General features: G+C 45.7%; 6 protein-coding genes across 9 annotated transcripts in view; 4 read left to right on the forward strand and 2 right to left on the reverse strand.

The window, feature by feature from the left end:
* ppa1a (inorganic pyrophosphatase 1a) overlaps positions 1-1,209 on the forward strand; it is a 3,223-nt gene extending 2,014 nt beyond the window's left edge. The window contains exons 8-11 of the mRNA XM_060036556.1: positions 18-103; positions 396-465; positions 802-841; positions 1,058-1,209. Of these exons, the coding sequence (XP_059892539.1) occupies positions 18-103; positions 396-465; positions 802-841; positions 1,058-1,086 (225 nt within the window). The 3' untranslated portion in view covers positions 1,087-1,209. The remainder of the gene's footprint in view (positions 1-17; positions 104-395; positions 466-801; positions 842-1,057) is intronic.
* Positions 1,210-1,575: 366 nt separating this feature from the next.
* Positions 1,576-6,743, forward strand: sar1aa (secretion associated, Ras related GTPase 1Aa). Of its 3 annotated transcripts, none has more exons than XR_009522777.1 (8): positions 1,576-1,670; positions 2,496-2,567; positions 2,673-2,792; positions 2,934-2,999; positions 3,347-3,450; positions 3,620-3,751; positions 4,695-6,016; positions 6,065-6,743. XR_009522777.1 is itself a non-coding variant. In XM_060036217.1 (7 exons), exons 2-7 carry the CDS (start codon positions 2,510-2,512, stop codon positions 4,809-4,811), a joined length of 597 nt encoding a protein of 198 aa, XP_059892200.1. In that variant the 5' UTR covers positions 1,576-1,670; positions 2,496-2,509; the 3' UTR covers positions 4,812-6,743. The 3 variants fall into 3 exon arrangements, 1 of the variants encoding a protein (XP_059892200.1); XR_009522778.1 differs by having other exon boundaries at positions 4,695-6,010; positions 6,062-6,743; XM_060036217.1 differs by having other exon boundaries at positions 4,695-6,743.
* Positions 6,744-8,246: 1,503 nt separating this feature from the next.
* LOC132446105 (testican-2-like) lies at positions 8,247-23,435 on the reverse strand. The gene is made up of 9 exons (XM_060036214.1): positions 23,316-23,435; positions 18,159-18,273; positions 16,242-16,350; positions 15,455-15,569; positions 14,306-14,425; positions 13,629-13,847; positions 12,394-12,456; positions 10,681-10,818; positions 8,247-9,412 (listed from the first exon to the last, which is right to left on the reverse strand). The coding sequence occupies exons 2-9, from the start codon at positions 18,188-18,190 to the stop codon at positions 9,267-9,269; spliced, it is 942 nt and encodes a 313-aa protein (XP_059892197.1). The 5' UTR covers positions 18,191-18,273; positions 23,316-23,435; the 3' UTR covers positions 8,247-9,266.
* A 19,402-nt stretch (positions 23,436-42,837) lies between these two features.
* Positions 42,838-54,258, reverse strand: ascc1 (activating signal cointegrator 1 complex subunit 1). 2 transcript variants are annotated; one of them, XR_009522776.1, is made up of 11 exons: positions 53,966-54,258; positions 53,371-53,473; positions 53,185-53,282; positions 52,863-53,041; positions 52,488-52,621; positions 52,244-52,363; positions 51,684-51,808; positions 49,763-49,836; positions 49,161-49,307; positions 47,441-47,504; positions 42,838-43,073 (listed from the first exon to the last, which is right to left on the reverse strand). XR_009522776.1 is itself a non-coding variant. In XM_060036213.1 (10 exons), the coding sequence occupies exons 1-9, from the start codon at positions 54,081-54,083 to the stop codon at positions 49,191-49,193; spliced, it is 1,068 nt and encodes a 355-aa protein (XP_059892196.1). In that variant the 5' UTR covers positions 54,084-54,258; the 3' UTR covers positions 42,838-43,073; positions 49,161-49,190. The 2 variants fall into 2 exon arrangements, 1 of the variants encoding a protein (XP_059892196.1); XM_060036213.1 differs by lacking the exon at positions 47,441-47,504.
* A 42-nt stretch (positions 54,259-54,300) lies between these two features.
* Positions 54,301-57,372, forward strand: anapc16 (anaphase promoting complex subunit 16). The gene is made up of 4 exons (XM_060036218.1): positions 54,301-54,450; positions 54,678-54,827; positions 56,366-56,440; positions 56,548-57,372. The coding sequence occupies exons 2-4, from the start codon at positions 54,686-54,688 to the stop codon at positions 56,655-56,657; spliced, it is 327 nt and encodes a 108-aa protein (XP_059892201.1). The 5' UTR covers positions 54,301-54,450; positions 54,678-54,685; the 3' UTR covers positions 56,658-57,372.
* Positions 57,373-58,817: 1,445 nt separating this feature from the next.
* Positions 58,818-60,741, forward strand: ddit4 (DNA-damage-inducible transcript 4). The gene is made up of 3 exons (XM_060036215.1): positions 58,818-58,970; positions 59,182-59,414; positions 59,541-60,741. Exons 1-3 carry the CDS (start codon positions 58,864-58,866, stop codon positions 60,038-60,040), a joined length of 840 nt encoding a protein of 279 aa, XP_059892198.1. The 5' UTR covers positions 58,818-58,863; the 3' UTR covers positions 60,041-60,741.
* Positions 60,742-60,948: the final 207 nt, after the last annotated feature.

Consider the following 60,948-nt stretch of genomic DNA (forward strand, 5'->3'; position numbering starts at 1 on the left):
GCTGACTTGTTTTCCAGGACTTTGCCATTGAGACCGTGAAAAGTACTCATGAGTTCTGGAAGGCGCTCGTTGGCAAGAAAACTGATGCTGGTGGATTAAATTGGTGAGGAGTTGGTTTGACCTGTACATCTTCTGTCTACCATCACATCTCATAAACTGTACAGAAAAATATTAGCAGTTCAGATAGTGAGTTAAGAATAGTAGAAATACAAAAAAATAAGAAGTATTTTGAAAGTTCAGTTGCTGGCCTTTTGCCTTATACATATAACCTCTTCTGCAATCCTTTTTGGATATAAATGTAATATTTTGTATGCTATTTTTTTGCTAAGAAAGTTCTTCCCTTTCTCGCGCTCCCTCCTATATCTCCCGGGGCCTGGGGGGCCGTGCCAAGGCAGCATGAACACCTGTGTCTTGGACAGTCCCTTCCAGTGCTCCAGCGGCGATGCCAAGGCCACAGTGGACGCAGTGAGCTCCTCTGTCATTGAGTGTCATGTGACTAGACTACCTGTGTTTCCCTGTAACAGTGAGCTGTCAAGAAGAAATAACAGCAGATTTAACTGAAATAACAAAATGGAGACTCATAAATAAAATAGTGGTACATATATACATAAAGTGCCTGAAAAAACTGGTGATTTTGAACGATTTTTATTTTATAACCTTGACATATATATATATTGTTCTTTTTGCAGTAGAAAAATGGAGGAGGAAGTTTTATTTAATTTTTTTATTGCAGTTTTGCTTATTGTTTGTTTACCTTACCTTACCATACCCCAATACATGTTTTTTTTTTTTATCTTACAGGCTGCTGCTTTTGGAGCAGAGGAATGCATTCCAAATGCAGGTGTGTGTGTGTGTGTGTGTGTGTGTGTGTGTGTGTGTGTGTGTGTGTGTGTGTGTGTGTGTGTGTGTGTGTGTGTGTGTGTGTGTGTGTGTGTGTGTGTGTGTGTGTGTGTATCTCTGTGTGTGTGTGTGTGCAGGGGGGGGGGAACTCTTTTTATTTGCTTCCCCCAGCGATGACAAAGGATGTACAATATAAAAATCTTCTCTTCTCTTTCAGTTGACAAGAGCTTTTTCTATGAGAAGTAAAAAAGTCTGGGATGAAGACCTGAAGAATTTGATTGAATCCAATGATACTTGAAGATAACAGTGTGACATTTGATGTATCTCACCATAAAGCTATTAAACATCTTATATCACCATTGTCCAAAATGTTTTGTGTGGCAAATTAAATTTGGTCAATATGTTGCATTCTATATGTTCTAAAACACTATCGACAAGAGTGATATAAATATAAAAACCGCACTAAGACATAACCAACAAACAGGCTATACAAAATAAATATACTTCATCTTTACCATAGGGATGAAACTTAACACTAGATTTTGCATGAAATAGTAATAAGACAAAGGCTCTCCCGAAATCCAACGTAGGAGGGAACAAGATTTGGAGTACAAGTTGACCTGTATTGAAAATGGATTGAATGAACTTATTACATCCATTTACAATACCATTTTACTGTTCACCTCATCGGACACAAGGTGTCGTTGTTGCACCGAGGAATCGCACACACCCCGCAGAAGGGTTAGTGAGGAAACGAGCCGTTCCGGCTGTTTACGAGGAGGAGGAGGTCGCCTCCGTTAGTCTGTCAGCGGGTTTACAGGTGACGTCAGGTGAGTTGCATTCTGACAGCCGATTTACTGTCAGCACACATCGTGACATTTCTGTTCAATACCTCAACAGCGTGTTTGATCCATACTGTTTATTACCTGAATACAATCTTGTTCCAAATAAGGCCAAAGTGTAGAAGCCGTGAGGTGGTTTAACGAGCATGCTAATGCTTATAAACTAGCTTGTCATCCCATGCTAGTGTCTTAACTTTGTGTCCCGAGTACCGCGTCAATCCAACCTTAGCAGCATAGTAATGTTCAGACTCTAATGATCTGATGATTTTATGATACACAACTCCTTTATTTATAACGTCTTCCTTGACTCATTCTATGTCGTGTGCTGTCAAAACATTGAATTCACCGAACATTACGTCTCAATACTAAATAAGGCTTAGAGAGGATACTGAATTTAAGCGTTATCCTGGTCTGCCGCCACTCAATTTCCGGTCCGATGCTTTCTGTGAGCTACGTACGCCAGTCAACATTCCACGGAACGAGAAGAATAAAAAATGACACTATGAACAACAACAAGACAAGGAGAATATATATGGAGTTTGACAAAGCAATATCTGAAAATTGTACACGAAACGGATGTCCCTCTATCAGAAGTCCCGCCCTCTCTCGCTAAACCCTTTCACTCAAGTCCCGCCCTCTCTCGCCAATAACGCTTATCTGGAGCATCCCGTTCCTAGTGTTCGGTCGGGCGATGGGAGATCCAGGATCACTTGCTACTAGATGTTATTCCGGGGTGTTGCGATCACAATGTTATTTCACTCGTAGTAAAAATGATTGTTTTTGTATAGGCACATAACATATTTTCTGTTTCAGGAAAACGCACAAACATGTCTTTCTTGTTTGACTGGATCTACAGAGGGTTTAGTGGTGTTTTACAGTTTCTAGGTAAGCATGGCGGGAAGATAATGGTTTGTCTTGTGTTATTATGAGCGTCACACCTGTTTGCATGAGTCAGTGATGTGTGAATTTTGTGTTTGTGTGTTGTCTCAGGCCTTTACAAAAAGAGTGGTAAGATGGTATTCCTGGGCCTGGACAACGCTGGTAAAACAACACTTCTAAACGTGCTGAAAGATGGTCGACTTGCACAACACGTACCCACGTGGCATCCGAGTAAGGACCTTTATGTAATATATGTTATCCAGACGTAGGATTGTGTGTAGACTCCAATCATGCTGAACGTGGGTATATTTTAATTGCGTAACCTGTTTTCAAACCTAAGAAGCTGCATTGTATATTTCATTCTTTACAAAGCCTCCGAGGAGCTAACCATCGCTGGCATGACATTTACCACGTTTGATTTGGGAGGTCACGAACAAGGTAAGCACTTTGTTTTACAACTCTTTCAGCGTAAAAATATTGCCTTCTAAATATTATTTTCGCCTTGAGGTCCCACCCATCTTGTTGAAATGATAATGGAGGTACAGATGTGTTATTACAACAAATAACCTCACTCATGAAAGAGAGGAACTAGATTACAGTGATGCCAATCTTGCCAAGCTCACATTCAGAAACATATTGGCCCACTAATGGATGATAATACTCCTGTTTTGGTACACAAATAAAAACTGAACTCTGATGTACGATTGGCCCCACTCCCTTTTATTATCTTCCCATCAGATGCCCTATGGCTGGGATTAAGATGTTTAATTTTCTTATGTCCCCAGCCAGAAGACTCTGGAGCAACTACCTGCTGGCGATCAACGCTGTGGTCTTCATAGTGGACTGCGCCGCTCATGACCGGCTTGGGGAATCCAAGATAGAGCTGGACGTAAGCCAATCAGAAACCCGTTCTCTAGTCATCAAACAGAGTGATAGCACTATGATCCGCAGGAGCTACGTTTATCACATCCTACAGCCAACCAAACACAGGGTTCTTCATTACACTAGTACTGTACATAACATTCATGCTTCGTATTGTTCCTTCCCCCCGACCCCAGGCTCTGCTACAGAATGAGAACATCAGCAATGTGCCGTTTCTGGTGCTGGGGAACAAAATCGACCGTCCAGAAGCTATCAGCGAGGGGGCACTCAGGGGAGCGTTTGGGATCGACAACCAGGTCACAGGAAAGGTAAACACATGGACACTGGTGTATACGACGTCTGATTGTAACAGGAGGGTCAAACTGCAGTGTACCTGGCGTTCTACTGTCTTCATCTGCATGAATGTGGACAACAACCTCCTGGAAACATCATTATCATGCAGGCAAAGGCTCCAGGAGTCTGAACTGTGAGCCAGTGGCCGGCAGGCACACGCTATACGTTTTTTGTAGAAGGCCCTCGACTATTTGAAGAGCGTTCGTCCAGCCAGGACAACTTTTTGTGTCCAGCGTTGAGTTGCCTAGCAACCACATGGAGCAATTACACTGTGAAAGATGGACCGACGTCTGGAAATATGCCTGGCATTTAGTTCTAAGGGAAAATATGAGAAGGCCGTTGCTTGACGAGCTCTTTAGCGGATTTAACAGCAGGCGTAGGTGAGCCGGAGTGTTTTCCTCATTACGGCTCCAGATGCAATGTGAGCCATACTCAATTACAATGCATTATTCTTCAGGACTTCAGTTTTAATTGCATAACAGAAGTGGACTGGCTTGTTGAATAAGAGGCAGCTCCACGGCTCAGCCCATCTCAATGTGCCAACTGTATTGTAGGCAGTACGCTGCAGGTATGATGGAAACCTGCAGTCCTAGGCTAGATGTTATTCCTGCCCTTTCCTCGCTCCGTTCTCCGTCCTGTCCTTGAAGACCCAAAAGCCTATACACCTATCTTATAAAAAAATAAATAATAATTGTCCCGTCCTCTCACGTCTGATCAATTTGAAGACGAAAACCCCTTAACATTTTTGACGCGTCAAAAAGAGGCTGCTCAGTTCATCATGAACTCACTTAGCGATTGTTTCACTATTCGCCCCCAAAACTCCCTTCACTCTGGCGGGCTCACCCTTCCATCCAGCGTGGCTCCTCCTCCAGCGTTCACCTCGCCGTATTTCCCCCCCAATCCCGTGTGGGTCTGCAGGGCAGCGTCTCGGCGGAGCAGCTGCACGGCCGGCCGCTGGAGGTGTTCATGTGCAGCGTGCAGGAGAAGCAGGGCTACGGAGAGGGCTTCCGCTGGCTGTCGCAGTACATGGACTGACGGGAGAGGCGGACGGGACGACCTCCACCCCTCCACGCAGCCGTCGGAAGTCGGCCCCATCACGCACTTCAGATGATGCGTTTCATTTCTTTTAGTCTGTTTGAATGTTTTATTATGTATAATTCCGTTATTTTTTCCCGAAAAAAGGTTTCTATGCAAAAGTGGAAATTGGGTTTCGTTATTAACGAAAGTGTGTGCTTTTAACGGGGTATAGGTCTCCAGATGTTTATTTATTTATTTTCTGGCGTCGCTGAAGATGTGTGAGATGGTTTTGCATTACTCCTGGGATGGGTCAGTGGATCTTGCAGTGGCGTACATGAGAAATTATATTTTGAATGAGGGAAGGAACTTATGTTGTGGAAATTTGAAAGTTGTTTAAGAGTTGTTAAAGACCAATAATGGACACAGGAACCAAACACTGGGAATTATAATTGTAAGTCTTGCACATTTCTCCTGACAAACTCACTCAGCAGACTCGCTGCAGGCCACAGTTTTCTATGAGTCATCTTTTTTCTGTAAAGCCTTTATCCAAAGATGTTGTTCAGGATGCAGTCTTCGCTCATGATATTAAGAACTTCACTTTATGACGAGCAAATCAATGGAAATGATGTCCCAGTATACAGAAAACTTTGGCAATAAATCCCACAAATACCATAGGGTCTATGCTATATTCCGAAGACAGAAGCATTTTATGGATATTTTATGGATATTCCGACGGCAAATGCATTTTAGAGATATTTATTCCGTTGTGTGAATACTACCTAATAGACATCAGGCACATTATAGTATCGTTAGGTTAAATTATTAAAATGGCTGCTCTGCCGTGGGTACATTCCAAAGGATGCTAATACCGCAGGCTATTAAAATGTCAGGAAGCAGCAAAGTGGTACAGCAGTCTGTAGAACGCTTGAGACGACCTTGCATATCTCCCCCATCTTGAGCAATTTTTTTCATGGTATGTTTTTTTCGGGGCAGGACAGAAGCAATCTTTACACTTATTTTTATATGTAACACATTAAGTAATTTACAGATTTTTTTAAAAGGTCAACTGCAAACGACTTCGGCCACATCAAATAACTAGCCAACCTTATATGACCATAACATATTGCTTTATCCTCACTTCTGCTCAAACTAGCTACCCCATCATAGCGCCAAGCTTTCGATTAAAAGTCAAATGTGGCTGGTTCTTGAATGTATTTGTAGTTGTTTTTTTTACTTGAAAGTCGGTTTTCTTTGTCAGTTGAAAGCAGTAGCTTCCTCCATATCTACATGTTTTTATAAGTAGATATTTATCAGGGGTTTGGTTTGTTAAGGCAATGTAACGTAATTTACGCTCAGTTTGTGTGAATAATGTGTAGGATGGGTGTGTCTTACTCTTGACACAGCATCCTGAAGTTCTGCATGACGTGTACTTTTTGACTGTCTTCACTAAGATATGAGAGTGCATTTGCAAAAAAGGCTGTGTTGACGACATGCCCATTCTCTTTTGTTGACCTTTTATGTATTTCAACTTCATACTTTGTTTACACTGTTATACCCAGATCACTGATATCTCAAACTAGATTAAACATAAAGGGTACGGAGATATCAGGCTATATACAGTGACATGTTAGCATCAGATGGAACTGGAAGCACTTAGAATATGCTTAGTTTGTTGTGAAAACAGATGGTCTTCCTTAAAATGCGGGTTGGAATATTGGGAATTTTAGCCATGATCTGGAGTGATAGGTACGCATGTAAACAAACTGTGTTGCTTTCATTTAATCAGTGTTCTGCACCAGTCTTGTCCAAACCACTGTAAATAATGTTTAATACGTTTGTACATTCCCGCTGATACAGTCGAGATGGCAAAAGATAAAGTAATATATAATGATAAGAGTAATTTATTAAAAAGGAATGTATTAATGTGAGCAAATAAATATTTTAAGCAAATGTTTTGTCTGGCGGTTTTAACTAATGATGAAAAGATTATGTAGAAGGGGATATATGCAGATCCAATTACTGCCTTCTCAGATACGAAAGGCAAGTCGAATTGCTCAAATCACTTTCCCATTCACACTCACTCACCCATACCAACTCACACAAATATTATCAAAAGACTGCAATCCAAATTGAAGGCCATTCGAATTCTGACAAAAGGGCCTTTAACCCACTCCAGCCAGATTACTTTTTCCCCGACTACGCAATCGGACAACCTGGATCTTAAGAGATTTTCCTCTGTTGTTTTGACTGATCATCACCTCAGCGAAGAGTGGTTGAGCTCGCCACTCCATCCTGCGTCTTCACAACACGGGGCTGAGGGAAGCCAAGTGATGGTTTGAGCCGTTGCATTATTTAGTTCCCATCCCGCTCTGCTCGTCACAGGAACGCCAATGTTGTTTTGCCCCGGCAGCTGCTGCATGCTTTGGGTCTGACAGAATAAATTGAGTGTGAACGACTGCAGGCAGGAGAGCTGCCCTAAGGCACACAGAACGCCAGAGAGAGGAGACAACCGTGACGCGGTTCTGATGAAGGACATCCAGTGCTTTTACATTCTGTGTCACATGTCATTGAAATTATGACATGTACATTTTGACATGATGTTTGGATAAACCTTAATCTTAATAACATTTGTCTCTATTAAAAAGTGTTCAACGGTTTGGGCCCTTACCATTTTAGGGACCCGCCTTTACATTTATGTGTAATTTGCTTTCCTACCATGAGGGGGCAGCTTCGATCCAAAAGAATCAAATCCACTGTAGCAATAATATTAATAATAATATTATGTGTAATAATATCAACTGTGTCCAATAATAGACTCGTGCAGCATTATAATCACTATTTGTACAATGTCATTTTAAAGACAATTCTTACACCAAAGTAGAGCAGTGGAGAGAGTTTGCATAATACCTTGGCCTGACGGGATAGCTGTTGTAACCACTCATAACTTGGACAGGCCAATCAGTGTCAATCAAAACACTCAGTGTGAATTCTCAAGAGGTCATAGTTGCCCAGAAAATATTTGGTGACCTTCATGTTACTTCACAAAGGTCACACATCCATGATGTAACCTTTCATGTAATATGGGCTATTTTATTAAACGTCTATTCTATATGCAGTGAAAAGAATCCTCCAAATTCTGTTAGTGGGCTGCTGATGGTCCACTTCTGATAGAGAGAGGGAGGATACCACTTTGTGTGTGTTTAGAAAGGAGAACGTCTTAAATATCTGCTGTGCCTCAAGGCAACGGTATTGCATTTGAAAGATCAGAAACTGCTTAGTAACTCGGAAGACCAAGATGCTTGAGTGCTTGGGTCTTTCTTTTTTTTCCTTCTCATTCTTGTTTTTCTTGTCAAGACGTGATAGATCAAAAGGTACATGAACGAAACATTGTGTTGGAGGCAAACGTTGGCGTGGGCGTTCAAAGATAGGCAGCATAAAGAACAAGACACACGCTTGGCCCCAGTGCCTTTAATATTAAAGTGCTCAGCCTAGCAGTACATTCTTGTTCACTAACATGCAATACTAAAAACAATGTCTTTCCTATCAATAGCAAGAAGAAAGAAATGGTAGCAATTTTCTTATAGTAAAAGGAAAACAACTGAAGAGTGAAAATTCAAGTAATGAACACAAAAAGCTCAGTCGTAATAGTCAGTAAATAAAACATGGGGTGGCACGTTCTGCTCGAAGAATAAGCGGTGAGGAAGATAGTGATTTGCCGGAGCAATTTGCAACAAAAAGGTACGATTTCAGAAGTAGTCAAAAAACGTATTTCACAGAAAACCAATCTCAGATATTTCCGTCTACCCACGTGGTCGATAAAGCATGTACATTTTGAAGGTAACTGTGTATATTATTGATACATCTTGAACGCTAGTCGGATATAATGCCAGATAAGAGCCGCCTGGGACTAGCCCACCCGAGATCATCGACGCCAAGACTTATTTACAGAAGACGTCATGAAGGAACATAACGTACGCATTGCACTGAAACTTTTAACATGTTCTCAATCTCTAGTCGTTCTAAATGGGGGACAGCGGTGCTCCTTACAGCAATCAAGCACTTATTCACAATGTAAAAACAAAATCTCTATATGCATAGATGACAGGTAGGATCTTTAGATGAATAGTCGATTTTTCTTCTATAGCTACGGTGCAACGATCAAGGGTCCCCCACCCCACCCCCCGCCCTCCCACCCCCTGGGTCTGCGAAAAAACATAAAGATCTGTTGATCATGAAAGGATAATGAAGCAGCACTACACAAGACATAAAAAGAACAGGTCATGTCATCACTGGAGGGGAGGAAGGGGAGGGAGGGGGGGTGCCAAGAGGTCATTATACGTTTCCATGCCTTCCACACGTCTCACTCCAAGACAACCCCCAGAATCCTTTTCATTTCTTTGTGAGGGGAGAGAGATAGAGAGAGCGAGTGAGAGAGAGTGAGAGAGAGTGCGAGAGAGTGTCTGCTATACCATTCTACCAGATGTATCCTCCATCGTCGGCCTCTCCCTCCTCCTCTTCCTCCTCCTCCTCCTCTTCTCCGTTCTCATCCGCTTCTTTCTCCTCCTCGTCCTCCCATCCCACGCCGCTGCCGAAGTCACCGGAGTGTCCCACCACCTCGTCTGTGGGGGGGGGGGATGGGGGAAATGGGGGGAGAGAGGGAGGGAGGGGGGCGACAGAGGGGTCATGAATGCAATCTGATCTGATAATAGTCTCACAGGGCCAGCCTCTCCTTTGGGAAGTCTGAGACACAGTGTTTATTAACTGCTTCAGGAACCGACTATTTGTCAGGAAGATCTTGATTGACATGCAAGCACAACCAATCAGGGATCAGACGCCGGGAACGGTTTAGTGAAACAGACCAGTGGTGAAAGGAGTGATTTTAACAATTGCTCCGCTGTCTACCGACAGAAAAAATGAAAGCCTTAGGGGGCAGGCTGAATAAATCCATGAATGTAAATATGAGAATTTACCGGATTACCCCATGTCGCACCGGAGCTACGTCTGTCACTACGCCTGTCACTCACGCTACAATGCATAGCATCGTGGCGTGAATGTTAATGCTACGTGACAATGCTGACGGCCAATGAGAATCGTGTCGTGGGTTTCTTCCAGACGCTTCACAATATAACTTGCATTTTGGATCAAACATCATAACGAGCCACAAGGTGATGTGGGGCAATTGATCGAAAGAGGCTGAGACTAATGTGATGATTACATTTCTCGTCATTGGGTTCAGTAGATTTCACTGTAACAACACCAAGATGCCCGGGCAAACCGGTTGGGACGGCCTTCCCCTCCGTGGTGCTGTGTGTGCAACAACAAAAGTGCTTGGTCAAGCACTGTGTTTATGAAGAAACATTTCTGGCATTAACTTCCAGAAGATTGGAAGTCACAGGCCTCAACACTACACTACACTGCAATGCACTACAATGCACTCACCTAATTTACACTTCCCTAGCCTACACTGCACTGCACCTCAGTACACGCTACGACACTATACTGCACTACCCTACCCTAAACTGCACTACAATGCACACCATTACCCTACTCTACCTTGCACTGTACTGCCCAGCATTACCCTACTCTACCTTACACGAACACTACGCTATACTAAACTGCATTGCTAAGGAAACAGGGCTCCAGACCTTTCTGTGTGCCATCCCCAGTTTGTTATTAAGAATGAAATGTCTCCGCCGTCGTATATGTTCTCCCCCCTTATACGTTTTACACCTCTCTTTGAAATCAGTGTCTTTTATCGATCGTCCTTTGAACGCCCATATGAAGCTCTCTGATGGGTCTGGGTGTGTGAAGGGGGCTGAATAAATAAACTTCCCTTCTTCCCCCCTGCCCCACTCCCCCAGCATTAAAACTCCCAGGCTCTTCTTACCACAGTCGGGGTTGCCGTGGATGCGAGAGCCCGCCATCTCCCCTCCCTGGGGGTCCACACACCAGCACTCGCCCCGGCCCTGGTCGCACTGCAGCTTCCTGTAGTAGCCGTCCTCGTCACAGCTGGGGATGTACATGCCTGTAGGGGGGAGGCACGTGCACGCAAGCATGTGCGCACACACACACACACACACACACACACACACACACACACACACACACACACACACACACACACACACACACACACACACACACACACACACACACACACACACACACACACACACACACACAGCGTGGAATGCATGTACACACACAGACACACACACATGCAACGTGTTAGGTTTGCACGTACACACACACACCCAAAAACACACACACACACATATCCAAAGTGGTATGCACGTACAAACACACACACACACATACACACAAACAGACAAACACACGCACAGACACAAACAAATACACAAGCGTTAAATATTGATATCCTCAGCCTTTGGTCGGTGCCTCGCTGATGCTGGAGATAAGTGCAGCATAAATGAGTCGGGCAACATCCTTTGTAGTGAGCCTGTGATAAGAGCGTCCGTGCAGGACAAAGGAGTGCGAGCTGCCTTGGAGCAGAACACAACAAAGCTCTTTTGATGTGATCACTGTTGTTGTTAACCTTCAAACATCATCCAACAGGGCTGGTAGGTGTTTAAAGTGGACAGGCGGTTTGTATAGATTTATTCTCATCATTAAACTGTGAGAGTGACATTTTTGAAAATGTGGCCACGATTGCTGCATCACCGTTGGCACAACCCCTCAAGAACATTCTGTCCGGTGTTTTGAAGTTAATAACATTAAACTCACTCCACGTCTCCAGCCACACCACTTAAAACAAAACCCAAGCCAAAACCAAAAGAGTAGTAGATCATAGCTTTCAAAATAGTGTTTCGCCCTGTTACAAAGCAGGAGGTTTATACACAGCGTTCTCGGGGAGCGAGGGAGCCAAACGGTTGCTTTAGCCTAGCGCACTCCCCAAAGCCGCGTCTCCGGACCTAATCCCACAGCGTGATGAGGGGTTAATCCCGGCCCTGAGCGTGTGATCGGTTAATGAGACTCCTTCTTCCTATTCTTACACAAGACCATACAAATACAAGCATGCACGCGCCGCGTAGCTGCAAGCTAGCCGCACTAATCACAGGTTTGAATTAAAACAATATAAAGTGTGGTATGGTAGGCCTTTATTGTGTGGTGGGTTTCTTTTTTGTAGCGTTTCCATGGCAATGTTGAGAAGCTTGCTCATGTGTCAGGTGCATAAGTGCATATTAGCCGGTAAACGATATAAACTGTACTGTTATATATATATAATAGATTTAATATGTAGTCATTTAGCAGACGCCTTCAGCCAAGCACCTTACAGTGGATACAGAGACAGATCATAAAGGAGCAGGTAGGTGGTTGTGTTCAACGTGGTTTGAAACGCATAACCTTTCGAGTGAGACTACAAAGTGGTTGAGGTGTTTGGTATTGTATTGATTCTGCTGTATTTACCTTGATACGACAGGTTCCAGGTGTAAGGTGCTATATTTACCTGCATACTACAGATTTGAGGTGTATATAAGGTGCGGTATTTGCCTGTCTACTACAGATTCGAGGTGTATATAAGGTGCGGTATTTACCTGGATACTACAAATTCCAGATGTATATAAGGTGCTGTATTTACCTGGCTTCTTCTTGGCCACTTCTTGAACCTGGATCTTCTCCAGCTCAGCGAGACAGGGGGGCTCTGGGAACACAGGAACGTTGAACTCGGGTCTCGATCAATGATTCCCATATTAACCGTGTGTTTAAGGAGATCGAGTGCTTCCAGTGAGATGTGACATGTTCAACGGCCCCTGAAAAGGTATTGATCGGCTGCCAGACGATTATTAGACTGAGAGTCTAATAAAATGATCGGTAATGACGGGATGAGACGTTATGTCATTTTAGTATTTTTCAAGATGGCCAGCGTCTCAAACGAGGCGGTTATTGCATCCTACACTTTGAATCTGTGTTTTTTGGAGGAAACAGGAGATGCTGAACGTTACCCTGACGTATTTCGTCTTCTGCCCCTAGGAGTTGTTGGACAGTGTGAGAACGGTCAACACCTTTCAAACATGCTACACAAATTACATCGCATGAACTCACAAACTGAGACACGAGAGAGAGAGAGAGAGAGAGAGAGAGAGAGAGAGAGAGAGAGAGAGAGAGAGAGAGAGAGAGAGAGAGAGAGAGAGAGAGAGAGAGAGAGAGAGAGAGAGAGAGAGAGAAATAAGTGACACTGATGTAATAAATCAGAGAGAGAGAGAGAAAAGTCGTTTTTAAGTATAAATCAAAACAAATCCCTTATGTTTAGTTCTGAAGTATTTATAGCGTGACTTTAAGCCAGGTGGGGAATTATTCCCAGCGCTGAATAATTTACGAATATAGTCAATGTAATCTAGGACAATGTAATGAAGGCCCAAGTTGGTGAAATGTCATGATGGACTAGTGAGGGACAAGAGCAATGGAAGCACTAATTTGTGTCACATTTAAAATACACAATGCAAAACTCGGGAGGACCACTGGTAAATGACTGTCTTCATCGCACATTAATTGTAGGCAAAGTCACCAAATGTTTAGCAAGAAATAGAGATGATGATGAATACAAAGCTAAATTTGAGAGCTCTCTGCTCGGTATTGGAACAGTATGTGATCCAGGGATGACGTCTTCCATTAAATCACTGATATATCGATTGTACTATTTCTACTTACTTATGGATTGAGATTCAAGGAATGAAATGATCATGACATTTAACAATACGTCATCCGCTAATGCCACGTTGCCATTCAATCTCTATTTATAGTCATCTTCCCTTCTTCCTACTCATGTCATCCCATTTTCATCACAGATTGCGGTCGGCCATTTTGTGCACTCACTTTCCCGCCAGAAGCAGAAGCACCATTCGGCCGTGGAGACCTTGCCGTCCTTGAAGCTGTCGCAGGAGTTGAAGAAGGGTCGGATGCACACTTCGTACTTGTCCAGGTTAATGGCGGCCATCTCGCCGTGGTCTAGATAGAGGTCGCCGTTGCTGTCCAACTTGGAGAACATCCAGCCAATGGAGTCCTTGCAGCTGGCCACCAGGCTCTTGTCCAGCGCTGCGTGGGGAGATGGGAGTGGACGATAATTTGTTAAGTGTCCGCTGGTCAGGACCAATAGCGCTTAGCTTGTAAGTAACAGTTAATGCACAAGCGTTAATTCAACCTCTAATTTATTGATGATGTGTGATCATGTTTTCCACGTGTGTGCATGGGTATGTGTGTGTTTGCCTGCGAGTGTTTTTGAGTGTGTGTGTGTGTGTGTGTGTGTGTGTGTGTGTGTGTGTGTGTGTGTGTGTGTGTGTGTGTGTGTGTGTGTGTGTGTGTGGGTGCCTGCCTGAGTGCAGGATCGTGTGTGTGTGTGTGTGTGTGTGTGTGTGTGTGTGTGTGTGTGTGCCTGCCTGAGTGCATGTGTGTGTGTGTGTGTGTGTGTGAGTGTGTGAGAGTGTTTGCCCCACGTATTCGGAGGTGGTGAAGCATAGAGCAGGAACTTTTGGGACCACACGCTGCTAGCTGACCTGAGGCGGTGCCAGTGCCCGGTTTGCCCGAGTTGTTCTGCTTGGCGTTGCCATGGAGAAGCTGGAACCAGTCTCTCAGGCGGTCGCCCAAATCCGCCAAGTCCTGGCCGGTGCACGTCTCTGTTGTGGGAGAAGAGGACAGAAGAGATCCGCAGGGGTTGAACTTCAGGGAGCAGGACTTGGTTTGGGCCATTCTGTACCTTTAATGCCAACTGAGATTCTCAGAGAGATCGCTGTGTATGTTCAAATCACGTCCACAACCATTTTGCTATTTATACATATATATATATATATATATATATATATAAATATTTATTTATATTTCTTACCTTATATTTTCCATTTAGATTTTATATATATTTTATATATTTTTATTGCCGTTTTTGTTTTTCTCTTCTTGTTTATATAATTGTTCCTTATCACTTATAAAGCACCTTGGGATTATGTATTATTATTGTATATTTATTTCCTTTATCTATAATATTATTTCGTTTTTTCATTTACATTCTGTACAGTACAGTAGTTTTCCACACCTACAGTCCCAATGCCTTACGCTGTGCTACAGAACAGCGTTTCCACAATGTCACTTCATCACGGTCATCGGCCTGCTTCATTCCGAAAATAATGATGCCTAAATATGTATTTCATGTTTCCAAATGAGAAACATGAGGCTAGCATTTCATTCCATTGATTATTCCGCATTTTTCACAGGCCCGGGAGCTGCAGACAATCAATGCAGTTTGCCTCCAATGAGAGTATACACTCTAAATAATTAATCAGCACATGATTGAAAGGGCATTTCAGTGACACGGGGGGATATTTAGCTAAGCCCAATCTTTGAAATTGGTGACTATCGATCTAAAAAAGTTCAATATTGCATCCGCTGCATTCGTCGGGGAGGATAATATGGAGTCTCTGTTGTAATCCGAACACTGCGTTCATTTAGGTTAATCTTGCTTTGTCAGCGAGTTTGGTCAAGAGCCATTAAAGTGCCATGTCAGATGACTTTGCCTCGCCATACTTTACTGTAGCAAACTCAAACTCAACATCATAAAAAGGTTGGGACGTTTTGACCGGACGAATGGGGCAACGCAAACGCAGAATTAAATATTCAGAAAGGGGGTAAATGCAAAAACAACAAAGGTTTACCGTGTTTCGTCTCGGTGTTGGTGAACGGCACAGAGGGTGTAGAGCAAGGGCAAAAGCCGGCACACTTGATGCTCAGCTCCTTGCCTGACAGACACGCCTGCTGCTGCAACTTACACTGTCAGGGAGAGAAGGAGGAGAGAGGGAGAGATAAGGAGATGCAGAGAAATACCGGCGAGGGGGGGAATGACGCGCGTAGAAAAGTGGAAAGAGAGGTGGGACGGCGGAGGATGATGACGCTGTGTAGCTAAAACATTTATGGGGGTGACCGCGGAGAGAGAGAGAGGGAGAGAGGGAACAGAGATTGTTCATTCAGATGAGACAGTGCACTTAGTGTGTTAGGGGGGAGAGGGAGGGGTTGTGGCAGTGAGTTGTCATTTTCCTGTGTTGTGAACTCGTTGAAGGTCAAAGTTAAACACAATACATAAATCTAAATATAATGCAAATAATTCAATGTACATTTAAAATAAAACCAGGCAGTGGCCAGACGATGTCTGACGATCTCCGGGGAGTGATTAATCATGTGACTGCACACACCCAGAACCATCGCTCTCTGGAGTGATGAACGATGCTACCTGGCCATGTATAGATATACATATACATATATATATAGATATATATCCAAACTTTTTTTTAAATGACTCCAGCAGTTTACTTCCTTCCTCTGAAGCCTTCTTCGGCCACATGAATAAAGAACTATGTCCGGCAAGAGGAATACGACTACTGGAGGTAGGGAGATAAAACTAACCAGAACCAGAACCAGAACCAGACATGATTACGAGACGTTTACCTCTGAGGCATAGTTGTGTCCGTCCGAGCCACACACGGGAGAGGACGCGGTCACAGGACAGGGCTTGCAGCTGCTGTCCCGGGTCTTCAGTGGCTCCGGCAGCCTGGCTCTTTGGATGTGAAACAGAAAATTACATTTAAAAAACAAATGGCCAATGTCGTAGCATATGTCAGCCATGATCCAACCCGACCTGTGACATCCACTCCAGCTACATTGACTTATTCATTGTGTCCTATAAAGCAAACACAGGTCATGTGATTATATTGCCAACGCAGCATGTAGAACGTGCCTGAATGGAAAGTTGTTCTTCGACTGTATATCTTAAGAACACATTTACACCTTTGATTTATGAGTTCTGTGACTGAAACAACACACAGCACATATCAAAAGTATAAACTCTGTACTGAACCTGAACTTGCTTCAATATCTACACATAACTTTGTGCCAAGGACCTCTTTCCAACTAGACCTCGAAGATTTGACTTTCCTGGATTTGACTAAACTCTGGTTATTTGTCAAAGATATAAAAAGCGATAACTATGTTGTATCGATGTGTTCCAGCAGAGACAACAGAGACTCATTAAAGAAAATTAAATGCACCAACAGCCATTAGGAAAACAGGATGGGAGGGTTCTTGGCATCCTAATGATAAGACACGTAGGGTTTGAGTCACGCTAGAATGCGTACCTGTCATGGAACTGGACCCCTGCTTACTTTGTGACACTGACATGGTGATTAGCGCCGTACAAGCACACAGCACGCCGCGTCTTGCTTCCCTGCTACCTAATGACGCTAGGCCGCTTCAGCGAGGCTGCTTTTGTACTTAGTACCGATTATGGCGTTGCCTAGTTGCTCTCACTATCTCCGAGGTGACTCAATAATTAAAAAGGGTCTTTATTGGAAAAGATAAATGCCACACGCAAATTTAAGAGGTGGTAATGATTCGGCCCGTTAATTATTTTCTGACTGCAAATCAATTTTCTCCCGCCATATCCCCCCCCCTAAAAGCTGAAGTCTATATCACTGCCATGAGAATACTCGGGAATTCTCATTCTAACCATGGCGATGCAAATGGCCAGGAGTCCAACAACACATTGGGGGAAGGCAGTCTTTATTCTTCATCATCTTCTCAAATTGACAAAACAACTTACCAACAAGTACGGCCGACTTGTTCGGACCACGTCTTCTGTCCACCTCCTTGATTAATCAGCGCATCTCTCAGCAGGAGTGTTCTAGCCCAAATAACATCACTCCTGACTCATGGCATTCTCTGGCACCGTTTCCCAGGCTACGATCAATAGATCTCCAGCCGGGCTGCAATGACCTTCTCTTTAATTCGGCTACACTTCAATACTCTACACTCTAACACAGCCTCACTGAGACAGCTATACTCTGATAGAGCTACACTGAGACAGCCACACTCTGGTACAGCCGAGACAGCTACACTCTAATACAGTTCCAATAAGACAGCTGCATTAATGCAACTTTTCCACTACAGAAAAGCCCTGCCTCTCTCGGATCTAATAACAAGGATTGAATATTGGCTATCGGCCTTCCAGTTGGAGGAAATGTTCGAGGGAGGAGGTGGAAGGAAAGGGGCGAAAGGATGGGGGTACTTAGTTGACTACCCAGATTATTTCAGTTTTTAAACATACATATCCTTTTTGGGGCATTCCGCTGCACCCGACCACTGAGCTATGGTGTGTTCGAGATGCATCGTACACCACACGCACAGGTTTCTCTTGTGACGCAATTTCCCGGCTTGTAGCACTTATAGCACTTCTGTCGAAGAAAGCTGGGAGATTTCCCAATTTGCAACTCGTGCGGACGGTGTACGATGCCTCTGGAACACACCACTCGACCGCTCCGTGCACGTTGAGTATGAATGCTCCTTCAGACAGGCGTGTGTGGGCCTCACCTGTTCTCCAACTTCTTCCGGTTGACGCACATGGCCCGCTGGTAGCCCTGGGCCACACACACCTTGTGGCGGCTGCATCGCACCTTCTGACACGGGTCCTTGGTGGTGTCCAGGGCTGCACACACACACACACACGGGGGGGGGGACAAGGAACCACAGCGTTGATACGGTGTCACCACGGGATACGAGTACCCAACACCAGGTTGTGTACAACATAACAACACAACGGTGTGTTGTAGCGCTCTCGTGCTCTTCCTCTCTCTCTCTCTCTCTCTCTCTCTCTCTCTCTCTCTCTCTCTCTCTCTCTCTCTCTCTCTCTCTCTCTCTCTCTCTCTCTCTCTCTCTCTCTCTCTCTCTCTCTCTCTCTCTCTCTCTCTCTCTCTCTATCACACTCTAGATTTGCGAACATACAATATACATACATAGTTACATATAGTTGTGTGTGTGTGTTCAGGACTGTGTGAGTATGGATCTGGGCGTGCGTGTTACGGGAGAGACACAACTTTCACAGTTGTTCTTTAGTGTTTGACGGATCTCGTCTTAGCGACAAGATAAGGACAAAGAGGAAAGAGGTCAGATGTGATCGGAAAGGATCTGTGGTGCCAGGCAGCTAGATTCCCCGTCCGCGTGGCGCCGGACCCGTCTGCAGGCCCAGGGTCCGGGCCGGGTAGAGCCTCTCTGCTGACCCCGGATCGCCCTGATAGAGCTTAACGCGGCGGGGGTCCAGAGTGTGCAGGACTGACTTTCACTGACATCACGGCAGAAAACAAGGAGGCCGACCTGTCATGAGTGAGGCGCCGCCTGGCCAATCGCACGGCAGGGGGTCTCCAGAGGCGGGCTTCTGGTTAATTGCCCCCCACCCCCACGCATGCAGGGTTCGATTCAACATGTCTTTTCTCCCTCCGCTTGTCATGTCGAACTGGACTCTCGCCTTCCTTGATCGCTGCCTTACTTTTTCATCCATCTCTCTTTCTGTGTGTCTGTCCGTTCCATCTGCCTGCTCGTCAGTCCGCTTGTCTGTTTATTCACCCGGCCTGTCAGTCTGTGTGTCTGCCTGCCCTGCCTTCCCGTCTGTCTGGCTGTTCGTCTGTCCTTTCTGCTCACTCTCCTCTTCACTCTCCTGCTATTAATCCTCTCTTCCTTGTAAGTCGAAGGGTGCATTCGACGGTGCTCTCGGTTTTTTCCTGCCCGTGGCGTCTTCAAACATCCTCACGTCCTCCCCTCTCCCACCCGGGCGCCTCCACCACCAGCACCACCACCTCCACAACCTCCACCACCACCACCACCTCCACCACCACCTCCACCACCAGCACCACCTCCACCACCTCCACCACCACCAGCACCACCACCAGCACCACCACCAGCACCACCTCCACCACCACCACCACCACCACCACCTCCACCACCAGCACCACCTCCACCACCACCAGCACCACCTCCACCACCTCCACCACCACCACCACTACCATTACCACCACCACCTCCACCTCCTCCACCACCACCACCACCACCACCACTACCAACAGCGCTGCCCGCTCCATTTACGCTCAGCAGCGGGGGGCCAGTGAGGGGGTGAGTGACAAGCCGCCATCGCCGGGGGAGACGGTTAAGGCCGTGAGACACTGAGTCAGCCTGAAGCAGATGCCGGCCAGAGTCTACCCCTCCTGGCCTCACCGGTGGACAGGCTGGCAGCGGGCCAGGCCTCCCAGTGCGTACGCCCTAGTAGGTGGTGTCCTTAGGCTCCACAGAATGAGGTGTGGGAGGAACGGGTTCGGAGAGAGGAGGACTTCAGAGGCCTTGCAGTGGAAGCGGAGGATGAGAGCAATGTCGAGCATGCGCGAGCGCGTGCTTTGCGTTTAACTTTTGGTTGATTTACATTTGGTTGTACTTAAGCTCGTTTAAAGAATAGATGGTAAGTAAATCGAACCGTATTCTCACAGGGAAAATATTGAAAACCAGGTCTGTATCGTGCTTTCATTCGATTCAAGTCATCCAGGGTCCATATCAAAGCAACATGAGCTTCAAATGGATACCCAGTCCTCCTGCACATACGTTAACCTGTTCAAGGGGAAGGAATTAAGAGTCTGTTTGAGCTGAATGCTATTGAACTTGAAAGAGATCTTGCACAAAACAAGTTTTCTGATGATTCCCATGCTCACTAAGGGTGGATCTGGCCGATATGTACAGGACCAAGTAGCCAGCCATGAGTTCTGGAGACATACAGAACGACCTGTCGTTCCTAGTCCGCAGCAATCCCAGTCCGCAGCAATCGCTCTGAACTGAATTTATGAATTAATTAATGAATTAAAGAATTGGGAACCTGCTGTGTGCTCAGACATATAGGCTCAGTATGACTCCCCAACAAGGCCTTTCTCATCAATCGGAAATATTCAAATCGAATTACTTACTTTTCCGAAATATAAATAATATAAATAATTATATTTAGGCACGGCAAGGGAATATTACTATTTCAATGCTAATATTGGCCTCAGTTTGGTCACAGAACGGTTTCAAAACCACTCATACTGATTTCAAGGCTTTTTGCAGCCTATCTCCGAACCAAAAAACAATGATATACCGTGCAAATTACAGAGAGGCTGGGCCGCATTTCCGGCTAACCCTGAAATAAGAAGCAATCTTTATCCTCCTCATCTTTTATTCCATACTCGTGCTTTTGTGGCGCCGAGCAAACGAGCGCCGCTAGACGCCGAGGTTCCTCCCGCGAAGAGAGGGCTACGCTTCACCTCGGCTGTGCCACACGGCTCCAGCCTAATATAAGTAGCTCTCACGTTCCCATAGAAACCAAGCCCAGAGGGGCCCCGAGCAGCTCTGCGCGGTGATTTCCGAGTCCCCTGTCGCGCTGATGTGTTTATGAACCCTCCGCGGGGTCGGCCCTTTATGTCTGCTTCTCTTCACTGTCGAAAAAACGTAAATAATCAAGAAGTATAGAAACGAAAGCGTGCGTGTATAAAGACACGAGTATTGATTTTTCGGCCCCCATCGGCTCTCTCTCCTCTACTGGTTTCTCCCCCCCTCCCTTCCTTCCCGCCGTTTCATTTCTTTCCAGAACATTCCTGTGTCAGGGTATATGAGTGTCTATGTAGTGGGGGTTTGATTCCTCCTGTAATCAAGTCAACAAGAAACCAAAGTCGGAAAAACAACAACCCAACAGGACGTGACTAGGACGAGCCTACACCCAATTTTCTCTCTGCGATTATCGTGCGGTGATCAAAATCACTTCCAAGAGTGCCTGAGGGGAGAAGGAGGGGTGGTTCTGTTCCCTGTTCTCCGTGTTCAGATCCCAGCTTGGGTGTCTGACGATAAACGGTTGGATACGGTGCGGCACAGAATGGTCGGCCCTTGTCGACCATTTGCTTTGGCACGTGTGGGTCGATGAAACTCTCCACCAGTTGCGAACAAAGATTGGCGAGAGCTGTTTTTATCGCATTGGAAGAAAATTTAAGAAAGTCGACTCTGACAAGCATGATCGTACTGACGGAAAGGGACTGGATATCAAAGTGGGTTTTGTTCAAATTCATGGAGGAAAGAATGAGTCGGTTGACAGCTGCAAGTGCATTTGTTCTTTTGGGTTAGCAGAATCTGCTTTTTTATTTTGCCAAGAAGATCTGGACATACTTATAAGGTAGGTGACTTGGTGAGGTTGCTTGCGCTGGTTATGAAGCAACACAATGGACCAGAAGTATTACAACAAAAGATGAATTAAAACATTAAAATATTTGTTTATACATGAGTATTGCAAGTTTATATTATACCCACATCTACAGTTTGATTACACACTAACTTACATACCTACTCTATGGAATAATTCATGGTACAAGTGATGTAACATGAATCCAAGGATTGAACTGTAATACAAGCAACGCTCGCAGCCGCTACTCAAAGCCTCGTTGGTTATTTTCTGATCCCCTCTTTCGATATGCGAGCGCTAGGCAACTATCGCTAAGGATTTAAATGTATCCGAGCTGAGCCTCGCCACATGTCAAGCCTCCTCTCCCTTGATGAGCCACTGTGATACCCCTCAAAAACACATGCCTTATTAGATTCAGCCCACAGCACACGCACTGTCATCTCCCTCTCTCTCTCTCCTCCCCCCCTCTCTCTCTCTCTCTCTCTCTCTCTCTCTCTCTCTCTCTCTCTCTCCCCCCCACTACCTCCCTCCCTCTCACCCTACTCTTTCTCTCCCCATCCCCCCCCCCCTTTCTCTCTCTCTCTCTCTCTCTCTCTCTCTCTCTCTCTCTCTCTCTCTCTCTCTCTCTCTCTCTCTCTCTCTTTCTCTCTCTCTCTCTCTCTCTCTCTCTCTCTCTCTCTCTCTCTCTCTCTCTCTCTCTCTCTCTCTCTCTCTCTCTCTCTCTGCTGCATCCTCAATGAGCATCGGCCGGTCGGCGCCGACGACGGCCCCGGACACCAGTCCCACCGGGAGTTGAAATGGAGAATTAAATCAATGCTATTCAAATGAACTTTATTTATTTTTTGCCCATTCCTGCGACAAGTGGGCGCGGGGGGGGGGGGGATTCTCACCGTCAACCGCCCCCACCCACCCACCAGCAGATAAACATATTGAAAGTACGGTAGGTACGCCACATGGCCCCGTGGGGTCAATTCCTCCCACGCACCACGTCTCAACAGCAACACGCACTCCCAGCTCCCCCCCCCCCTGGGCCTTCCCTATTTGTCTAGCGTGCACGTGAATGCTAATGCCGTAGCCTCAACCTCAACCTGCTAAGCCTAAAGCCTTCCACAAGGCCCCCACGCCTCTTCGTATCTGCGATGTGTCAGAGAGCTGGTCTATTTGGTTATTTATTTTGGACTAGAAGACCCCCCGCTGAGGTGAAAGGGGTCCTCGTGGAAGCTATGCCCCCCCCCCCTCCGAAGCAACAGAGGCAATTACAGCGGGCTCTACGAGCGGATACGGCCATTAACGGATCTTACTTCGGGCTCAAGCCAGAACCAGTCGCACCACCACCACCACCTCCACCACCACCACCTCCACCACCACCTCCACCACCACCTCCACCACCACCAACACCACCGCCTCTGGCCCACAGCGCAACAGTGTTCTGCTTCACCCTGCTCCCTGTGGGAATCCACCGGTACAACGCTTCAAGACAAACGCAGGCTTGCACTTTCGTTACTTACTTTCGTCTGAGCCAGTGGTCTCGTCCAGGGTTTTGATGTAGTCATCCTACAAAGAGAAAACAATATCGGGGGTCAATGTTTCCGTTATTATTCAAGGTTGAGCTTGGTATCACAACAGACCATGCAGGGGGTGGCAAAACAATAGGCACTGTACCGACATGAGCAGATAAAGTGCATAGTCAAAACGGTGAAATTGAGACTCGTACTAATCCTAATCGAGTTGCTGGCTTTTATATCTTATGTGATAGCATCTCCTAGGAAGTGCTGGTTGCTTTTCATGCAGAACCTTTTCCAACGTTAGTCTGGAAAGACAATCTCCATGTTGGATGTTCAAAGGAAAGTAGCAGGGGCTAAGTGGCTGAGGACCTGAAACATGTTTCACCGCATTGTTGCTGAGGGAATATTTGCTAAATCAAACCATTTTATTTTTAATCATTTCAATCTCGTGTCCCTGGTGAGGCGAGCCAGAATAAAAATAAAAGCATGCATCTGCCCCTTGGTCTCTCTATTCTGACCCATTTGTCTCCGGGTGAGGGGGTTCAGTGACAGAAAAGCTGTTACAACAGCACAAAGACACGCCAGGGACTCTGCACAAGTCAAGTGCTGCCTGGTATGTCGCACAGCTAACATCCGAATGTATTCAGAATAAGGCTTTGTAAGAGCTTTTGAACGTTTCGGCAGCCCAGCTAACAGGATTTGAACGAATTCTGGAGCGTATTCTGAATAACAAGGATAGAGGCCTGTTAACATCTTATTTGGAATTATTCTGTTTGGTTCAGTTTGTATCTTATTTCAATATCTTATTAGGAATTATTCAGTTTTGTTCAGTTTGTATATTATTTCAATATCTTATTAGGAATTATTCAGTTTTGTTCAGTTTGTATCTTAATTCAAAATCTTATTTGGAATTATTCATTTTGGTTCTGATTATTCATGATCGTAGGTGCGTATCAAAGTACAGTCAGAGGTTGTTTTATGAAGATCTATTTAGTAATGAAAAGTACAGAGAGCAGTAGGCCAATTGTTTTGGTCTCAAGCATCTATCTGCACAGGGGAACATTTCTCGGGTGAATACAGATAGTCAACCGTTAACAGAGAAAAAGCAAAAGAACAGAGCAGTCACTCACCTCCACTTCCTGCAGCATTGAAAAGGCACGAGGGAGGGAGAGAGAGAGAAAGAGAGAGAAAAAGATTGTGAAAAACATGGAAAAACATAACACTACAGAACAGGCTCCTTTGTGTTTACATTTGCAGCATGGTTGGGTGGTGGGGTGATGGTGGTGTGTGTATGTGTGTGTTTGTGTGTGGGGGGAGGGGGCAGTAGATCTGGTTTTATTGCACTTCTGGCAGTGCTGAAACGGCGGGCCCTTAACCGCACACTGATTGCAAATACAAGCACTGTTCTCCGCCGCTCTCCGGGGACGGCACAGCAACACAACTCATTCACGGAGGATTACGCGCCACCTCGTTTACCGGTGATCATGGCGCCGGCCCAGGGTCCCTGAACGCCTGCGCTCGCTCCTCGCTTTATGTCCGTTTAACAAGACCCGTGCCAAACCTCTCCCCTTCCTCCTCCCCCTCCTCCTCCTCCCGCTCCCTCTCCTCCTCCACCTACTCCTCCTCCCGCCCCCCTCCTCCTCCCCCTCTTCCTCCTCCTCCCGCTCCCTCTCCTCCTCCTCCTCCTCCTCCTCCCGCTCCCCTTCCTCCTCCTCCTCCCTCCCCCACCGATCGAAGCCCGCTGTTGGATACTCCCTGTGAGATATGGCCGCGGCCTTGACTTAACACGCGTCGCCGGGGGTGCCAGGCCTTTGACGTTGACGGGCAGACGATGTGATTGAGCCTCCCTTAAAGCCGCGCCCCCCCCCCCCCCCCCCCCCTCCCCGCCCATTCCCAGCCTCTTGTCACGTCCACTAAACACGACATTGACATCTCCGGGACAGATGCGCCGTCCGTAAAAATAAAGAAAATACGACCTTGAGCTAACAGGTAGGGAGCCGAGGGCAGTTTTTTCCCGTTGCCCGTTTTGCTAGCTTGGCTTCACTCCAGGAGGTGTTTCTCATCCCCCCCCCCCCCCCTCCGGTGTCCCCGTGCCCTTTATATCATCCAGTCCCCACTCCCCGGTGCTGTGTTTAGGCAGGAGAATTACGAGACCTCGGCGGTTTTATTTCGGTGAATCATGGCCCGTAAATACATGCTCGTGTACAAGACAAAGCGTGTGGCAGCAGCAGCAGGTTAAATATACCGGCCAGGTTAAATACGTACTGTCAGCGCGGGGGACTAAGTAAGGGTATCACGGCTGGAGTAAATATTAACTACAGGCCCGCAGCAGGACGCTGGTTCGAGTCCCCCCCCCCATCATCCCTGAGGGTCCTTCTCTGCAGTAATTGTTGTTGTTTTAGTGATGCATTAAAAGAAAAAGGACACTGGTACGACTGCATCTTCTCAAAGGTGGTATACCCGTATTATTAAACACAGCCTCGGAGTCACCGGGATGTCTTTAATCAGTGCAGCATCGACCTCCACGCCGCTTCTACCTCCACTACGTCCCAACATTCCACTCGCTCACAAATGCAGAAGGAATCAAATGATAATAAAGTGGCCTGGGGGCTAAATAATGTGGAACAGTTATTGCGATGTCATTCTTAAGACTCCATTACCCAGAGGAGATGTGGCTGTGCACGGTGTGCTGTGAAGACAACCCCCCCCCCCCCCCCCCCCCACAACAGTATGGGGCTGGAGTCCTTATCTCCCCCCAACAGTGTGGTGACAGTCAGCAAGGACAGCAGGGAGGGTGGGGAGCCCTTCAACAAGGTTAAAAGCCCCACACACACACACACACACACACACACACACACACACACACACACACACACACACACACACACACACACACACACACACACACACACACACACACACACACACACACACACGCGCGCGCATGCACACATACTGGCACACACAAACAAGGGGACGCACAAACAAACACAGATACACACACACACACGCAGACAAATATGCGTGCATGCACACATACTGGCAAACACAAACACAGGGGACGCACACACACACAGAGTCGTAAACTCTTACGCACGAGCAAAAACACGCACACAAACACACTCCATCAACTAAACATGCACACACTCACACTTGGATGGTCCCACATGGATGCAAGCTGCGAACAACACTCACGCACACACACACACACACACGCACATACAAACACACACACACACACACACACACCACACACACACATAGCTGAGTGTGCACACTCACTCCACCCACACACACAGGACCACAGGGGACAGAGAGAGAGGGAGGCGATAGAGAGATAGAGAGAAACAGAGAGAAAGAGGCAGAGAGAAAGACGTAGAACGATAGAGACACAGACTGAGATAGAAACAGAACGAGAGATGGAGAAAGAGCGAGAGATAGCGATAAACAGAGAGAAAGAGAGAGAGAGAGAGAGAGAGAGAGAGAGACAGAGACAGAGACAGAGACAGAGACAGAGACAGAGAGAAGGACATATTAACAAAAAGGGAGAGAAACATAGCGGGAGGAGGCAGCAGCGAGCGAGGCCAGCTGGGAGGGCATATGATAGGGGAGGAGCGGCTCCCCTGGGCCTTGTGTTCCGTATCATGGACACCACCTCTGCCGGCCGTTTGTCAACAGGGCTGCGGTGCGGCTGCTGTGGAGCAGCGAGGCTAATAGAGCTTGACTACCCAGATGCTGTTACGGGGTCCACGCGGACCGCCAACGGCCTGCCCCCCCCTAGCCCTGACACCGCTTGGCCGCCAGCCAATGTTCAGGCTGACGCCTCTCCGCAGCCCTGGAGCCGGCGGGGAGGTCTGGCGCGGATGTCATGGCCGCGGATGCCTTTTTTTTTAGGCTGGCAGGCTCTGGGCTGTGTAGCGTGGTATGAGGCACACCGCACCGCACACAGAACACATGGAGCACTGCACCACGGCGGTGCACACTAATAGGTTCATTTCTCTATATTTGTTTATTCGTATTGCACTTTGTCAACGTCAATTCAGTTTCAATTTCTTTGGTAATTCAAAAATAAATTCTGTTTCGACTTTCCGATGATAGAAAAATGCTAAAATAATCCATGCCATGGCTTGGATTATTATTATCCATTGCCACGCCGCGAGGCAGTTCATCAAATACACAAAATCGAGACATAACACGTACACCAGCCAATCCAGAGAACAGAACAACAAGAATCTCTAGATAACAAATACCCAGCAATCAAAATGTAAATAGATGCGGGGTAAGACAATTCAGTCTACTCCGAATGTTGTTGTTCTGAGAGGCATTGGAGCATGGCGGACCTGCTGCTTACCAGAGAGAGATTCATACACACACACACACACACACACGCGCACACGCACACACACACACACACACAGTAAGTAAGAAGAATGTCACAGCAGCACAGGATGTGTATCTGCCTGCCCTGCTGCATGAATCCATCAGGTACAACATGGTCCGCTCTGGCTGTCACCGGGGTTCATCTATAAAGATAATGTGACAGGGTTCGCTGTGGCCTGCTATTCAAAAGGACACATGCACTGCGGTGAGCCGCAAACACACACAAACACACACACACACACACACACGCACTCACAGGCAAACACTCTCCCTCACATACACACTTCAATGCATCTATTGAGTAACAAGATCAGATTCACCTGGAAAAAGTATTTGCAGAGAGCGTAATATAGCAATCTAGCAGCCCACACAGACGTTAAATACTACACTTTGAACTGCCTCTATGTATCCACACACACACACACACACACACACACACACACACACACACACACTGAGGTTCAGCTCTCACCACTTCAAGAGATGACGCCTTCAAGAATAGATTGCTCTCTCCCAGGGCAGATAATTGTGCCTCACACACGCGGCTGCATCCCATGTTGATATTCTGTAGACAACGCCGCGCACATTCAAGACATCGCTTAAGCAGCAGGATATAAGTTAAAGGCATCAAAGTGATGATCTGGACATTATACAGTCCCTCTAGCTGTCGTTTAGGGCCCTGCACTTGATGGCGCTTTACTTTCTCAATCCTTCTCGCTCTCGCTCCCTCTCTCCCTCTCTCTCATTTGCGCCAGGATGCATTGTAACGGCATAGGAGCGAAAGAGAGAGAGAGAGATAGATAGATAGATAGATAGATAGATAGATAGATAGATAGATAGATAGATAGATAGATAGATAGATAGATAGATAGATAGATAGATAGATGGATAGATGGATAGATGATTAGATGGATAGATAGATAGATAGATAGATGGATAGATGGATAGATAGAGAGAAAGACAGAGAGAGAGAGAGAGAGAGAGAGAGACGGTTGATCCAGATCATGTCTGGGGCCCAAAAAGCAAAGAAATAACACATCTAGATGCAGGGCTGTTACCACCAGAGCACCCTTTACAGCAGCGAGAAGACACCCTGATGTCCTATGACATCACCAAGGTGCGCCGGTAAAACATCCATCCATTTTCCCAGTAATGGCTCCTTCTCCTGCTCCCCGGAGCACAGCTTGATTAACGTTGAGGAAATGAACCGGGATCTTCCATGTGGGTACCTGGAAGTGGAACCACCATGTCTGGTGCCAGACCACGAGGGGGAGGGGGCGGCAGGCAGATCTGCGCGGCTGCACGTTACCTACAAACTAGTGTTTCTCAGTCGTCACGCCAGAGATGAAGGGGGAGATGCGGTCTTTTGGCGGCTCTTGCTGTGATGTGAGGATGAAGTGAGGATGAACGGCTTGTCGCAGTCCAGCGAGTGAAAGCAGGGGTGGGGACAGACAGCCGAGGTGTAATGTGAGGTTGTGCTAGAACACTTTCAGGGGACGGGAGGGAGAGAGAAGAGAGAGAGTGCGAGGGAGCGAGAGTGATAGTGATAGAGAGACAGAGGGAGAGCGTTTAAAATAAACGGCGAGAAAGCGAGATAGAGCGAGAGAGGTAGAGATGAGAGAGAGAGAGAGAGAGAGGGAACAAGAGATTGCAATGAAACGGCTCACTGAAAGTCGCCGCAGTTCGTTTTCCACCAATCATAAATGCATTAGAATGATTGGTTTTATACCCTTCCACTCAGGGATTGTGGGACGTATCACAGTTTCATTTAAAGGGAGCAGCAAGCAGCCGGGAAGATAACTTTGCCGTCCACTTGCTTCTTCTGCAACGGAGTGGGAACAGGGGACCCCGGCACCTGGTCACAGATCAGCAGGCAGCTGTCTTATAGTGCCCTCGCCTCTCCTTTCCTCAGTCAGCCATGACAGCGCCATCGTTACCACGGCAATATATATCTTAAAAAACGACATTGTATAAATCGTACCGTCGTACCACAGGATGGTTGAGACAGATAGCCAGCCTGCGTGTGTATAGGCTGTGTATATGGTGTACATAAATAGGTATACATCGCACATACGGTACATACAATAACCGTGAAACAAATGGTGATTGGCTTAGGATCGACACATGCCCTTAATATCAGAGTGTGTCCTCCCCACTGGGAGGAGAGAGGAGACAGGGACCATCGGGGGATTAGGATTCAGCCAAGCAACGGCGAGCTGAATCCAATTGATCCTGCGAAGCTGCAGGCTAAAGGGGATGCATGTTGTTCTGCAAGGTAAGACATCTGCCTGCAATGCAGCAGCACAGCACAGGAAGCATCTCCAGCAGAGCCGTCCCTGCACCCGGAATATGAGGCCCGCTCTCCTGGAGCGGGCCTCATATTCCACACGATGAGGCATCCGCACTCACACGGTTTTAGGCGAACCGATTCTACCGGCCCTTGGGATGCTGTAGGGTTTCTGCTAATTATAGGCGCTCTCTGTATAGAAAGCGGCGTTAAAAAAGGAGCCCCTATGGAGCAGGGCTTTGTAAATGATTACAGACACAAAAGCTGCCGGCAGGGAGCACACATGAAAGGCTTCGGCGGCGCATTAGGAGCCTGCTCTGGGGGGGCGCCCAAACCACGGCTGCGTGGACCGGAGCTCCTCTGGTGGAGATAATAAAGCATCTTCCTCTCTCCCACAGACTGGTTGAAGTCGGCTAATGAGTCTTCATTTCGGAACATTGCGTCACTTAGGCAAAAAGCGCTTCCCACCGCCTTCACATGCAAGAGCTCGTCGCGGTCGCAGTAGGGAGTCGCAGTATGGCGGCGCAGTAAGGCGTCCAGGTGTGTGGAGTAGGTGGGGGGGGGGGGCATCAAACAGTCCCCGGGCGGCCCACGCGACCGACGATGAAGGAAGAAGCGTTTGACGCTTTTTCGTGTGTGCGTGCGCACCTATACGAGCCTGGGAGCAAGACAGTGATTGGCAGGTTGGATTCTGTGCGACCCCCACCGCTGTGTGACCCCCGACATTTCCGCATTTGCAAAAATAAAACCAAACAACAGTGGGAAGGTGTTTGGCAGAGGGAGATATGAATGGAGGGAAGGGGAGGGGAGGGGGGGGGGGGTTCAGGCGAGTTCCCCCCCAGGGAGCTTTGTAACTTATTCAGTGTTGTCTCTCTGCAATGGACTCCTGCTGATTCTGCAGATCAGATATATACACACCGATATATTAATATTGCTATGGGATATTGGGCTTATAACTGATGAAGGTAGAGCAATGAATTCAGTGTAATAGATAGAATATATTTAAGATATAAAGACCAGACACCAAGAGGCATAAATATGGGATATGTTTAATAAAGGTTACTTAGGTTTCAGTTTTGAGGATATATACTGTATATATAAAGAGGCATTCTTTATTGTCTTAAATAGGGGAGAATTGGCGATGGATAAGGGTTCCATCAATTTTTGTACCCAGGTGAACCCTATGAAGTCATCCATAGCAAAATATAATAATCTTTCTATAGATTCTCTAGAATTGAGTGGGGCTTGTATTGGTGCAAAAGGTTGTTGTGTGCCTATAGGCTCTATCTGAACAAACCTTGCTGAATCCAATAACTTTATTGTTCTCACTCTAATGTTCGGATGGTATGATGCTGTGCCATCAAAGTTTTAACGCAATAAAAAATATCAGATTGATTCTCAAGTGATGGCTTTTTCTACAGCTAACTTGGAACGATTTGATTTAGATAACAGTTGGAGCGATTTGAATCTAATTTCTTCAGCAAACATAATTATAATATTTTAACAATATTAGTCAATCTCAGGGGGAAAAGGCACATTGTCTGTGATCATCAGCATCTCTTCATCATCATCAGCATCTTCAGCATCATCATCAATTTCATTTCCCATAGTTCTTACCATAGTTGGCAGTGATATCATCTGACCTTCTCACAAATCCTCACATCCAGGCAGAGTTGTATAGCCAATGGGCAGCATCTCGCTAAACCAGCTTGTATAACAACGTCAGGTTGTTGTCATGCATCGTCCACTTGTCCAAGTGACCTTGAACAAGCACATCAACCCCCGCTCCCTTCACCTCCTCCTCCCTCCCTGACCCTGTGTGTTCAAACAGCATTTCTGAGGAGCTCTGCCACAGCACCATTAGCATAACATCTCAATTAAATCATTTAATAAGGCATGTCATTGAATAATTGACGCTGGCATGACAGGTTTAACGTCAATCTCCTTTTTAACAACGACTATTGAACAAACGGTGTGTGTGAGGAAGCAAATTAAAATAATAATAATGATAACAAAAAAAAGAAAGAATCTGGACACGGGGTTCATTATGTCGAGCGGGCTCCCAGGGATGGCTAAGTTAAATATGCTAACAGACTGATTAGAGCTAATCCCTCTGTCTGCTCCTGGCAGGCGGAGAAAAGTGCGCCGCTGCGGCCGCGGAGGAAGCTTATCTCCTGCAGTGGCACGTGAATATTAGTGAGACAAGGGGAGGCTGCTCCCGTAGCCAAATTGAGACGTCTTGTTTATGCCTTCAGGACTGCATGAAGCACATTATGGTACTTTATTGGGTGCTTTCAACCGAGCTTAAAAAAAATGAATTAAAAAAGAGTTAAGCACATTAGCTCTCTTCTTCAGTCCTACAATGCCCAGGGATGGATTATAGCCCCGGACTCGCTGCAAATTAACCGTCTCTTCCTCTTGCCTCTCCCTCTAAATCCACATAGTTTCAGCACACATGTGCGCGCACATACACATGCAAACAGACACAGCCCCCACACACACACTAAAGCAGAGAACCTACCCCCATAACACTTCCACAGCTTAAGTCCCCACATGACGCACACACTAAACACACCCTGTGGGCGATACAGGCATGATCAAGGACACTGTTCCCAAGCATGTCCTTGAAACACACACACACACACACACACACACACACACACACACACACACACACACACACACACACACACACACACACACACACACACACACTAACACCCTTGTTCTGTCAGGTTAAAGTGAGGGAGGTGCATGCAGGCTGGGAGGCTACGATGACATGGGTTCACAGATGCTAGCATGGCTGCACAGAGGGAAGGCTACGAACGTCTGCTACGCACAAAGCAAAGGGGCAACCTGCTTGAGGCAGGAGCAGGTCCCAGTGGGTTATCAAAAAGAATCCATTTTGCACCATTGTTCTTTCCCACCAACAGATAATCTGTGGCGTCTAAGAGAATGTTTCAATGTCAGCTGTGAGTGTGATTGCACTGATTACCTCTTCTGTTGCTAAGACACGACAAAATAAAGGCTGGGGGTTCAATCAAGACGAGTTGTGCTAACAGGTCATGCTAGCTAGCTTGAGCTTCGAGGAAATCCCAATCCGCTCTGATTTGTGTAACTCACCACTAACAATGGGTCATAAAGTATTTTTAATGACAGAAAAGGGGCCGTTTCCGCAGCGCTAATACGATCTGGCCCGCCGCCAGTGTTTGCAGAGGCATGTTTGCGTTTGCAAGAGATCCTTTAAGTCTCTCTGCGATGGAATAGAAAGTTGAGATCTGCCGATGCTATCCTATTCTCCATTGTGTGACCAGCGATGGATGAAATAAGATTTGAGCGCTGTGTTTTTGGTGCTTGGAAAGAAAAAAGGCAATTTCAGAAGATGCTGACAGGGGACATTATTGTTGTTGTTATGTAGTATCTCTACTAGTATACTTTCTTATCTGATATTATATCCCAAGCATTCTTTTAATACCCGCCATTAAAAGAATGCATTCTCCTCCAGAGAGAAGGTAGGTTGAAAAAAGGTCATCAATTAGTGTCAAGCCCCTCCCCCTCCTAGCTGAGGTGGATCAATTGCCGTTAAAAAGTCATTAACGAACTCTGATGATCCAGGTCAGTTTGGTTCATTAGAAGGGTGGACATTATCGATCCAAGGCGGGTCCCGGCCGCTACACCGAAGCATCCCCTCGCTCACGATGGAGACAGAAGGACCATAACCAAACCGAGTGCAAACCGAGCCAAACAATGGCAGGGTTAACCTCAAGAGGCCCGTATGGAAGTCCTGTGCATGAGACTCACTGGTATGGAGACAACACTCTGGCAGATGTCGCTATACATAATGCATGAAGAGTAGTGGAGCCTGAGAGGACTAACCCTTGGTGCAGCTAATTATTCCGCTCAACATTTCAACAACTCACAGTGAGGGAGATAAACTACAGAGAAAGAAAACGTAGAAGAGGTTGGCATTTTGTGGTCACCGATCCATTGCAGTTAGCCAATTATCCTGCATCAAAAAAACCACACTTTTATTATGATGCGGGGATGTATACAGTTCGTACAGTTGTACTGTAGTGAGTTAAGCCACCACGGAAAAAAACAACAGGGTATCTGCGGATCAAGGGTGGAAATATAAACTCGGGTTGGAATACTGGACCAAAACGACAAGGAAAATCCTTGCATTTATCTCCATGCAGGTCTAATAGGCTGTTCGCAGCGCACCATTGAATCCGGCCCAGCGGATTTCGGCATAAAAAACATAAACTGCCCTCCGACATGGCGGAGATTTGGGTTTTTATCCCCGTTGCCGTTGAAGGAGCAGACCTCTCAGGTCAATTTGGAGTCACTGACACTCCCTCCCACCTGGGACGCCAGGCACCACCTCCCAGCCTTCGCCTCCTTCTTCCTTCGTCTCCTTTAACCTCCTTTTCAATCCTCCTCTGTATGGTGTGAGAAGGAGATCAAGACACACATACATACGCACGAACATGGAGCACGCAGAGCGCACCTCACTCCACACCCAGCTCCGGGGAGAGTGATCTGGGCCTTACCGAACAAGGCCGCGAATGAGAAAAAAGGCAGCGGAGAACGTGGGGGAAGGAGGAAGGAAGGAGAAGGAAGGAGGAGGAAGGAGGAGGAGGAGGAGGAAGGAGCAAGCCCCTACCACCAGCTCTACTTGCACTGCCGTTCCCGTCTCATTAGTGCACGATGTGCAGAATCCCACAAATGGCTGCTTTAATGGGCTGATGTGCAGATACAGAAAGTAAAGAACCACTCTTTCTTTTTTTTTTATACTGTCACCATTTAATATCTGTATCTATATATCTTTTCCTTCTTTCTTTTTTTTTGGCCTTGGCGATCGCAGTTACTGAGTCGCTTTTGTATGAGCCTCTATTTAAAATGCTTATCCTTCCAATATTTTGCGACGCTCTAATAGGAATAAGCCAATTTATTTATAACCCACTTTTCATTTAGTATTATATAAAAAAAAAAAAAGGAATGAGAAAAGCATGTAAGCTGTAAATTCTGAGTGGGAGCTAATAAACGGACGCAACGGCGGAAGCAGAATGCCTCACAGCTGGCAGCTTGGCTCTGAGCTGCGTTCGCGAGCTCAGTGTCACTCTCTGCGCTACAGCAGCAGCAGCACCACCACTCTCTCCGTCCAACTCACAGGTGGGGGGACCTTTTTGCCTTAAAGTGATACGACTACTAAAGAGGTCACCTGGGTTACAGGGACACAGTGACCAGTGCACTTTCCCAAGAGGAGAGTATCCACAGTATTTGTCAAGCCGCTTGGGGGATGTTACACTCAGAACCATGAGCCTCTCTTGGACTGACATCTCGCTCCATGACACACGCTGGGCCTGTCTGTGTTTGAACAGCCACAGACGCTGTGGACTTCCACCACTGTTTTTGATGCTGAGGACATTTGAAATGTTGATCTCAACATCGAGACAGTTCATCAATAAATCATCCCCGTCTATCCACAAGCACTGTAAAATGGATCTCATCCTGCGAATTGCAAATCAAACATTTTCACCCGTAATCAGAAAACAACGGACGACGGAACAGAGGCGCTATTTGCCTGGGAAGGATGCAGCGAAAGGTTCTCTCATTAAACATGTAGTGTGGCCACTGGCAGCAGGTGCAGCCCAGGGTAGCGAGCTAGTTGGCGTGGGGAGACGCGTCTCTGCTCATTAATGAGCTCCTTCTACCCTGTTCACAGGGAAGTGGAGGGAAAAGCAGGAAGAAAAAGTTGGCAATGAATGAACATCTCTTTTTCTCTCCCCTTCCCTCTCTTCCTCCCTCTCTCTCTCTTCCTCCCTCCATCCCTCCCTCTCTCCTCCTCTCTCTCTCTTCCTCTCTTATCACACACTCTTGGTGAATGAGGGGTCACCGCACGCACACACACACACACACACACACACACACACACACACACACACACACACACACACACACACACACACACACACACACACACACACACACACACACACACACACACACACACACACACACACACACACACACACACACCACTTTGTGTATCTGCAAAAGCGCTTTATGAATGCAATGTACGGCCATTATCAACCTTATTATCTACAGCAGTTGGAACCACTGTTCCCTGTTTGCATCGTTTCCGGGGAGCGTTTCCAAGTACATGGTTGGCTGGGCCGGATGATGCCGCTGCCTTGTGGGCGTGGTACACCCATAGACGGATTCGTGTCACAGCTGATGCGGCGACACGTTCCGTGTGAAACGAGTCAACGACGCCACTGCTCTGGTAAATGACAGCGGTGCGCAGTGATTGGTTTCTCTAAGAAAACCTGTAACCTTGGTGAGGAACACACTGTGATGTCTCACCTTCCCGAGCAGCCCTAAGGTTTTCTCAGCCTCCTCTCAGGACATTGTCTCATTATGTGCACAGTGTGACGGTCGTGGTTGTTCACGGTGTCTTTACTTTCTACCGGAGGACCACAAGGTCATGGATCCAGGTGTCATTTTTAAGGGTCAATTCATTTATAATACTTGAATAAATCAAATATTGCATAAGGGGAACAGGACAGGACCACTCATCCTACCATCTATCTCACACCCACACACTTTTCAGCAAGGTCGTTTCTTTGGTTCCAATGGTTCACCGTGGACGTTACAGTCACTGCACAATCCTTAATATCTGCTGTTCACCAGCCAACTGTAAATATTTTACCCTGACACGCACTGGCTTCGTATCACGGGTGTTACGCGAGCGTCTCCCGGCCAGCTGGTAAAACACTGCTGTTGCTACTCCCTATAGGCGTCACGTCATATTACAGAAAGCAAACTCCGGTCCGTCCCCTATCTCTGAGTCCCTTTTCCGTGTTTTCCATGTGCTTTGTGGATAAGCAGGGAAACACATTAGCTGGTAGGCTATACGTGCTCCCTCCCCCACCCCTTCCTCACACCTGGAATGTACATCTCACGCATCTAATTCAATTCACCACCCCGAGAACAGAGAACAAGCGGGCACACCTCTTGGGGAATTGAATCAAAGATGTGTGTTTTCACTGGTAAGCCACTGGCCTGGATTTCTTCGGGATACCATGTGGTTACAAATGGACCAGATTACCTTATCCATCAGTTATTCATGTTATTAGAGTATAGAGTGGTCGTCCGGTAAGCAGTACACCGACGATTTCATTGGCTCTTGGGGAGTGTGTGTGTGTGTGTGTGCATCCACAGTGAATGAGACCAGTACATCATCATCATCCTCATCACCATCATCATCCCCCCCCGATCTCCTCCCAGTCTCTTCCCCCATAAACAGCTACACACACACCAACAATGTTAATTACCCATATCTGGAGCTGGTAAATATCTTGGCATGGAGATCAAATGTCTGCCCTCGGTTGTCAACAGGGAGGCTGGGAGAGCAGCCAGTTGCTAACCAACTAACCCCCCCCCCCCCCCCCCCCCCCCCCCCCAGCCACACAGCACTACCCCCGAATCCACCAGCACCACTACCTCATCTACCACCTCCATCACCTCCTCATCCACCCCCACCACCTCCTCATCCACCCCCACCACCTCCATGACCTCCTCCTTCTCTGTCTCATCACCTCCTCCCCCATCACCTCATCCACCACCTCCAATACCTCATCCACCACCTCCATCACCTCCTCATCCACCACCTCCATCACCTCCTCATCCACCACCTCCATCACCTCATCCACCACCACCACCACCTCCAATACCTTATCCATCACCACCACCTTCAATACCTCATCCACCACCTCCATCACCTCCTCATCCACCTCATCCACCACCACCACCACCTCCACCTCCGCCATCACCTCATCCACCACCACCTCCAATACCACCACCTCCTCATCAACCAGCACCACCTCCTCCACCCCCTCTTCCTCCTCCTCCACCCCCTCTTCCTCCTCCTCCACCCCCTCTTCCTCCTCCACCACCACCAGCCCCTCCTCCTCGAGCCCGACCCCCTCCTCCACGGCCAGCGAGCGGCAAACACTGCGTTCTGCCTCATGTGGTTTGTTGTTCTACCTGCCGAGGGAGCAACAGCCACACCCAGCAAATCTGTGCTTTGCATGCTCCTCCAACCAAGTTAACCATCCAACTAATCAACTGACTGACTTACCAACGAGATAACAATGTGGTGATGGGCGACATCACGCAGTCACAAACGTCTTGTAAGAGCATTTCATTTATTAGTAACCCTAATTAATACATGCGCACAAAGTCTCACGCGCACGCACCTTGTTGATACGATGAGAGTCAACACCTGGGATGGGAGGAAGGGGGCTCGGTTCCCATAAAGACAACCCTAGTAATGGGGGTGGAGGGGCGGGAAATCTGTGAATTGGTATTGGTGAGCGAGTGTCTCTGTCTCCCAGGGTGTAAGAGTGAGCGTCACGGGGCTTGAATAGGCTGTTGGTATTTTTGGATACAAACAAATATCAACCAATCGACATTTCCAAAGATCTGGTTGAGTTCAACTACAACATTCCGTCTGTGTTCTGAGCGGCTGTCTCATCACTGTGAGGATGACTTAATTGATACAGATCGGATCCTGTTACACTCGTATGTTTCTTTTTTTTTTTTTTTACATAAATTAAATAGTATAGCAGTTGTAAAAGCGACATCATGCACAGTCACAAACGTCTTGTAAAAACATTTTATTTATTAGTAACCTTTCATAATTAATACATGTGCACGAAGTCTCACGCGCACGCACTAACACTCATCGTCGTCGTCGTCCCCACCACACACACTCACGCATACACACACACACACACACACACACACACACACACACACACACACACACACACACACACACACACACACACACACACACACACACACACACACACACACACACACACACACTATATATTATGATAGAAAACAAGAACGTTGCGTATCCCTGACTTATAATTTTGCTGATTTGAGTGTGAAATGTTTCTATGAGTGAACGTGGATTCCAGACAGTTGAATGAATGTGCGAAAATGGCCAAACATTGTCATCGCTTTATAAACAATATGTGGCGCTCATTAACAGCAGCCTACCAACGTGTGCTTAATTAATTGCAAGATAAACATTGAATATGTGGCCTATAATAATAATACGCCGCCATCGCTTTGTACAATAAATCAGATTCTAAGTCACTCACGTCTCTGAAGCGGTTCCAGTGTTTGATCTTACGGCTGTACTGAGAGATGGTTGACAGCCATTGCTCGTCTTCCATGAAATTTCCCGCTTTCTCTCCTTCTTCTTTGCCACTTTTAATGTCTACCTGCGTCGACAGACCTGCCAGTAAAAGCATCGGCACCAGCGAGCAAGAGAACGTCTTCCTCAAGACAGCCATCGCGTCTGTCGGCGGTCGAGCACACGGTACTGTGTGGTGAGTCCTGTGTTTGTGTGTGTTTTGAGTCCTGCGTTCAAGGCTCCAAGATACGACGCGTTCACGCTGCTCGAATAGGTTCCACCTCGACGTGCGGTCCACTGCTCGGGCTGTCGCTTGAATGCGAATGAGAGCTAGTGAGGGAGAGACAGAGGGAGGGAGAGAGAGGGGGGGGGGGGGGGGGTAGTGAGGTAGAGAGAGAGACAGAGGGAGGAAGAGAGAGAGAGAGAGAGAGAGAGAGAGAGAGAGAGAGAGAGAGAGAGAGAGAGAGAGAGAGAGAGAGAGAGAGAGAGAGAGAGAGAGAGAGAGATAGTGAATGAGATGGAGAGAGCAAGTGAGGGAGGGAGAGACAGGGGGAGAAAGAGAAAGAAAGGGAGAGATACTGAGGGAGACAGAAAGAGAGAGAGACAAATAGGGTGTGTAGCTGTAAAGATAATAGTGGTAAGCATGCATAGCGGAGAGGAGAAACAAACTAACACACTGTGTTGATATATTCTTTAAGAAAATGAAAATTACCAAATTGAACATGTGTTAGGGCTAGCACTTCATGCTAAAACTGTCAATTACAAAAGTTTTTGATCCAATCTTGTCCTGAATGTGTTTTGGCCGTCCTTCTGGCTGACTCATTGGTAGGCTATCCAATCCTCGTATAAAAACATAACACCAAAAAACAACGGGCTATGCTCAAAGTGATTCGGGTTTAAGGTTACCAGTATGGTATTCTGTTAAATGCTGCTCCAGCTCCCTGGCCAAAGCAGCTCTTGACACCGCTGTCAAAAGCGTTGATGTGGCAGATGCAGACTTTATTAGTTTTGGGTTTTCCTCCTGAATGTGCAGAACAGAACTCTGAGAGATTGGCAAGGGCAATCAGGAGCAGAGGCACCCACCAGAGGAGGGCTAGCCAGCGGCGCGACCGTAAGGCCTATTACGACAACTTCCCGGTCAGAGAGAGGAGGATGTGTCTTCTGCTCAAGGCTTCTTCGCAGTGCAGTCACGATCCTCCGTGACCGAGAGATGCCGTTGTCTCTCAGGTGGGGGGGTTATGTGGTTGAGCTTTCCTTGGAGTTTTCCTTCGAGCATCTTAATCGCCTCACGTCTGCTTTTTAATATAGCTTTGTTGGCTGCCAGAATTTTTGGATATATAATAATAATAATATGTTTATTTAATATAGCGCCTTTCTCACACTCAAGGTCGCTTTACAGATTCACGAGCACACATGGAACAAGAGAGCACAACAAGAAGTTAAACAACACAAACAACACATTATATTCAAGTATGAAAGCTATAAGTGTTCGGTATTGTATCGGTTGATCGACCAAACCATAAATCAATCAATCCATAAATAAATAGATTAAATGATTAATGGATGGATTGATTAATTGTCCTAGATGGATTGATGAATAGTCCTAGATGGATAGGTGGATGGATGGATGGATAGATTTATTGACCAAATAAATTTTTGCGCCCCTCGTTAAATCTTCCTCACTTTGTGAGGCTTGATTAATGAAAAACTGCAACAGCAATTTTAAGTGTAAAACATAAATCAAGCTACGAGGGCCTTTGACCGCTGGGTCGCCGTCAATTAGTTGTTCTTGACAGGGCTAGTAGAGCGGGTGTGCACCGGATACAGAACTGACCTCCCAGACTGCCCGTTCCTCACCCATAACCTCTGATTCATCGGATACCTTGACGACCCAGGACACACCAGACGCACACCGTTCAATAGCAACAACTCGACTCAAGGACTCGGAGCAAGCGGGGTTCATCTTTGATAAGCGGACAAAACCTTTCATTTCCTGGCATGCTGCTCAACCCCTTACGTTGGGATTGAAGTCTTGGCAAGGTCATGTCAATCAGTCCAAGAGGAGGACAGGTGCCAGGCGAAAAAGCAACTCCCATCCGTTCTCTGTCTATATAAACCATCACAGGAAGCAGGCGTGTGTTGGCGTGTGTGGAAGAGCACCCTGAAGTGGGGATCTCATGTGATTACCACAGGCTTTCATCACTGAATTCAGCCGATAAGCAGCGGAAGGGATTCCAAGTGCTTTCCCATTACACATACTTGTTATCTCACGCCAGGGTGAATGATAATATGACTGTATGACTGAATGCTGGTATCGTTGTGGAGAAAAAAGAGTTTCACTTTAGGGTAGAACTTAAATCCAATGGTTTCTGACCATTTCTAGAATTGGCAACAATTAACAGCAATTTTAAATTAAAAGCAAAGCTTAGTTCTAGTATATATTGCTTGAGTATATATATATATATATATATATATGAGGAATATAGTGTGTATCCTTCACTATAGCGCTATATTGAAAGTGTATAATACATTGTGCAGGTCAAAAGGGTCCAGGCAGATTTAAGGGTACAATTTATTGAGTTTTTCGTGCTTGTGTCGTGGGATTTAAAAAAAAAGTGGGAAAACATTGCTGTTTAGTTCTCCTTTTTAAAAAGGTGCCATGGGCTCAATTCAATATAACATCCACCACAGAGCATGCCCAAAGGACAAACTGGCTCTCTGCTTTTCTCTTCTCCTCCTCAAATATCCATTTTCAAATAAACACACTTTTTAATAATCATCTTCCCTCTAACCCATGATAACACAAGATGTAAACCATGATCAGAGTCATCTGGGAATCTACATCTCGGTCATATTCAGCTCTCAATACTAGCTCCGTCTTCCAGAGGACCTGCGTTTTGGCTGCTGTTGTGTTCTTGAAGATAACTCTATGGGCTATACTGAACTGTACTCCATACAATTCATATCACTACCATCTTCACACAAAGACGGTAGATAAGGCTCGGGCTCATGCACATGCCCATCCATCAAAGTCATATATTTCCACAGAGAGCAGCAGCACAGGAAGGGACATTAGTGTGGTCCCATAAAAACAGCACCTTGTATGCTTGAATTAGAATTTTTTTGCACGAGGGCTGGTTGCCAGTATGTTTGATAAACCTCTGCATGACATCTCTGCATGATAAAATGACAGTATGGATTGTATTAATGTATATCATCCATATAGCCAGAAGGACGGCCAAATCTATTCTGTTCCCAAGGGACCAAACTGGTTCCAATGGGAGAAGGGAAAGCTTGTTTGAAAAGAGAAACAGGGAAACTGTTTCTCTTTGTACGTTCACTTGGTTGTTTATGGGTAAACATCTGCCCACTACCAGATGTGAATCAAAGAAATACAGCGTTGCAAATTCGTTATTTGTGCAAGCCTAACTCTCGCAATCGAGCTTGTTTTCTTATCGGGCGGTGCATGTTTGACCAGTTCTTATCTAGGGATTACTGCAGAAACACACAATACCCAGCAATTAATTGTGACTGGACAAGATTGGAAGCTTTCTTTGTGCGCAAAATGTTGTTTTTTTGTCCGAGATTTCAGAAGACATTCAAAATATGGCACCTTTTGTATCGACAGTATGAATGACGATAAGTATGCGTGCGTTGTATTTATTAGATTGAAAATAAGTACTTTACAATCATTTGTTGTACGTCTATTGATTTGTTGAAGTTCCAGTTCACATCTCCAGCTTATTCTGTAACGTGACAGAAAGGATGGTGTTTTTGTTGTCCACACCTTGGTCCATGGTTTGTTTGATGGATTGGATACAGTTGCTTCAAAAAACTGAAGCACGCCTTCCGTCCTCGTCAATATTGTTCAATTTTTCAACTGCAAAACACAAAAAAAACAATTACATTATTAATCTCGGCATCACACACACAAACACACACACACACACACACACACACACACACACACACACACACACACAAAATGCGTTTATGCTCCACAATCAATTATTGATTCATAGATACCGTACTCTGTGCAAGGCAAAATCTAGCACTTGCTCATAAAGTAGTACAAGCTTTAAATGCTCCTACAAAAAATGCATAGGAAAAACCTATGTCGTAAAGTGTATTGTTTTTTTCCGGAGGAAAGCATATTTTCCAAAGCTGCAGAATAAGGACAAAACTCTAGTGACTCATTGTGTGTGTGTGTGTGTGTGTGTGTGTGTGTGTGTGTGTGTGTGTGTGTGTGTGTGTGTGTGTGTGTGTGTGTGTGTGTGTGTGTGTGTGTGTGTGTGTGTGTGTGTGTGTGTGTGTGATGGGGGAGGGGGATTTACTTACTGTAGGACCTCGTGTGCCTTGCTGTAGGATCTGTGAGTGGAGTTGCTATGAATGTATATATGGATTTGATTTAATTTGATTTCAAACTGGGTCACACGACTATTAAAAGTGCAAAGTGTGTTGGGAGCCGTCTGAGCGCATTTCACTTTCCCTCTCCCTCGCTCACCCGCTCTCTCGTCCGTCTAGCCCCCCCCCCCCCCCCCCCCCGCTGTGAGGGACGGGGGGGGGGGGGGGGGGCAGCAGGGGCACTGGCAGCCTTCCTTTCAGACGTGCTGGGAAGACAGAGTGCGGAGCGCCAAAATGCACTCTTCTGGAATGAATAGTTAATTGAGGAGTCTTCATCCCATGTACATTAATGCCATGTACATCGCCCGAGGATATCCAATGTGGAATATCTGAAGACGTCCGATTTGAACCGAGTAGTTAATAATCGTACTTGCGGTTTCATTAAAAAAAAAAAAGAAGAATATTATCATCCTGTTTGACTGCGTTTATATGCAGAATGAGCGCTGTTGATGAAGAAGTGATGGAATGAAGAATTATGTTATGTGGGTAGAATTTAAAGAATTGATCCTGAAAGTGCATTACTAATTACAGTTGTTTGTCCTTTTTCTTCGCATTTACTTGGCGTGAATACACATCTTGGAAAAATCAATCGTTGACGTGCGATCCAACGGGTGAAATCGACCAAGCTCTCAACTCTGGGTCCAACATTTGTTTAACAATGTTGTAAAACATCAAAACCACAAATAGACCCAATGGTGCTGAACAGCAGCTGCACTCTCCAGCTTATTCAGGCAAAGCAAATACACACGTTTACAAGTGCTTTTTTTTCTCAAGCGCCTTTCCCAAACAGTACACAAAGCCAACGCCGACAGCGGCGGCAGCAGATCAAACACACGTGCACGAGACCGTGCGTGCCTGTTCGACGCATCTGCGACGGGTAGTCCAGTGAACGGACACCGACAGCTGCTGCAGGTATAGACTCAACGCCACTCATCGGCCCGCTCCTCGGAGTGATGGAGGCGGGTCGGACGGGGTTCGACCTGCCCTCGCTGCTGGTGATGGTAGGCTACGATCAGAGCCTCCCAGCACACTGGAACCCGGCTGTCAGTCACGGTGAGGCCTCCTCTGGTTTGAGTGATCAGTGAAGCACGCGAACGCCAGCGGCACTCAATTGTGGAGCCACATGAAAAAAGTAACTGATTGAATGATGATTAAAACAGGAGCTCCATCAGTCACCGGTAATGACATCCAAATTTGGACGATTTGGGAAATATGTCCAATGACGGGGGAGTGTAATATGTATCCATTTTAGATAGATATTACACTGGACAGATTAAGCTTAGCCATGCTATGACGGACCAATTAAGAGACACCATACACGCCCTACAACAAAAGGCTGTGTGAGACCCGACAGGCTTCAGGTTTGTGACGAGGGTTTTATGGAAGGCCATCCATATCTAATTTGAGCGACCTTGGTTTAGATCCACATCTAATTTATTCCCGCAAGGTTTCAGTGGCACAGACCCTCTCAGGATAAGCAGGCCAACACGCAGGAAGCGACAGCGAGCTAGACGCGCGCTGACCTTAAAAATAAATGAACTTTCCACAGCTCCAAACGGTCAGATAGCCTGTAGCCCTGGGCAGTCGTCGGATCCGCTGTGTACCGCGCTCCTTTAAAATAGCAGACGCATTTAAGACCCAGATTGAAGCGCATTGAAAAGCCGTATCTGATTGAAATGAAAGCTATGTTGAAACGGGTTGGTAATTGCTACTCAAATTGTGTCAAGAACAAAAACAATCTTTTAAGAAGAACAAGAAATACGAGCATAAAAAAAATAAATCGACCCTCAATTATTCAATGTCATGGGATGCCTATTCCAAAGCTTCATTAAAATGAAAGTTTGCCGCAGACATCTCTTGTACCGCACGATTTGAAAAGGTCAAGTACCATGTTGGATTTCTCCTTTACAAAAGAACCATAAAATAATCAAAAGTTCCCCTTTCCTCATTGATGCAGAAAAAGGAAGGCTGTTCCTCTTCAAGGTCAATGTCTTATGGGTCTCAGACATTTATATATAGAGCTAGTTATTCGTGTTACCATGGCACCTACAGTAAACAAGGTCCTTCAGGGAGGGCTCCTGTCAGGAGACACATCAACGTACAAAACCTATGCTCTGAACACACACATGCACACGCACACACAAAGACACACACGTGGTTCCGTACAGCACACTTTTCCAACCATTGTGTACAGAGCTTGGACTGCTGAACACCTTTCACCATCCAACCATGCAATCAAACCGCTCTCCAGGGGTTGTGTGCGTGTGTATGTTCAATGCTCAAGCCAGCTCCCCACTCAACAAGCACTCGGTACAGGATCAACCTGCTCTGCCTACAGAGCGACCGGCGCCCCTGATGTCCAAACACCGCGCTGCTGATCTGTAATAGAGCTGTGACATAACCTCGACTCCACAGGCCTCGACTCCACCCTAACCTCCACAACCAGGAGTGAGTGAGTGAGTGAGTGAGTGAGTGAGTGAGTGAGTGAGTGAGTGAGTGAGTGAGTGAGTGAGTGAGTGAGTGAGTGAGTGAGTGAGTGAGTGAGTGAGTGAGTGAGTGAGTGAGTGAGTGAGTGAGTGAGTGAGTGAGTGAGTGAGTGAGTGAGTGAGTGAGTGTGTGTGTGCGTGCAGGAAGAGCGCAGCAGCACCGCAACAAAGAGTACAATCTTTACACTTGTGTCTGTGTGGTATTGAAAGAGGACACACAAACACCCCACACACTCACGTACACACACACTCCAGCGCAGGCAAACCACAAGAGGTTAGGCATGGGGACTTATAACACTGCGCTATAGCAAAGAGCTGACTAATTAGGCTGAGCGGATACAGCAGGGACCACCAGGGTACAGATCTGAGGAATGAGCAGCGCACACACACACACACACACACACACACACACACACACACACACACACACACACACACACACACACACACACACACACACACACACACACACACACACACACACCATCTGTCCAGATTTGTATATGTGAAATATTTGCCAGTAAATAAAAGGAGAACATTTAAGTTAGGTCTTCTATTTTCTAATTTAAGAAGCATAGTCATCATTATCATGCCAATTCTATAACATATGCAGATCACACACACACACAAATGCACAACAACAAAAACAACAACAACAACAACAACAACAACTACATAACCCTGCGGACAGCCTCCTGCTGTCAGGTGACTTCCCCGTCTCTGTGCCGCTCGGTGACTTATGCTCCCTCATATGTTTGCGCTGCATTGATTAGCGAGGACATCTGCTCAGTGAATCCTTAATCGTGTCCCACGCCAGGAGAAGCAAGCAGCAGCGTGTCCGCGCTGAATCTCAATCGCAATCTCAACTTCAACCACCACCCGCCCCCCCCCCCCAACCCCATCTATGTGTGTTGTCGTCCATGAAGACAGAGACTGACCGACTGTACACATACTGATCTATGGACGATTTAGTCATGGATCAAAAAGCGACTTACGGCAAATTCAGAATGATCCATGCAACAAAGATGAGTAGCGAGTAGGGGTTGGGGTGTCGTGCTCGAGGATGCCTACAGGTATACTGTCACCATCGGGTTCGAACCCGGAACAAACACCCTTATGACCTCCCTCCCTTCCTCCCTCGATGAGTGCCAATTGGTGTGAACTGGCGTCCTCACACATGAAATCAAAGAACACTCTCCTCCTCAGAGCCGCATACCAAGCAGTGGACACCCGGGGGGGGGGGGGGGGGGGGACGACGACGATGACATGTCACGGAAGAGGAGTCATGGGGCGGGGGGGGGGACTGTGACAGTGGGGGCAAGGGGTCAGTCACTTAGTCCGCCCTGACTGCACTCACTGTCATGCTCGACAGACGGCCAGTGGGTAGGAGGTGTTGTGTAGGAGGAGGCTGGGCATGGGTTCTACAGTGACGAACACAAAGAGAGAGAGAGAGAGAGAGAGAGAGAGAGAGAGAGAGAGAGAGAGAGAGAGAGAGAGAGAGCGAGAGAAAGAGAAAGAGAAAGAGAAAGAGAAAGAGAAAGAGAAAGAGAAAGAGAAAGAGAAAGAGAAAGAGAAAGAGAAAGAGAGAGAGAGAGAGAGAGAGAGAGAGAGAGAGAGAGAGAGAAATAAGTGACACCGATGTAATAAATCATGTCACCGAAGGTTGTCAACATTTATGTATGAATGTGTGTGTGTGTGCGTGAGGCGCTGCCGTACAGGGAAATGAGGGAGAGTTAACCAGGGCTCGTCAGGCTAATGGCACGATTAAGAGAGAGACGTAACGCAGGCGTCCGCGTGCAAACCTGGACGCTAAGGTCGCTCTGCTTTAAATATGCCCTTGCTTGCCTTTCATACATTTTATTGTATTCAAATTCAAAACAGAGTGAAGAAATATGCAAATATCTAGAAATATAATTGAGTGGAATATGTAGGTACAGTCAGAAGAGTATTCAACTTTGTTTTAATTGTATATTCTGGTTTAACTGAATTTGTTTATTTATGTGGAATAGTATATGGGAGTATTTCTCAGTTTGCTGGATTGCTGAATTACATGGATCATATTGCATCAAGGAAAATCCTAGCCCTATATAACTCACTATCAGGACAACCAGACTTGGATTCTTGCATAATTGAATATAGAAGAATGGATAATAGGCAAGTTAATTCCCATGTATTGTATAACTAACCATTTTGGCTAGGAATTAAAGGCTTCATGTTTGTTGTACATTTGGACAGTTTAAATTGGGTTGAAAAATATTTTTGAATTCATCACCGTCACCATTGTGATCAGAGGAGATAATATAACACTTTATTAACACCTACATGTCCCTTCTGGGAAAGTGTTATTCTTCCCTCATAATATGATGTATCCGTCAACATTTGAACAATACAAATTATATAAACATTAACAGTGCTAATATACCAATCGGGCACAAACACGCGGTAAACATGGCAACAATCAAGGATGTTCATTTGAAAACACAATTGCTAAGGAAGGTCCTTGTTTTAGATGCAACTGTGTGGACAGACTCTTTACTTAAAAAGCTGCTGCCCGTACTCTATCACTGCCCGTGGACTTCGCATGCATCACTGCGAAGAGATGGCCGGGTTTGGTTGACCCTCGAGGACAGGGCGGCAACGACCTTCATCGAGAGCTTCTCTACAAAAAAATATATTGCCAACCTAACCTTCGTCTCGTTTAAGAGTTTAAAAAAAGCGAGAGGGACCAACGTACAGACTGTGTCATTGTTACACCGAGATTAAAATTGGTTTTGTGTTTTGTAGGCTTTGCGTCACACACTGCTGTCACTTTTCCTGGCATTATAAACATATGTTTATGCAGCTTTCAGTTTTGGCATTCATGTCTGTTTCATCTTCTCTGTGATCTGTGAGTGTTAATCATTCATGGCGCTGATGTTTTTTATTCTCCCACAGGGCTAGAGCATATTTGCTGAGTTTACCCCTTCCTCACAAATAGCTTATGCTGCCACCTAGTGGGTGACAAGAGTGTCACAGCTGCTAACATGGTGGTGGGGGTGGTGCATGACATGGGACATTTCAACAGTCGAAGATAGTACCTGGCTGGATGGTGAGTAGTCTGCGGATCCTCAGGCAAAGCTGACACTTCCAGCACTGGAATAGTAGCCTGTGCAATCTGTGGAGAATCTCTGGGACAGCTGCACGCAACTCAGGTCAAACTCTCCGAAGCAATGGCTTCCAAACGTCTACATTGAAATTAAAGAAATATTGTTAGCACACATGGTCAAGCACAAAAGGCCTATGCTACAGAGGTCTATGCTGCTCGGCTACAGACAACTTTCCAAGCCCGAGAGTTGACCTTTGACTCGTCTTGTTCCAATCAAGCATTGGCAGCCTCAAGTATGATGTGGTTGTATTCGTTGCTGCAGGACCAGAGGTTATCTGGAGTCGCTCACAACGTACACAAGTGGGAGGTTACCATGGTGATTGGGTTGTGTGCTGTTGAATGCTGCATCATGGGACTTTGTAGCCTTCATGATTATATTTACTATTTTCAACCACAAGCCCGGTAATTAAAATAAAGATCATATGCACAACAACAACTGGATATAGGTCGTGTCACATGTTTCCTCTGGCCAGGTTGTAAACCTCTTGGCACCCCAGTGATATTTGATAGGTGCACCCTCTTCTCCCCTCTAACCTTTAGCATGTTCCTGGCATCGAACGCCTCCCTGTCCCGTGGGTTCCTTCGTCCCGGGCCACCACCGTCTTCGGCTGGAGGGAGAACAGGAAAAAGAGCACAGATCAAAGGGTTTGAGCAGATAAGCAAACCGGAAAGAAAAATGGGGGCAGAACTAGTGGTTAAGATGATCGACTCCCTGACAAAAGGAACTGGGTTCCATCCCTTAAGTCTCCAGCCCTAGTCTGTAGGCTACCTCGGAGCAAGATCCCCAAGGACATAAGGTAAGCTAAAATGAGATCATATAAATATACGTACAGTATATAGATCAACATACATGCAACGCCTGGATGTGAATTCACTGAAAGTTGCTGTGATAAACAGGGACTGCCATGTGGTACAGAGGAAACACAATAGTGCAAAGGGGTCCTAGCTCATATTACTCCCAGCTCATCTCACTCCAAGTTCATCTCAACATGACTGGTCAGCCTTGTGTTTGTGAGCCATGCAGCAGAGAAGAAACACTCCAACCAGTTGTTTTCTTTGTAAAGCTGTGACCACAATTCCTCTTTCTTTATAGCTTCACCAGCAGACATTAAACTAAGTTACTTCGGGCCCATAGCTGGCATACCAAGTAAACATGGTCAGCGCTGAAACACTGTTTTTGTATAAACCAGTAAGGCCTGTACTTGATCCACAGCCAACGTGAATTAAACCATTGTCAGACGCGGCTGGGAAAACACATTCCCCGAGGCTCGTCAACAGCACTGCGGCTAGATAGGGAGAGCCGGTCGTCTGATGCCACTCACTCACTGCAGCCTGAATAGCTGGGAAGTTTAAGATACTCTGTGAGTAAAGCCAAGCCCCAAAGAGCAGAGTAAACATTGGCCAATAGGATTGAGGGATAAAGCTTTTTAATTTTTTTAAGGGCATAAATATAATAATAATAATAATACATTTAATTTAGAGGCGCCTTTCAAGACACCCAATATGATCTACATCAGATAATATTTATTATTTATTAATTAGCATATGCTTTTATGCACAATTTAGACATAATAACTCTCACACACATAGTATATTCATCCATAATAACTCACACACACTATATTTGAGCAAACATGGGTTGGACACACACACACAACAAACTTTATTTATCCATAATAACTCAAACACACTCTATTTATCCATAATAACTCACACACACACAGTATATTTATCCATGATAATAACACACACACACACACACACACACAGTATATTTATCCATGATAATAACACACACACACACACACACACACACACACACACACACACACACACACACACACACACACACACACACACACACACACACACACACACACACACACACACACATACACACACACACAGTATATTTATCCATAATAGCTCACACACGCCCACACTATATTTTAGGAAACAAGCGTTGGGATTACAGCTAGTTACGGTCTTATCCCACATGTTATAAGCAACGTCACAACCAGTAACATTGGGATAAAACGTTATGGACCAGCCTAGCCTCAACCCTGGTTTGGAACTTTTTAGAATATTCCCAACCTTAACCCCGAACTCCAACACAACGTAATAACATATATAGTATGCTGTTAGATTGCTAATGACACACTACATTTACATTTAGCAGACATTTTATCCAAAGCTACTTTCATTCGTTCAGACACACATTCACACACTGACGGCAGAGTAAACCATGCAAGGCGACAGCCAACTCGTCAGTTAGGATTAGGTGTCTTGCTCAGGGACACCTCGAGCAGGGGAGCGAGGTTGGCTTGTAACCTTCTGGGTACAAGTCAACACGCCGATCGAGCCGATCCTCAGTACTTACTCGTGTCGTTCCCCACTAACAGGACACTAATGCACAGTGTGACCCTATAATAAATAACAAGGTTTATGCCTCTACCTGTGCTGTCCTTCCTGAACAGGGTGTTCATCACCGTGCCGTGCAGCTTCACCCTGTCCCACTCTCTCACCATCAGGCCGGCCGAGACAAAGTGCTCCACTAGCCGGTCGGCCATTACCTGGAGCCTACAGGGACAAGAGATTCTGGGTCATTGACAGTGGGGGAGCTTGATAATAGTAGGCCACATTTTCACTGGGAAGACTGGCAGTCGACCGTCCAGGACAGACCTCAAGTGGTCCACAAACATAAGATGCAATGCTGGGAGACGGGCACAGAAGACGGTCCTACAAACTTATCCAGAGAAGGGCTGCAATTTCCCTATCCAGGTTATATCCCACGATAACAACCAACCACAATCCAAAAGATTTCATGTCGTGGTATGAAATCAAATACTCTTTTTTTATTTGTTGTATTTCATATTGTTTGCATTATCTTGTTTTATTTTCCGCTTTTCCGATTTTTGTAAATGAAACCTGTCCACCGTGTCTCAATCAAATAAATTGAATGAACATGAGGCACATTGTTCCGGTTTCAACACAAACGGAAAGCGTTGCGCTCACCTGTCGGAACCATCTTTCAGGTTGACCTTGGCGTACAGTACGTCCACCGCGGCAGGGTCGTCGTTCATGTACTCGATGCCCATCACCTCCAGGGGCAGAGGCTTACCTTCCGTGAGGTCCCTGATCACCAGAGAGATCGCAGCAGAAGACACCGTTAGCTATTACTCACCACCATCTCCATCCATCGCGGTTCACATGAGTCTGCAGAATGCAATAACCTGTCGGTGCAGTGCTTTGCTCCTACTTGATAACATGTCGAAACTCCTGGAGGTGGTCGCATGCCTTGTTCACCTCTGTTTCGTTCAGCAGCACCAGAGTGCCCAAGGTCAGGTGGAGCTTGGAAGGGTTCTGGAAGATGCTGTCGTCCACCCCGCTATCCTAGTCGGCATATCGGACAAATTGTTTTGGATTTTGTTGCGACGTGCTTACATTCCATTCTCTCCGATTACATCCCCATGACGACGATTTAGATTTCATCCAAAGCGATGACTACAGGAGCATTAAGGAGCAGGCAGTGCTTTATAGGCATCTGGCTCCAGGCTACTCCACATTGTCCACTGAAGGACACACCACCTTATTTATGTTCATAATAACCAAACAAAAACAATTGAATAAATACCTGTGAAAACTGCTCCAAAACCATGGCTTTGAATGCGTGGAATCCCTCTTGAACCTGGGAGTCATTGAGAGCAAAGGACAGGAAGTGGGTGAAAGGCTGCTTCCTGCGGAAGCCGTCTATCAGCATCTCCAGCCGCGTGACGGCGGAGGAGACGGCGTTCTTCTGAGCACCGGTGACAACTGTCGGATGAAGAATGGATATGATTTGAGGCAGGATTTTTGCAGGATTTCTGTGAGTGAGATTGAGGGTTAGAAAGAAGAGAAAAGCGTTTTACTCCATAGGCTCAAGGAAGCCTATGGGGTCAATTATTATAAAACCTCACCAATTTCTCCCTCAATGCCCAGCTTGGGAATGTTGATAGATGTCTTTGTGTCAGACTCAAGACGCCTGCGTGTCTCTCCCTTCTTTCCAATAATGTATCTGAAAAAACAGAAAAATAAATGCACACACATTCTCCTTTGTAGCCAGCACCTCAGACACTGATAAAACATGTCCATCAATCACTCACTTGTAGAGGACACTTGGGACATCAATGGCACAGCGGAAACCTTTGTCCGTCTGTTCAATCAAGTGGCTTTCACAGACTTCATCAGTTTCCAATTCTTCATATTCTGTCCAACATCACAGGGTAAGAATAATTCTCTTTTAAAATTGTGGACACTTACGGCCCTAGTGTGGACGGACCCCTTTATTGACATCTCATATTTACGGACAGCCATTTCAAAATGATGGCACTGACTCGATATCCATTTACATTTATCAGCGGCATCGGACATGAATGAGGAACTGATTAATGAGTAAATAATAATGATATACCCAACGCGCGCGCACACACACACACACACACACACACACACACACACACACACACACACACACACACACACACACACACACACACACACACACACACACACACACACACACACACACACACACACACAAAATACTAGATAGCATAGGCTACTATAGGTCTACACAAGATGGTGAGAAATCCTACATTGTAAAAGGTTAAAGTTACATAACTGTGTGTGTGTGTGTGTGTGTGTGTGTGTGTGTGTGTGTGTGTGTGTGAGAGACACTTCACGTCACTTCAGGCTCACCTGGTCTTTCGTCTTGGTAAAAGTCATCTTCCTTTTCTTCGTAGTTTTCTTCTTTAATTGCGTTTCGTCTATATATTCTGCCATTTATATTTATAAGTGCTGGGCGTAAAACATCCATAATAAAAAATTGCTTGCATTGGTAAGAACCATAAGAAGCGGCTGGCAAAAAGTCGATTTACGATAAAAGTGACTGGATCTAGCGTTTTTTGCGACACCATGACGTCGTGTTTTTGTAGATCTTCAACCGAAGGGATCGGCCAGAGGATTTTCCAACGTGGTCAAAAGATTGCGTGTCCAAGGTTTGCGCATTAGCTCAAACGTAAAGTGAATCTCTATTGTCGCAAGTCGATGGAAAATAAGTTGTAGGTCCTTTAATAAGCTGTGGGGGGCAGCAACTCACAAGTCGTGCCAAATAAAAAAAGAAGAAGTAGCCTATGGGTAAACAACGCTGAGAACTACAGTAAATGCATCCCCAGTACAATAAGGTAAGTGATATGTGAAGTAATAAGCGGGTACTTTTCTGTTGATAATATTGTATGGTTTCCCCCATCAACGACTGACAATACGCTATCTTAATTGCTAAACAATTCAGGTGGCACTAGCTAGCTGCTAGCCTGCTCCCTGCATCACATCCACATTTGTCCGTTTTTTAAAACATATATGCTGGAATAACTGACTATTTCAAATTTGTTTTTCAATGTTGTGGTTATAGCCAAGACCATGGCCGCGTCCTCTTCGTCGTCCTCTGCGGGAGGAGTGAGTGGAAGTTCAGTGACAGGCTCGGGGTTCAGCGCCTCAGAGCTCATACCGCCCAGGAAGGTCCTCTACACATACCCAAAGGGTGCGGGTGAAATGATGGAAGGTAGGTCATGGTACCGTTGTGTCCATCCAGATGTTCACGTTTGCTAAGAGAAACAGAGGGTAAAGACGCGAGATCAGGATGCTCTCACGAGGCTAACCCCCTTCTGAGAAGCTGCGATTCATTTGGGTCCACTCTCGTGGACATTGCGTTTTGGTTAGTATTTTCTGGCTCATACAGTTCTCATGGTCAAGACAAAGGACATTCTGCACTTTTCTAGGATATCAGAAGTTTTAGGGGTGTGAACCCATCTTTAAATGGGCTTCCCTTGCCACCGTTGGTGGACAGGGACAGAAAGAAATTCCCAAAAGTAAATATGAAATAGGAATAATGAGTTTTCAGAGCAGCGTGATCATATTTTTCTCTGTTGTGGGGCTTTGGCGTATTTCTTTCTGACTGTTTTCAAGAAGAAACGGGGAAAACAGAGCATGGCTACTGACCGACTGGTAGGCAGTCGACCAAAATCTAAAATATAATTTGTGTATCTGACACTTTTAAGCAATTAGTTTAGGCATCTTTCTCAAGGATGCCTACAAATAAGGATGTGTACATCGGGATCGAACCATCAACGCATGGGTAGTCAAACACTGTAACCACTACACTATCTTGATGTACTGTTATGGTTTCATGGGGTTTGCCTAGTAAGTAGTATAAGATACACATGTAAATATTTTAGTATGCACACATGTGATGCACAACATTACTTATGGTTTTCAATCACATTTTGTTGTTTAACAGAGACTTTTATCCAAAGCAACACGGTTACATTGCATTATTGTATTCGCTATTGTATGTGATTGGTCTCAATCTAATAGCTCTTTATCTTTTGTCTATTTGTATATTTGTCTATTGAACACATTATTGTCCAGTACCACATGAGATGATTTAGTTTATGGATATCAGGCCCAGCTGGCTGGATGCCCATTTCTATTGCGTGTCTTGCTTCGAATGCACTAATTAATGTGCTTAGTTAGGATTTGGCACAGAAACCGCGAGTGTTGCAAAGCTGAGAACAAAGTGGGACTCTGGGAGCGCAGTGAGGCTCTGGCCTTTCTGCCTGTTCCTTGTTTTTGTACTATTGTGCTGTGTGTGTGTGTGTGTGTGTGTGTGTGTGTGTGTGTGTGTGTGTGTGTGTGTGTGTGTGTGTAGGGGGTGTCAGTATGTGATTTCAACACTCCAATCTTTGCATTTACATAAGGCTGAAAGTTGCGACATATTTTCTTATTTCCAGAACAAGAAAAACAAGTCGATATATGGTTGTTTGTGCGTTATTTCTAGGATCACAGCTTTCTAGATTGATCGATGGATACTTAGATAGATGGATAGTCATTTATTGCCCTCAAATAGGACAGTTATTTTCATGGACAACGGGGTGGAGTTTTACACACACTAGACACGGTACAGAAGGCATAATGTTACACAAGACCCCTGAATGCATACAGACTAACACATAAAAAGAGGGTTCCAGGTAGTCTAGTGTGGGTCAATCTTTCCTAATTTTAATCAAGATGCAATGGTGTGTGTGTGTGTGTGTGTTTCAGATGGATCTGACAGATTTCTATGTGAGTCCGTATTCAGCTACCAAGTGGCATCGACATTAAAACAAGTGAAGCATGGTATGTATAATACAATCATTGTATTTCAATTAAATGGTAATGCTAGCATTTTATGTTTGATAACGTGCAACTGAGAGCCTCACACTAATATAATCATTTGTTTGTAGATCAACAGGTGTCGCGAATGGAGAAACTTGCAAGTTTAGTCGAAGAGCTGGAGGCAGATGAATGGCGATACAAGCCCATCGAGCAGTTACTGGGATTCACTCCATCATAAATAAATAAATATGATAAAGTTCCAGTGGCCTTTGGTTGCATTTCCTTCAGATGGACTGCTTAGCAAAGACGCAATATTTAATGTGTCTTCCTTTATATTGTATAAAACAGATTGTTATTATTCTACAGTAATGTGACGTTTTTCTCCATATGTGAACACACAATAAGTGTTTTTATCCAGTTCTTGCTGTAGCATTTGTTCTGTTTCCATTTCCAACATTGGAACTATATCACTTTGCTGTGCCACCGTCATCATGAATGGTTCCAGTACACATTGTTTTCTGGAAAGCTTGTGTTATTGCTGTTTACCTGTGTTGACCTTCGGTACACCCTCCTGGGTGTGTGAAAACAAGAATTACACATAACTCCTGCTCTTTATTGGCACCATAACAAGTGCCCATAAAGGTAAGCCTTATTTGTATTTCTCAATTTCAAACTTATTCTTGGCCATTTATAAAAGGATCTTGGATTACTTAAAAAAAATCTACTTTGCCATGTTTTATTTTATACCGTTGTATTTGTCTTACTAGCTGTCTGCTATATAAAATTGGTAAGGCAAATGCAGATGTTATACTATATGCAGAAATCTTGTAAAACAAAATGTTTTAATATGTACCTTAGTTCAATGGTTTATGTTGAATATACATTCAACTGTGTGTTGTTTTTATTGTTCACTGCTTCAGCACAGGCGGTAATAAACGGTTATCTTATCTAAAGCTCCCGACCCAATCAAACTTTTCATTTGTTTTGAAGACTGTAGACTTCAAAGTTCCTGCCAGTGAATAGATGTTATCATACGAGTGGTGGTTGTACAAAATGTACTGTTCGAGGAGCGGACTATATGCTTCCTCTTTTTCTTCTCCTTTTTTTTTTTTTTTTTTTTTTTTTTTAACATATCGCAGATAACTGTCGCATGACATAGGACACCTTGAGCTGAATCTCAGATATACTTATCAACTATGTCCTGGCTATTATTTTGCAAATGTACGAATTCAATGACTGAAGTTTTAACTTTATTCTGAAGGTAAACTAACTTTCCTTAAACTTCTACATGTGTATAGTTGAACCCACAAAAATATCTGCATGCACTATGAAATCTAATCTAAATGCAAACGTGTCCATCCGGGATGACAGTTGAAGATGTTATTGCATCGGATCGAAATGATAACAAGGAACTTAGAACATTCTGTGCTTTCTGCAGTGTTGTTTTCTCGGAGCTCCGCCTCGCAGTAGAAAAGCCTTCACACCCCACTCCCTCCCTCCCTCCCTCCCTCCCTCCCGTATTTTTCCACAGCATATACGGTATCAGGACTCTCGGTCAACAAACTTGGGATACGTCTTAAACATCCTGGGAGCTTTTCAGCTTGTTTATCTCGCAAGTTGAGCTCTTCCTGTTGACATACACATGTAGGCCACCACTATAGGCTAATTCTGTCAGTGGAATCCTATTCCCTTCTTCTTGTTGTACATGGGATGGGATTGGGACATACCTGTACACATAAGGATTACGTCATATGACCTGCAATGTGCAGAATGCATAGCAAGATATTGGCCATTACAACTTGACAGTGGCGATACATTATTCACCTTGTACAATGTACAAGGTGAATTTGCCTTTGTCTTGCTTTCTGGGACAAGTACAATGGGCTGCATACGAATGTTGTTTTCAAAAATATTCACACATACAACTGCATCCTATTATAACATCTAACATTATGTACTCGAATTGTATGTCCTACTGTATTGTACTGTCAAAAACGATGCGTTTTTTTTTTTTTTTTTAACTCGAACGCATTCACCGATAGCCCAAAAACATGATGTAATGTTTGAGCAAAACAAATGACGTAATGTGCACTGCAACACTGAACCAGTGGAGTTTTGCATATTTTAACCATTTCAACTCTTCTTGGTTCCTGGAGAGCAGTTTAGTTTAGTTTTTTTGTTTGCTTGTGGATGTTAAACAATTAAACGTATCTTTGCCCGGGCATGTTCTTGGAAATTTCCACAACACTAATGTCCTATTGTCACCCCAGCCCCTTTTTTTTCTTCTGTTTCCTCTTCTCTGCTGGCATGTTACCAGGCAGGCTATAGCGTTGCTGCCGTGCCTCTCTTTTTGATTGGCTGATCGACGAGGGATGGGCGTGTGCTAACCACTGCGGTATAAATACATTGTTGCGAAGAAAGAAAGCTGCAGAGCTGAGCAGCTGATGAAACGGATCAGTACTAGCAGAGACAGTCTACATAGCTCTTGTTTTTATGGAACTTCTTACAGTTTTCGGTACCTAACGACGCTTCTGCAGCTTTATACTTTACTGTAAGTATCAATTTGCACTTGCTTAATTATCTTAATGAAAATATAATTTGTTTAGCTCATTCTTGCTGGGAATTTTGGTTAGATTATCAATAATCCGTCTCGTATCAAATTACCAAACTGACATGCAGGCAGTTTTATCTCTTGTTATGCGCTATCGTGGAATTATCTGGTCAGAATCATGTGTAATAATATTTGTATTGTCTTCTTGCAGAACAAAGCAGTTGACTGCGAGTTCAGCACTTCCCAAGTGGACCGCTATGCCTACTCTATCTGCACCTTGTGACGTGAGCAGTCTGCCCCCTTCTCCGGTGGACAGGTCGCCTAGGAGGATGTCCTGGGGCAAACTGGTCCAGAGATTTACAGATTTTGGTGCAGGGGTCAACAACAGCAGCATCGAGGAGTCCAGCTCAAACAACGGCAGCAGGAGTGACCTTTCAGACTCAGGTACCAGCAATGTCCTCCATGTTCTTCATTGTTCTCAAAACAAGTGTGTGTGCCAAACACATCAGGTCCAGCTCCAGTACAGTTCCACATAATATTAACATATTCTCTCTTTATTTTCCTCATCAGGGTCGGATGTTTCCGGCGAGCTGTGTCCATCCAACGACGACCTGTTCTACGACCCCATGGAGGAGACGATACTCAAGGAGGTGGTGCTGCTCATCGCTCACAGCCTGCGGGAAGCCAAAGACTCTGACTGCGCCCTGCGGTGCGCCAAACTCCTCATCCCCGACAAACTCCTGGACCACATCGGACGCGAGCTGCTCCAGCTGGCGACCAGCGAGCCGTGTGGCCTGCGAGGCGCGTCCATCGACCTGTGCGTGGAGCACGGGGATCTCTGCGAGAGCGTGGAGCAGATCTCTGTGGACCCGTACCTAGTGCCCACCTTCCAGCTGACGCTCGTGCTCCGGTTGGAGTCCGGCGGGCTGTGGCCAAAGATCCAAGAACTGTTCAACACCAAGCACCCCTCGGCCCCTGTGGTCAAGCAGGTGATCAGACTGGGAACGGGCTTCCGGGTGATCAAGAAAAAACTATACAGTTCTGAAGAGTTGTTCATCGAGGAGTGTTGAGAGTGACAAACCAATGGATGGCGTTATAAAGGCTGTGCCTGAATAGTGAACTTGACCTTTTAAAATGACCCTCACAATGTCCTTTTACGAAAAAAGCTGTTTATTGTGTTAAATGTTTATGTTTCCTTCCTAAATGTAAAGTGGCTTTAGAACTTAGCTTAAATATTGTTTCCTCTATAAGGGAGCCTCGTTACGGTACAACAAGAAGTGAAACGTGCCCAACACCTTTCACTTCGCTTAAACATACCGGTTATCCGTTTTAAATGGACATCTTTCCGAGTTGTGTGTGTGTGTGTGTGTGTGTGTGTGTGTGTGTGTGTGTGTGTGTGTGTGTGTGTGTGTGTGTGTGTGTGTGTGTGTGTGTGTGTGTGTGTGTACCTCAGTTTCTATTGAAACCATATAATGGCAGCTAGCTCTATGGTCACTCTGTTGTTTTGCAAGTTGTTGTACACCGGGAGTACCAGTGCGGGCCTGAACGACCGCTTTGGTTCAAAGCGCAAAGGCCTAGCAGTAGTCTACTTATTTTGTGTTATATGCAAGAGGACGTACAGCAAAAGTCTAATGTAACTTGTTTTATTTTCTTTTTTTTTTATAACGTGGACCTGTCTTGCATTCCAATGTATTTATTTGACATTCAAATAGTCACACCATTGCACTGTTTTGTACATTCATGACTGCAGAATAAATTATTTTCTAACAAATTGGACTTTGTCTTTCATGCTGGGTGTTTAATGTGTGTAATAACATAGTAAGAGGTCCCTTCTACATAGTCTAGCAATACCTCACCTTGTATTACAAAAAGCAATGTGTGTTTACACAAATATACAAAAACCTACAAAGATGAGAACATGCGTCAGTTTACGGCTGGATGGCTTGACAGATTTTGACTATAATTTGAATAAAGGCGG

Source organism: Gadus macrocephalus, chromosome 18 (genome assembly GCF_031168955.1).
Source record: "Gadus macrocephalus chromosome 18, ASM3116895v1".
In the NCBI taxonomy this organism is placed as follows: Eukaryota; Metazoa; Chordata; class Actinopteri; order Gadiformes; family Gadidae; genus Gadus; species Gadus macrocephalus.

Excerpts from the sequence above, each read along its gene's own strand:
- sar1aa (XM_060036217.1), top strand. The coding sequence starts at position 2,510 with ATGTCTTTCTTGTTTGACTGGATCTACAGAGGGTTTAGTGGTGTTTTA. Across the intron at positions 2,568-2,672 it reads TGGTGTTTTACAGTTTCTAG|GCCTTTACAAAAAGAGTGGT; the intron begins GTAAGCATGGCG and ends GTGTTGTCTCAG. Across the intron at positions 3,451-3,619 it reads AATCCAAGATAGAGCTGGAC|GCTCTGCTACAGAATGAGAA; the intron begins GTAAGCCAATCA and ends CCCCGACCCCAG.
- LOC132446105 (XM_060036214.1), bottom strand. The coding sequence starts at position 18,190 with ATGTGCGTCAACCGGAAGAAGTTGGAGAACAG. Across the intron at positions 16,351-18,158 it reads CGGAAGAAGTTGGAGAACAG|AGCCAGGCTGCCGGAGCCAC; the intron begins GTGAGGCCCACA and ends TCACATCCAAAG. Across the intron at positions 10,819-12,393 it reads AGTGGCCAAGAAGAAGCCAG|GCATGTACATCCCCAGCTGT; the intron begins GTAAATACAGCA and ends TCCCCCCTACAG.
- ascc1 (XM_060036213.1), bottom strand. The coding sequence starts at position 54,083 with ATGGATGTTTTACGCCCAGCACTTATAAATATAAATGGCAGAATATAT. Across the intron at positions 52,622-52,862 it reads TTTTGGAGCAGTTTTCACAG|GATAGCGGGGTGGACGACAG; the intron begins GTATTTATTCAA and ends TATGCCGACTAG. Across the intron at positions 52,364-52,487 it reads GAGTTTCGACATGTTATCAA|GGACCTCACGGAAGGTAAGC; the intron begins GTAGGAGCAAAG and ends TCTGGTGATCAG.
- anapc16 (XM_060036218.1), top strand. The coding sequence starts at position 54,686 with ATGGCCGCGTCCTCTTCGTCGTCCTCTGCGGGAGGAGTGAGTGGAAGT. Across the intron at positions 54,828-56,365 it reads TGCGGGTGAAATGATGGAAG|ATGGATCTGACAGATTTCTA; the intron begins GTAGGTCATGGT and ends TGTGTGTTTCAG. Across the intron at positions 56,441-56,547 it reads ATTAAAACAAGTGAAGCATG|ATCAACAGGTGTCGCGAATG; the intron begins GTATGTATAATA and ends ATTTGTTTGTAG.
- ddit4 (XM_060036215.1), top strand. The coding sequence starts at position 58,864 with ATGAAACGGATCAGTACTAGCAGAGACAGTCTACATAGCTCTTGTTTT. Across the intron at positions 58,971-59,181 it reads CTGCAGCTTTATACTTTACT|AACAAAGCAGTTGACTGCGA; the intron begins GTAAGTATCAAT and ends GTCTTCTTGCAG. Across the intron at positions 59,415-59,540 it reads GAGTGACCTTTCAGACTCAG|GGTCGGATGTTTCCGGCGAG; the intron begins GTACCAGCAATG and ends TTTCCTCATCAG.